Genomic DNA, 72,089 nt, shown 5'->3' with positions numbered 1-72,089 from the left:
GCATGGAAAAGAGCCATAAGATGTTGCAGCCCTTTGTTGTATTTATGGATTGTTAGTCATATTGAAACGCCAAGGGACATCTTCAATAACTTTTGGTGGTTTGACCTCCGACCATTAAAGGTTAACATAGAGGAAACTTGGAAGAATTGGGACGAGACAGTTTGGATTGACAAGTATGCTGCACTACCTCAAAGCAACTTCAAATGGAAAGCACCATGGATGAATAACCCTATCTGCACAATGAGTTGTGGAAGCAAGACATGGGTCCCCTTGATTGGTGTAACCGTATACATCAGTTATGCACCTGCACTTGTAGCAAGACAATTGGGTGGAATGCAGTATGTACCAAGAACTCTGGGTTTAGCAGATTTCACAGGTTTGTTCAAGCATCCACCATTTCTTGAAGAGATAGAGCTTATCCAACAAGACTGGAAAAAGCCTCTGTTAGTAAAAAAGGAAGAAGGAAGCAGATTTGAATTGTCATGTAGCCAGAGTTATACAAGTTGGAGAAATCAAGAGCTTTATGAAGTTGTAGCACCAAAATCAGCAACAGTGTAACAAAAAAGGAAAAGGATTGATGATGAGGAAGAGTTGAGAGAGCAGCTAGAAAAATGTATAGTTGATCTCAGCAAAAGCAAAGGGCAACAACAACTCCTGGAAAAGCAATTGGATGAAGAAAATACGATGAGAAAGTACTTGAACCAACAGTTGGAAACAAAGATAAGCAGTTGAAAGAATGGCAGAAAAAGGGCCGAGGTAGTTGAGAAAATAACAAAAAGGGTCCAGAATGAGTTAAAGAGTTGAATAAATGAATGTAATGAGTTGGCTAACAAGAATGGGCTTATTGAAAAAGAATTGGCCAAGATCAAGAGATCAAGAAAAGGCAAAATGAATGTTGATAAAGAGACGACAGATTCCTTGAAGAAAGAAAGAAACAGTCTTACAAAGAAGTTAGAAGATGAGAAGGAAAATAATCGGCTAGCTGAAATCGACATAGAAGAAGAAAGAAGGATCAGGGCTCAGTATATAGTACAACTTGAGAAAGAAAAAAGTGCAAGGAAAACCGCTGAGTCTGATATGAGAGATTACCAGAAGAGAGCCGAGTCTTTGAAATGACAAAGAATAGCTTTGCAATCCGAGCTTAAAATACGGGAAGAGGAGTTGAGGGAGTTGAGGAGCCATTACTTCGAGATGGAAGAAGGTTTTAATGAGATTAAACAAGAACGCAAGGAATGTCAGGATTATATTGACAACTTTGCAGTTCAGATTAACTCCAAAATAGCCGAGCGAGATATCGAGAGAGAAGACCTACAAAGGGCAACAGATAAGATGGCACAATTGGAGGCAATGGTCCGAGTATTGGAAAGAAGTAATGAAGCCTTAGGGAACAACAATGAACTAATAATCGCTGATAACACCTTGTTCCATGATAAAATAAGATGTATGACAAAACAAGTCGAGTAAGTAACCCGCTATATAGAAAGGCTGCACCAACAAGCTACCCAAGTTGGAAATGATGTTACAAAGTATCGAGAGTACATGGGGTCTGTCATCTCTTTTATTGGGGACTTAGCAAATGAAGGGAATGCCTTTTAGGGTAGTGATGTATAAGGCTCTTTTCTATTTTTTACTTTATATAAGCTACCCTTATTTATAAGAAAGGCCATGACTTTTTTTTTTATTTCTAATGTATTTTAGTAACTAACCATGATAAGAACTTGGCAAACATTCTTTTACAACAATCAGTTCGACTCATAAATCTTGCCTAAAGGATTACGAAGGTCATGAATCAGTTCTAAAAAAAAACATTAGAATCAGTTCTTAGTGAAGGCCATCACATATGCATTGCATTTTCATCACGTATTTGTTTACAATTTATCATGTGCATATCAGATCGTGAAACATAGGTCCCCCCTCCAAAGTCTATAATGCCCGACTAAGATCAAGAATGGAGAACGAGGAAAGAGCTCACTTAGAGTCACATTATCAGAATGAGTTGGAATCTGTAAAGAATGAAGTTGCTCGCATGACCAATCTGCTTGAGCAACTTCTAAAAGCCAAAAACAGGGAGGGATCGTCTACCCAACCAATTATGGGAGCACTAACAGCTCATATCCAAGGGACCTCTCAAAACTTGGGGGCAGATTCAACGGCAGAACAACACTTTGTACCTATCACCTATATTCCGCCAAGTCAAGCTCTATTCACCTTGGATTTAACAGCAAATGGACCTCCCGGCAATAGGTTCACTAATAATGTGAACTACGACAAGTTGTCAGCTCTAGAAGAAAGATTAAGTGCAGTTGAGGGTAATGATTGGTTTGATCCTATGCGAGCAGCAAAAGTGTGTTTGGTATCGAACATCATAGTACCAAAGAACTTTAGGATACTAGAGTTCGTCAAATACACTGGATTGGAATGTCCAAACACTCACCTCTAATCTTATTGTAATAAAATGGCTGAAGTGATTTATGATGATAAGCTGTTAATCTATTTTTTCCAAAATTGTCTGGCGGGATCTGCCTTAAGCTGGTACATGAGGCTGAACAATGTTAAAATAAAAAAATGGAAAGATTTGGTGGAGGCCTTTCTTAAGCAATACAAGTTCAATTTGAAAATTTGCTCCAGATAGAACAAGTCTTATGTCAATGCAAAAGAGGAGCCAGAAGTCAGTGAGGGCTTACGCGCAAAGATGGAGAGATGAGGCAACACATGTCCAACCCCCTTTAATAGAGACAGAAATGGTCACTTTATTCGTCAATACCTTTAGGGCACCTTACTATGAGCATCTAATGGGTAGCTCATCTCAACATTTTTATGATGTTGTACGTGTGGCAGAAAGGATAGAGCAAGGGATTAAAGCGGGGCGTATAGCGGAACCATTAGAGAAGAAAGGTTTTATGGGAAGGAAAAGAGAAGGTGATATTAACAATTTGAAAGGCGGGTACAAAGGCAAGAACGTAAATTACCAGAACCCACAGATGCCCACCCCTCATTTCACCAACATAAACTTTGCTAAACCTTTTCAAACCAATCGAACAAATTACCAACCAAACAACTACCAAAGGCCAAATACAAAGTATCCTTCGAAACAGTTGCCACCCTTACCCATGCCCTTAAAAGACTTGTATGCTAAACTGTTGAGCATAGGACAAATAGCTCCAATTCTTTTACCACCAATTGAACCACCTTTTCCCATAGGGGACAAACCAGAATTAACTTGCGAGTATCATACTGGTAACCCGGGGCATGAAATTGAAACTTGTTACGCTTTCAAAAGAAGGTTGCTAGAACTTATCAAGATAGGGTGGGTGTCTTTTGAAGATATGCCCAATGTTAATTTCAATACTTTGCCTAAACATGCTGCAAGTGGAGTGAGCATGGTAGAAATTGAGAATCGAAGTAAAGGGTTGAAAATATCCATGAAGAAGTTGCATGGTATGTTGGTATAGTCAGGGTTCCTAAAGATGAATAATGAACATAATCTAGAATGGAGTGATTACTGTGAGTTCCATGAAGAGGAGGGACATCATATCAATGATTGCATGGAGTTTCACAAAAAAAATTGAGAAAATGATGATTATGGGAGAACTGAGGATTGAAGCCATGAAGAACGATGATGAAATAAGAATTATGGAGGGCCAAGATAGGTTATCAGAAGTATGTAGAGTCCAAATAACAGCTTATGGGCCGCCAAAGTTAATATTGGTTAAACCTTCCTATACAAAGAGAAATCACAATGCAATGCCCTATAATTACGGCTATGCCTCCAATGTTGGGACCCCTCTTCCTTTATTCCAAACTGAGGTTAGTGGGTTGACTAGGAGTGGCCGGTGCTTCACACCTGAGGAGTTAAGGAAAGCAAAGGGTAAGGAGGTGGTAGACCTGGGCAAAGAGCTGGAAGTTAATAAACCAGTAACCGAAGAGGAGTCAAATGAATTTCTGAAGTTGATAAAGCATAATGAATATTGCATAGTAGATCAATTAAAGAAAACTCCAGCTAGAATCTCCTTTATGTCTTTGATACTCAGCTTTGAACCGCATCAAAATGCTTTGCAAAAAGTATTGAATGAGGCATATGTACCCCAAGATATTAAACAGAAAACCATAAAATATTTGGTGGGGAGGATCCATGCGACTAATTATCTGTACTTTACAGCTGACGAGTTAGATGCTGAAGGAATTAGACGTAACAAACCCTTGTACATCACTACTAGGTGCAAGGATTGCCTCATAGGAATGATGCTCATCGATAATGGTTCGGCTCTTAATGTGTTGCCAAAACACATGCTAAATGAAATGTCGGTTGATGAATCTCATATGAAGCCTAGTACCATGATGGCAATAGCATATGACGGCTCACAAAGATAGATAATTGGGACTTTAGAAGTGGAATTATATATGGGACCACAATTGTTCCTAGTGACATTTCAGGTTATAAATATTCACCCTTCCTATAGTATGTTGTTGGGAAGACCTTGGATTCATGCAGCTGGGGCAGTAACTTCATCGTTACACCAATGTTTGAAGTACATCATGAACGGGATGCTGGTAACTGTCAAGGCTGATGAGACAGTATCCATGATAAAGAATGTGGTTGTACCTTTCATCGAGGCGGGGGATTGCAATGATGAATATAGCCATGCTTTTGAGATTGTGAACACTGACTGGGTGCTAGAAAACACAGTAATAAGAATGTCAAGGATCTCAGAAGCAGCGAGAAGGGTCGCTCAATGTTTTTTGGAGCGTAAGATTCCATTTCAGTATAACCCTATCATTGAAAATCCAGAAAGGGTTAATCTAATAATGAGGAAATATGCTAATCAAAGATTTGGGCTGAGGTATGAGCCTAAAAAGAAGGATCATCGATGGGCTGCTGGTAGAAGAAAGGAAAGAAGAATGGCTAGGATTCAAGGAAGAGAGCCTGAAGAAGAAGAGCTGGAAATCCCTCCCCTAAGGGTATCGTTCCCAAAGGTCGTATATGTAATGCAACCTGATAAAGATTTAGAAAGCCTTGGTAAAAAACTATCAACCATGGACATAAACACCTTGGAGAAGGATAAAGAGGAAGGAAGTGGCATGAATATGGTATCGGGAGTGGAAGATGAATCACTGCCACAACTGACTGTCTATACTCTAGAAGAAGTCTCCACCAAGACCTTTGTGCGAAAGCTGGCCATGGGCAAGAAGTTTCAGAACTGGGTGACCCAAGAAGCTCCTGTAGTGTTTAAAATGTAAACCAACTTTGTCTGCATTTACATGTTTCTGTCATTGCTTTTATTTGCTTTTACTTGCTTTTATTTCCTCTGGTTGACAATCAAGGCTCATGAGGTCAGCCAGATTCTATCCTTGTCATCGAGCCCACCCTTTGCTTTAATGAGATCATGCATTTTTCAAATATTGTCTATTTATATGCATATTTACACTAGACACCTTCCGCTTTTAGGAATCCTAAAAGCGGATCTTCCACAACATCACATACACTTAACATCAAGAATGAATGACCAAACTTTAACGAACATGTGATTGTGGTGGAAGAAGAAGAATGTGATGAAAGCAATATTAGAGAACTCGTAAAATTGGTGGAACAACATGAATAGACTTGGAAGCCCGCTGTAGAAGAACTTGAAACCATAAATGTGGGTAGTGATCAGTCTAAGAAAGAGTTGAAAATAGGGACCTTAATTACTCTTGAGCAAAGAACATCGATGATCGCCTTACTACAAGAATATATAGATGTTTTTGCTTGGTCTTACGAGGATATGCCTGGTTTAGATACAAATATTATAGTACACAAGATCCCACTGGAGGAAGGTTGTAAACCAGTCAAGCAGAAATTGAGGAGAGCCCACCTAGATGTCTGGATCAAAGTCAAAGCAGAACTCAAGAAACATTGGAATGCAGGCTTTCTAGAAGTAGTTAAATATCCATAATGGGTATCCAATATTGTTGTTGTGCCAAAGAAGGAGGGAAAGATTAGAGTTTGCGTGGATTTCTGGAACTTGAACAAAACTAGCCCCAAAGATGATTTTCCACTACCACACATAGATGTTTTGGTTGATAATGTTGCACGTAGTTCCACATACTCCTTTATGGATGGTTTCTCAGGATACAACCAGATAAAAATGGCTCCGAAAGATAAGGCGAAGATAACTTTTGTTACACCCTGGGGAACATATTGTTATAAAGTTATGCCATTTAGTTTGAAAAACACAGGGGCAACCTACCAGAGAGCCATGATGGCTTTATTTCATGACATGATGCATAAAGAAATTGAGGTGTATGTCGATGATATGATCGCAAAGTCAAAGAAGGGAGAAGATCATATAAAGGTTTTGAGAAAACTATTTGAGAGGTTGAGGAAATACGAACTAAAGCTCAACCCTGCAAAATGTTCATTTGGGGTTAAGTTCTGAAAGCTACTAGGATTTGTGGTAAGCGACAAAGGTATAAAGGTAGATCCTGATAAAGTAAGGGTCATCCAATCTATGTCGTCCCCAAAGACCGAGAAGGAGGTAAGAGGATTATTGGGAAGGTTGAACTATATCGCCCGATTTATAACTCAATTGACCACAACATGTGAACCTATTTTCTGGCTTTTAAGAAAAAAGAATCATGGGACTTGGAATGAGGAGTGTGAGGTGGCATTCAATAAAATCAAGCATTATTTACAAAGTCCACCTTTGCTTGTTCCTTCTATATCAGGAAGGCCTTTAATACTGTATCTGACAGTGACTGAGGCAGCTATGGGATGTGTATTGGGTTAACATGATGAAACCGGGAGAAAAGAAAGGGCCATTTATTACTTAAGTAAAAAGTTCACTGAATGTGAGTCTAGATACACGGTGATAGAGAAACTTTGTTGTGCATTGGTATGGGCAACAAAAAGATTACAACATTATATGCTGTATCACACCACTTGGTTGATTTCATAAGTGGATTCATTAAGGTATATTTATAACAAACCCTATCTCTCAAGTCGAATTGCAAGGTGGCAAGTTTTGTTGGTAGAATATGATATAGTGTATATGACAATGAAGGCCGTGAAGGGAAGTGCAATTGCTGATCACCCAGCTGATAACGTTGTGGAAGATTATGAGCCATTAGATTTTGATTTTTCGGATGAAAATGTATTATCAATCGAAGAAGAAGAAGGGAAGACAGATTGGTGGACCATGTTTTTTGATGGGGTAGTAAATGTATATGGTAATGAGGCCGGTGCAGTAATAATCTCTCTCGATAAGAAGCATTGTCCGGTAGCAATTAAATTACATTTTGAATGCACCAATAATACAGTTGAGTACGAGGCTTGTATCCTGGGTTTGGAGGCCGCATTAGAACTAAAGATTGGAAAAATAGATGTGTATGGTGACTCAATGTTAATTATCTGTCAAGTGAAAGGAGAATGACAAACCAAAGAAGAAAAACTAAGGCCATACCAGGAATACTTGTCCACGCTATCAAAAGAGTTTAAAGAGATAAGATTCACCCATCTAGGGAGAGAAGAAAACCATTTTGCAGACGCTTTGGCTACATTGGCTGCTATGGCTACAATTGATCTTGGGTGAAAAGTGAAACCTGTGCATATTGACATCAGAAATAAACCAGCTCATTGTTGCTCGATTGAAGGAGAGATAGATGGAAAGCCTTGGTATTATGATATCAAGAATTTTGTGAAAAATCAGGAATATCCAGCAGAAGCATCAAAAATGGATAAAAAAACCCTAAGAAGATTGGCCAGGGATTTCTATTTAGATGGAGAGATTCTGTAGAAAAGATCATTTAACGGAACCTTGCTAAGGTGTCTGAATGAGACAGATGCTAAAAGTGCTTTACAAGAGGTGCATGAGGGGATTTGCTCAACTCATGCTAGCGGCCATATGGTAGCAAGGAAAATACAAAGGGCCGGTTATTTCTGGATGACGTTAGAGAAAGACTACATCGACTATGTCAGGAAATGTCACAAGTGTCAAGTGCATAGTGATAAGGTCAATGCACCTCCAACTCCGCTGTTTAATCTAGCATCTCCATGGCCATTTGCAATGTGGGGAATCGATGTGATTGGGCCTGTTAACCCAAAGGCTAGCAATGGGCATAGATTCATTCTCATAGCAATTGACTATTTCACAAAATGGATAGAAGCCAGTTCATACGCCCATGTGATATAAAAGGTGGTGAAAAAGTTCATTGAAAAAGACTTGATTTGTCGGTATGGTCCACCTGAAAAAATAGTGACTGATAATGCATAGAATTTCAATGGCAAAGCAATAGTGGAGCTTTTTACAAAATGAAAAATCAAGCATTCAAATTCCTCCCCACACAGGCCAAAGATGAATGATGCTGTGGAAGCTGCCAACAAAAACATCAAGAAAATTATTCAGAAAATGGTAGTCACTTACAAAGACTAGCATGAGATGTTACCATTTGCTCTACATGCATATCTCACCGCAATGAGAACCTTGACAGGAGCCACTCCGTATTCTTTAGTATATGGGATGGAGGCGGTAATGCCTTTGGAAGTAGAAATTCTCTCGTTAAGGGTGTTGATGGATTCAGAACTAGAAGAGGCTGAGTGGGCTAAAGTGAGATATGAACAGCTAAATATGATCAGTGAAAAGAGGGTAACTGCAATATGTCATCATCAGCTTTACCAGAAAAGGATGGCCAAAGCATATGATAAGAAGGTTAGACCTCGTATGTTTCAAGAAGTAGATTTGGTACTAAAGAAGCTTTTAGCTTTACCAGGGGAAAATCTAAGCAAATGGGCTTCAAATTATAAAGGTCCTTATGTAGTGAAGAAGGCTTTCTCGAGAGGAGCTCTACAGTTGTCCAGAATGGATGGAGAAGATCTAGCCAGACCTGTGAATTCCGATTCTGTAAAGAGATATTATGTTTAACTTTCTCCCAAAATCAATAAAGTGAAGTTTGGCCATGATTTCTTGGTGTAAAGAATCTTTTCTCCTACTACATTGATCTCACAACACTTAATCTTCTAAAAACAAATCTCTGAAAAGATCTGGCTTTGTGCATGATTACAAGGAATGTATCATAGGACGATCAAAGATGAATTTTAAGCATTTCCCGGTAAAGAGGGAACCAAGTCAAACAAACCAAAGATAAAAGACAAAACTTAGTCTTTAGAAGCATTTTGAATCGCATAGATAAAATGTGTCGATACACGATGTCGGGCGACGACTCCCGCTTTTTTTTGTTTATTTAACAAAAAGGGTTTTTTTTCTCGATTGGGGGAAACAAAGATTTTATTGGAGTCGCCATCTAGTAATTTGAGGGAACTAGAAATCCCAAATTAGACACTGGTCCCAGAGATTCGGGTACGGGGTTAGTTATGATTAAGGGAAGGTAGACACCACCCTTAAAACATCCTTTCAAAATAAAGGTTACCCTTACTTGTGTGTTTTTTATTTGATTCAAATAATATTATATTTTTGGGCTTATTTGTAAAAAAAATTTAATGATTAATGTCGGTCCCTAAAAATAGGAGACACATTAAAAATGACATCAGTCCCTAAAAATTAGGAGACTCGTCTAAAATATTGACGTTTGTCCCTAAAAAGGAGAATTACGTCTGGATTACCAAAAGAAATAATGGATATAATCCATTATATTTTGGGTTTATTGGTAACTTGTTTTTTTTTAAATAGTTAACGTCGGTCCCTAAAAATAGGAGACGCGTTAAAAATGACATCAGTCCCTAAAAATTAGGAGACTTGTCAACTTTGGTTTTTGTATTTTTTTACAACATGCAAGAAAATTTACAAGCATTTATATATAAAAAATATCAAAAATACCAGTTAAAACCCAAAAAATTACCTGAGTGTCAATGTATAGGTAAAAGACTGAAATACCCTCGGATTTCTCGAAAAATTACGAAAATGCCACTGGCGGCGCGTGTGGCACACGCGCGGTTACTGTGGGCGGCGGCGAGATTTCCCGGCGAGATTTCTATCCAACCGACGGTCGATCCTGGTAGATCTGAGAATGAGGATTCTGATGGAGGTGGTATCGTCCGCCGTTGATGGCTGACGAAGGAGAATCAACGACTTGAAGCTTCGGTGGCCGCCGACAATCGCGGCCCTTTTCCGGCCAAATGAGGCGGCGAAATCAATGAAAACCACCGGGGTTTTTCTTCACATCAGGGGAGAAACCTTTCTGTGGTGGTGCGGAGGCTGGAGACGGTCGGATATGGGAGATCGGGGGAGAGAGAGAGAGTCGCCGGCGAGAGGAGAGAGAGACTCTGAGCTGTGCTATGGTGTGAACGCGCGCATGGTTCACCGGTGCATCTGAAGGCTGCGAACCGTTGGATCGTCGTTGAACTGATCCTGCGGCTGCGATTGGATGGATCTACAAGTTGATCGGACGGTCCGGATGAGAGGAGCCTTGATCTGGTGTGGCGCGGTGCACCGAAAGCTCGGTACACCGCGTGACGTGGCGCCACCGGATCTAAAGGAGAATTGTTTTAAGGGCTGAGATTGATTTGGGTTTTAATTTGGTGTGGTAAGCTCTATTGTACCCTATTAAATCAACGGTTCAGATCTAAACACTATAGATCTAACGGTTAGGATATATTTGGTATTTTTCAAATTGTTTTTTTTGAAAATCAATATCCTACCCGCATGAAGAAATAGTGAAAAAAACGTGAATAGTAAAGATTTTTTCTTTGTTCTTCTTGTCGAACTATCAGTGACTATTTATAGCCAATGAAAATCTTTAAATATTATTTTTATTTATTTATTATTTTTTTTATTATGTATAATACTATATATTTATATAGGTAAAAATTAAAAAAACTAGTATTAGAAAAAACCTGATTCAACCACTAAAAATTCATTTTAATGACCGAAAATTATTTTAAACACCGGGAAAAAAACTTTTGATGGGTATCAACCCCGTGAACCGGGTTTTGGTCGAAAATGATGGTTTTTAACCCGAAACAGCTCGAAACTCATTTTTTACTCTGGTCGACATGGTTTGACCCATATTGACCCGGTAGACTCGGTTTTGGTCAAAAATGACGGTTTTGACTCGAAACAGCTCGAAACTCATTTTTTACTCTGGTCGACATGGTTTGACCCGTATTGACCCGGTGGACTTGGTTTTGGTCAAAAATGACGGTTTTGACCCGAAACGGCCCGAAACTCATTTTTTACCCTGGTCGACATGGTTTGACCCGTATTGACCCGGTGGACTCGGTTTTGGTCAAAAATGACGGTTTTGACCCGAAACGGCTCGAAACTCATTTTTTACCCTGATCGACATGGTTTGACCTGTATTGACCCGGTGGACTCAGTTTTGACCAAAAATGACGGTTTTGACCCGAAATGGTCTGAAACTCATTTTTTACCCTGGTCGACATGGTTTGACCCGTATTGACCCGGTGGACTCGGTTTTGATGGAAAGATGCGGTTGACTCGAGAAAAGTATATTTTTTGAATTTTTAAACTTTTTTTTTCTTAATTTTTTTTTGGATTTTTATAAATAATAATAGAAATAAAATAACATTCGAGAAAATCTAGGTGAATCCAAAATTAGGTTACAACAAAATGTATGGGTAATCACTCTATAATAATGTGTAAATGTCAGTCAGGATGAGAACAAAGTTTATCAATCCTAGTAAATATGTGTTTGAAATAAGGAAAGGTCATCTTTGTTAAACTTTCACTTTCTAAAGATTATATCCTTTGTGACCCCTATTTGAGCTAAAAAAAACCCGAACTAGGACCACACCCCATACTAGGGGCAATGAGAGATCCTAAGTTAGAAAAGTTGAAGACAATGGTAGAATTAAGTGTGAAAGAAGGGCTAAAAATGGAAGCCTCATGATTGATAAAAGGCTAAAAAAGGAAAAGGAGTTTGAGCAAATTGCCAAAAAGAACACAAGGATTTTTACAAATCAGAACCCAACACTTGGGGGCAAAAAAAAAGGAAAAAGAAAGAGAGAGATATAATAAAATAATGAGGCTTTAAAGACTGAGATTTTGATCCTTAAGCAAGTTTCTCCAAGCACAACCTACGAGACAGCTTCACAAGAACAGGAGATAGAAGAAGAGTGGTCCTAAGTCTTTAAACCCTTAAACACTTTTTGAGCCTTAAAGCATCATTTTTTCATAACCCACAACTATAATCGACATTACAAGCCCTTTAGAAGTCCTTTCTAATTAAGCGCATATAACCTGGGTTGATAGACATTGGTCTTACGATTCTTTTGACATGATAAATGAGTGATAATCTGTTTTTTCTATCCATGCAAGAAAAATGCTAATATGAGATGATTTTTGAAACCTATCGAAAAGATCAAACAGAAGATTATCTTGGAGAAAGTCTGATCTAAAGTCAAAACCACATTTTGGAAACCAATAAAACCTTTTTCTGGGGATTGCTTAAAATAACTCTTGATGCATATGTAGAAAGTTTCAGTTGTCATGAACAAAAGCCAAGACTTTTTAAAGATTTTTTTGTTTGAAAAGATTTTTGTGCTGCAAAAAAAAAAAAGAGAAAGAAAAAACCCATAATTTGAGAAAAGACAAATTAAAGTATTGATAAGAGCATGATAAAAAGCAATGACAGATCATGCATTTTTGAAAGGGTCACTAAAAAGGGTGTTGGGGATTTCCTCTTCGAGATGGGATGGGTAAGAAGGACAGTGTGAGAGACAGATCTCAACACACAAGGACAAGGTCATACTAAGAAGGAGTTCTACAAGATGGGGGGGACCTATATTTCAAATCAGGCAAGGATGCATGCATGTCATCTAACCTCAAAGCATTGCACACATATTTTTATTTGTTACATAAAAGTCCTTAAAAATAAATAAATAAATCATTGAGCTGATAATAAAAGAGAATCATTGTTGTGACCTTGGAACGGAAAGAAAAATGAGAAGAACCCTACCATTAGGAAATTTTTTTAAAAAAAAATAAAAAGAAAGAGACCAATGTTAGTGTGTGGGCCGGTCGCCCCTAAAAATAGACTAGGATAAACATGTATGGGTAGGTCGCCCGTGAAAATAGACCATTGCGAATGTGAGGGTAAGTCGCCCATGAAAATAGACGGTGTGAGTGTGTGGGCCGATCAACCCGGAAAATAGACCTTGTGAGTGAGTGGGCCGGTCGCCCCTAAAAATAGACTAGTATGAAAATGTGTGGGCAGGTCGCCCGTGAAAATAGACCAATGTGAATGTGTGGGCCGGTCGCCCATGAAAATAGACCGTGTGAGTATGTGGTGTGTGTGGGTCGGTCGCCTCTGAAAATAGACTAGGATGAACATGTGTGGGCAGGTTGCCCGTGAAAATAGACCAGTGAGTATGTGTGGGAAGGTCGACTGTGAAAGTAGATCAATTTTCTTCAAAAAACAGCAGATGGCCCAAGATAATAAGATCATTTTCTTTTTCTTTTTCTTTACAAGCTTACTATGCAAGACATTGATGATGTTTTTGCTTCGTAAGCATTGTAAAAAGAGGGCATCTATTGTTATCCATTTTTGGGTTCCCATAAAAATAAGAAAATACAAAAAATAATATATATATATATATATATCCAAAAAATAATAAGAGCAAGAAAAGGATTGCGAGTATTAAAATTATTTTTTCGTTTTCTTTTAATATCTAGTGTTATAATCTTGTACGTAAGATATATTCCGAGTATTAAAATTCTTTTGTTGACATTAGAATAATTAGGTTTTACCCGATAAGATAAGGATCTCTTTAGTGAAGATGAATTTTCTTAAACTATAGACGAACCAACAACTACAAAGCATGACAAGACCTTAGATTTTATCAGAAAATTAAACAATGCAGCTTATCTTAGGTAGGGCGTATTTGGGGTGCTAAAACATTTCTTTTACGCAACCAGTCCCCGTACCCAATCTCTGAGATCAATTAGGGTTCCTAGTGATCAAAATATTAGGTGGCGACTCCCATTTCATTTTCCACTCATAAAAGACAAGAATTCATTGTCTCTCCACACATTTTCCAGATTTGCCACATAAGACAGAAATTGAGGGTGAATGTTTTCGCCGCGACGCTACACATGTGCGACAATATATATTGGATCAAGCTAAAATTTTACAAATAGATACTACACACATGAAAATATATTATGGTAAAATCTCAAGTCAATCGGAGTTTGATAAAATATTATTTAAATTATTCTAAGTTTTTGTTACTGTTTTGATAGATTCATCGAAAAAGTGTTCTTTCTTGGCTATTTTTAGCCCAATCAGTTCAAACCTATAATGGGTTAACTTTGGATAGAAAAGGGAGATTAAATGAGGTTTATTTAGGCCCTAAACTGGTGCATGGGATTAGGCTGCAAAGGTTCTTGATAGGGCTTTATAAATACGTTAATTTCAGTTGTTTTTTATTATTTTTTTGCTTTCTTTATGTTTTAACAACTTACAAAGAATTTTAACACTTTGTTTTTCATTCTTAATTTTTTCTTTTGGGTTTGATTAATTAGCTAAGGCTTATGGCTTGTTTGGGCTTAATTATTTATTAGTTTTTAGCTATAGACCAAGGCTTGTTTGGATTCATACTTTTGGGTTTATTAGTATAGGTTTTTGGTCAGTTTTATAAGTAGGTCAATTTAGTCCCAAGGAAAAAATATTCGGACTTGATAATATTATTGTTATTGAATTTATTCAACTTGTGTGAGAGAGATTCTCGCATTCTTTGGTTCTCTAACGAACTAAATTGACTTATCAAAGATTAACTGGTTTCATGGCATCTTCCTTATATTTCTCATTCGCGAATTGGTATTTGTAGGGTGGGGGTTCTTATCCCCCAATAATATTGGTGTCTTGGGACAAGTTTTTATTGTGACACACTCCTATCAAAATTGTTTTGGCTTACCAAGATTTGTTATTATATTATTGCTGGTTACATGACCACGTGATCACAATGTTCGCATCACATTGGGTATACTAATGGAGTATGAGCTGAAATAGTAAGCTTTTTTTTATCAAGAAGTTCATTGGAAACAACTATATGGTTAGAGGGACCACTATTAATAATCCACATGTAATCAAGCTTATTAGCATAATTAGCGAGGCTTAGGGAACCTTCATTCAAAAAACATGTAAGCTACTTATATTGTTCCAAGGTAAGACCAGAGATGGGTCAAATATTGGAGCCATCACTCGATCTTGTTGTTCCTTCATAATCAATTAGGTTCACAACATATGCATGATTCTTTGACTTTCAGGTTGCAGGCTTGCTTGGTTTCTCTATCATTACGGCGATGTTGTTTCCAACCTGGTGGATACTTATTAGCTAATAGCATTCAGCTTGTGTATGGCTTGAATAATTATGATTTTCATATCACTTCTAAAATATATTATATCTCTTATTGATTTCTAAATTGGCAACAAATGTAGTGGCTTCTATGACAGGAAATCATGACATTGCCATTGCTTGCTATTTTTCTTCATGAATAATAGTGCCATATACTTTACTCAGAGATGGTAAAAGCTCACTGTTTATGATTTGGAAATGTACCGTCTTAAAAGAATCATTAAGACCAAGGAGAAATTGATACACCTTTTCTTTCTCTTTAGTTGTTGCAAATTCTTTTCCAACACTATAGTGACACTAAGAAATAATGTCAAACATCTGGAGTTCATCCTAAAGAGCCTTAAACTTGGAATAATAGATAAGGACCATTTTATTATCTTAACGAAGCAAGTAGATCTCTTTCTTGAGTTCATATATGCGTGAAACATTCACTTGAGAAAAACACTCTTTTAATTCTAGTCTATAACACTTTATCCAAAATGCATATTGTTCTTAAGTCTGGTCTGGTCTCTTATAAGACCTATCAATAAAATCAATTTTGTTTTTGTTATGGAGAGCATTCTTCATAGCTCTCTTCCATGTAGGATAATTATCCCTCATTAAGAACACAAGTCATGAAAACAGTCCCTAGGTTACCTGAGGGATGCAAAATGTATGGTGAATTGAGATCATTAAAGGGTTGTGTTTGGATGTCTCCCCTTCTCAATATGCTAAGGGTTGTGTTTGTATTGGTTCCACTTTCTTCTGACATGGTGAAGGCTCGATACCATGAAAAAAGTACAAGATTGGAAGCCAAAAGGTTAGAGTTATGATTCTATAATGCTGCCTTTAAAGGGTGTAGAACAGTAAATACAGAGGATTTTCATGGGAAATCCTAAAAGCTAAAATAGGTGATATGTACTGGAAAGGAAATACAATCAATCCTAATTATTAAGAGTGCATCAAGTAATAGGTTTCTGAAATAGCCTACCATCATAGAATATTATTGATTTTTGGAGCTTGTTTGCTATTACAGGTCTGACCTCTGGCTTGGGTAGCACTAAGTGGCTCACCTATAGTTTTTACACTATTATTTTTAGTAAATTACTAGATTTGTATACTGCACTTCGTCATTGGCTGGATAAAAAAAAATTCAACATAAAAAAAAGAATGCTAAGGAAAACAATTCAATACCTGAGTTATCGGTTCACTTGGTAAATGAAATAATATAATTTAAAAAATGCAACAACAATAAATCAATAGGAAAAAAATCACAAAAAAAAGGTTAAAAGAACTTGATCTAAGCCAACCCGGATTATGAAACAACTCAATGATGAAGGGAAAAATTGAGAAAAAGATTTAAAAAGACAATAAAAAAAACCCAAGTTAAACCGGGTTAACTCGCAAACTTTGCGACCATTGATATAAGATTGGGATAATCTGATAAAAAAAATATAGAAAAACAAGTTTGGATACTAATTTATAATAAATCAAATGAGAACATGATAACTCCACAAAAAAAATAAAAAAAATAAAAAAGTTAAGCTCAATCTCTAGTAAATAAAATATTGAAGGATGAAGGTTAAAGAAAAAAATATAATTTAAAAAGACTAAAAAAAAAACTCAATTTGTGCCCGCCCTTGTCAAGATGTAAAGTCTCTTACCCAGACATGATACCAGGGAAAACGCATTCAAAAGAAAATTAATAATATCTTGTAGCTTAATTCTCAAACAACATAATGTTTAAGGAGAAAAATGAAATTTTATTTGAAAATTCAATTGGAAAAAACATGAGTCAAACTAGGTTAATTTGCAAACCGCACGACCATGGAAATCATGAAATCCTTAAACCATGTTCAATTAAGAAATTTAATTCTCAACTAATTTAATTTTGAAAGATAAAATCGTGAAAAAAAATATCAATTTAAAAAACTTGCCAAAGAAAAAAAGATAGCAATAAAAAGAATAGAGATTAAAATTGATAGGAAAAAGCATTAATAGATGATGAAATTGTAAAAATAATAATAATTAGGATAACCCAATAGGTAGGAAATAAAAAAAAATATGAAAACCAATTTCCAATAAATCAAATGTTAAAGGATGAAAATAAAATAATTCAATTTTAAAAAAGGTACCCAAAAAATTCAATCCATGATAACCTTTGAAACCAATGACCTTGGTCCAAAACCTAGGATTAACCTTATAATAATAATAATAAAAAATCTTAACTAACCTAGGTTAATCCACAAACCACATACTCATGGGTACAAAATCATGATAACCCAATAAAAAGAAAAAAAAAAAAAAAGATAAGATGATTAGTTTCAAATAAATTAAATATTGAAAGATGAAATTGAAATAAATTAATTTAAAAAAAAGACCTAAAAAAACAAAAGTTGACCCACGTTAACCTTTGAAACCAGTGACACTGGTTATAAACCTAAGACTAATCTCATAGAAAGCAAACCGTAAGAAATAATAAAGAAAATCTCTAAAAAAAGGGTCAAAATAAAAAAGATAGATTTTAAAAAGGAAAAAAAAATCAAGCCAACTCAGGCAAATCTCATAAACTCAATCTAATCTCTAAAATTAATAACCCATGAAATCTTTGAGTCGGGTTCAATTAAGAAGTTTAATTATCAAAAAATTTAATTTTTAATGATGAAATCTATAATAAAAAATCAATTTAAAAAACTTTTCAAAAAAAAAAGATAGCAATAAAAAGAATGAGGATCAAATTTGAATGGAAAAAAAAACATGGAGGATGAAATTGTAAAAAAAATGATCATAAAGAAAATAAATAGCAATCAAAAGAATGGGACCAAATTTAAAAGATAAAAAAGAGGGGTGAGATTGGAAAATAAATATAATTTTATAGCTTATTAAAAATAAAAAAAATAGTAATCAAAAGAATGAGGATCAAGTTTGAAAGATTAAAAATTAAAAGGGGGTGAAATTGAAAAATATTTTTAATTTCATGGTTTATTCAAAATGAAAAAAACAGTAATAAAAAGGAAAGAAATCAAATGTGAACGGGAAATAAATTGCAGGGATTGGTCTGATTTTGTAAAGGGGAGCACGCGGAAATCAAGGGCGGGGAGAGAGAAAAGGAAAGAAAAAAAAGGTTGTCGATGCCAAACCCGATGCGATTTAGGGGCACGCCTTTTCTCACTGCTTTTAGGGCTCCGAGATCTTTCAAACACCACCCCAGAAGGTGTTTTTCTAATTATATTTAATAAATTTAATGTACGACAATACCCCTTAGTACCTTTGGAATTTACAATAAAACCAATTTAAAATGACAAAAAAAAAACTTAGGTGAGAGTTTTGTTTGTTTTGTCTTTAAGGGTATTAATGTAATTATACTATTATAAAAAAATATAAAAATATCATTGAGTAGTAGCCATTAGATTATTTTATTCTAAGGATAAATTAGTAATTTTACTATATAAAAAAACTAAATACAAATCTAACCCCATATAATTTGTAAAAATCAATTGTGTCATGATGAAAAGATGACATTGCCTTTAGTGCCTAGTTTAAGGGTCTTTTTGTTCAAACACAATTTTTTAATTTCATTATTACCATAAAAAGTAATTTGAGTCTTGGCAAACAGTAACTTTTCTAGAAAAATTAGTTTTTTTAAATATAGTATATGCTTGATTTTTAAAGAAAATCTATGCACCAGCTTCTATCTCCAATGATATATTCAATACAAGTTGTATTTAATAAAAAAAAATAATTACACTATTAAATAACCTTGCAAACAATCATAAAAAGTGCATCTACAAGCCTAATTTCTTGTTTTGTTGTCTCTCTAAAAGCTTTTTTTTTTAAAAGCACCCCTTTGTTCTTCCCCACAAGTTCTCCTAGACTATCAACAAACCTTTTTACTCTACCTTCATAAATTGAACTCAATCCACAAAATCAAATCAGCTCCTAAGAAATCTTTTAAAAAGGCTTCCACCATGATGCTTTGATTCGCTATAAGAACATTGATTCGTTATAAGAACATAACGTTTCCACAAAGAAAACACACACCAAGACTCAGGATGGAGATCACTATATTAAAACTTCGGTATGCAACACTTCACGCGTCACAAACTCAATATACCTTCATTCCAATTACATTTGTTCCAGGGGTAATTTTTTTTTTGTTTGATTCAGTTTTCACCTAAAAAAATACCAAATTGAATCGAAACCAAATTTTCAGCTCGATTTAGTTAATTTATTTCAAAATCTTAAACAAATATGAATTGTTTTTTTAGGCTTTTCATGACTTCTAATGGGCTTTCTAATGAGTTTTTGATGGGCTTTCTGATGGGTTCATAATTGATGTTAATCTTGTTTAGTTTTCTTGCAAGATTCGAGAAGACAAAGTATATTAAATATGTTGCCCTGATTATTCATTGATATTTAATTGTTAGTGTCAATCATGCATTCTTAATAAGCAGGAGAATTTAAATAACACACACCAACAAGTCAATAAAACCCAAATTTACAAAGCATTGCCTTTAAAGGACTTAAAAATAACATTATTATAAAACACAACATGCCAAGAAAATAAGTATTCATTATGCACATCATCTCAGTCAAAAAGCACATTAAAAACATTGTACCATATAGAATTATAATATGATAAATTAAAATAAATAATATAAAAATAAAATTAGCATTTGTATCATATGTTTTCAATAGATTCCCAATTTTTTAAATAATTATCATCCATTACTAGATGCAACTTTCCACCAAATTCTATAAAATAAAAAATTAAACATATTAGATTAAAAACACGTTAATCAATAAATCATAAAATAAAAAGCTTAAATTTATAAGAAAGATTACTTGACTTAAGGTTTTCATAGGTTTCAAAATCTCTTATCAAATTTCTAATGTTGATTGAAATTAGTCTATAATGCAACCGATTTTGACAACAAATAAGTGTTTAGACTGTTTCTAGAGATAAAGAACTTTGAAATTGATTGAGTGTATAACTGTCAGTGCTAAAGGCTAATTTGAAAGCCACTATGAATATAGGAATAGCTAGCATATTTTGTGCAAACATCCTTCAACAGTATATTATATTTTAAAATATTATATTTCCACCAACCCAAAATATCTAATTTATCATCATTAGAATCTTCACAACCGTCAATCAAATATTTCCCAACCTCATTTATATTTTCCACACTATCTTCCTCCCGCTAATGCTTTTTAAATTGAGCCAAAATGTTTGGCTTATCATATATATGGCATCAATAACATTAACATCATGTTTATGCTTATTATCATCCACTACTTTATCAGCTTTCAAATAAAATTCATACAAGCTCACCAAAGTATTTTTGTGCTTTGTCATCATCATATAAATCACTAAAACAAAATCTTATATATTTCAACTTGAAACGTGGATCTAAAACATTTGACATACAATAAAAAAAATTCTAATTTCCTTCACAATCTCAGTACTTTTCAAACTTTATCATATCCATTATCATTCTACTTAAAAGATTATCTCTACTCTTACATAATTGCAAGTTTGTGCACATATAAATCAATTCATTAAGAAAAAAATTTGATGTAACATGCAATAAGCCAGAAAAGATCTTTAATAACTTCACCAAAGATCTAGTATTTTTCCAAACCTCCAAACTAGATTGCCCTATGTTTTTTTTACTCCCTTTTGAATCAACATCGACAAAGTAACTTATATACTAAGGTTCGCTTTCACCTAACTTCACAAAGATCTTTATCAAATTTTTTAGTAGCTTCTAACATAAGATAATTTGAATTATATTGTGTGCAATATCAAAACACATTGATTTCTTACATCCTATATGCATATTCTTTGCACACTTCTTAAATGCAACTTGTTTTAAAGGTGAAAATCTCACAAACCTAATTGCATTTTGAATCTTAACAACTAAAACATTATCTATTTAATCCATCACACTTAATGAGGTTTACAATGTGTGCATAACATTTAACATGCAAATATACATTTGACAATATATTAGTTGACCCATCTTTCTTCACATTCTTCAAATATAAAATAGTCACATTATTAGAGCTTGCATTATGTACTATAATAGTAAAAAATTTATCAATCCCCCACTCTAATAAATAATTCTCAATAACCTGTCCAATTGTCTTCCCCATATGATTTGAAATTTGATAAAAAAAAATATTAAGAATTCTTTTATACAAATTCCACTCATTATGAATTCAATAAGTTGTCAAGCATATATAATTAATGTTTTGGACTAATGTTCATGTATCAGTTATTAAGCACAATCATTGACCCCTAATAGTTGTCCTTAATCTTTCCTTCTTTTTCATATAAACTTTCAAACAATCTCCCATAACAATGAAACGAGAAGGAAATCTATGGTGCATAGTCTGACAAAATAATCTAAATCCCTTACCCTTCATAAAATTAAAAGGAAACTGATCAATTTTAATCATTCATGCTAGTGCTTGTCTACATTCATCATAATTATAACTTATTTCCTTAAGAGTTCTTATATTTTGATCTCTCAATTCGTCATTCTCTTTCTATGGTTCTAATACTACAACTTTTTGCTTTTTATAAACCACAAAAGAAAACTTTTTGCATGCTTTTAAATTACTCCAGATATTACTTGTGCCATTAAGGATAGTATGGCATGCATAATCTTTTTTATAATAATTACATTAAGCTATAAGAGCTTCAAAATTACCATCAAATTTTGTAAAATAATCCTAAATTTATGATTTTTTTCTATTATTAGTATCTTTTTTCCTTGATATAAGGAGTTGATGTTGTTTCACTTTATTATGTGTGGTGGATCCAATGGTGGTTGATGCTAGGGTAGTGCTGGTGGATGATGAGTTTTGATTTTAAAGGTTTTTCATTGTAATTACCAAATGAAAATAATGTTACCAAACGTAATTGAAAAATCTAGATTATATAATGCATGATCAGCGAGGCTGGTCAAGAAAACACTAGCCAGAAAGTCACAGAAGGGAACAAATCATAAGCAGAGTGTTTTATTTGGCTTAGCAGTGTCTAACTCACACAACCTCTAAGATCAGTAGAAGCCCAGAAGATCAGGTGTGGGAGGGAGTAGGTGGCTGCTGGCTAGTGTGGTTTGCTTGGGACCCAGGTTAGAAAGCAAAATTTTTTAATTTATAGTACCCGATATTTTTAGTTTTATTTAAATCAGTTTAGTTCGGTTATTTTAATTTCAGTCTTATGAAACTAAAATATTAAACCGAATGTTTCTTTTTTAAAATTAATCGATTTAAATTTTTTTATTGGTTTAATCATTTTTTCTCTGCCCTACAAATTAGAATAAAAACTTAAATACCACTGGACTCCGACACAAAGTAGTAGGAAAGTTCTTCTAGCGGTGAGGCCAAGAGCCCCCCCTTGTTGGCAACCACCGTGAACTTTTCTCTGCCTCTGGATGCACATTTGTCGACAGTTTGTACGCCAGTTTCAAAAAAGTTACAAGGAAATGACACATTTTTGAAAAGTTTACAGGGAAATGGCATTATTATTTTTGAATTGTGGTGGTAAAGAATTGTTATTTATAATAGTGGTTTTTAAATAACGCCGTAGTCACAAAATATATATGTGTGTGTAATTTTTTTTTTTTTATGACCGCCACTCCTTAAAGAAATAAAACCTTAAATTCAAAAAAATATGAAGTATTGTCCAATCCTCTATCAAAATACTAGAATCATGTTCTCATTGTCTTCATGAGTATTTCTATTTTTTTTTGTTTAAAACCATCGGCTAAGCTTGTGTGTCCAGCCAAACTACCACAATCATCTGCCACCTACGCATCATAAAAGCAAGGTAAAATATTTGCATTGTTTGTTATTTTGATGGGTTTAATTATTGAATTAATAAATTTTATGTTTTGATTTAATCTGGTATTTGTGTTGTGTTTGATAATTAGGAATTTTTGTTGTGTTTGATAATTAGATTATTTTAGGTTTTGAATGTTGCAGTTAATACAATTATGTTATTTATGAAATCAATTAGACTTGAATTAGAGAAATTAGGGTTTAAATTGATTATTGGGTTAATTATCATATTTAATTATATTGTTTAAATTGATATAAATTTTATTTTAATTGATGCAATTAGATAGGCTTTTAATCAATTGATTTTATCAATAAAAGTTATGGTCAAAATCGTTGCAATTAGAGTTTGCGTTGAATTTTTGTATAAATTATCGTAATTGTAGATTTTGTTCAATTGAGATCATTTACTTTTTAATTGATATTCAATTATCATAATTTAATTTTTAATTATAAAAATTGTTCAATTGATAAGTTGCAAAAATTATCGTAATTGAATTTTTGCAATTAATTATAGTTTTATTGCTATTATTATGGTCTACATAATAGCAATTTATCTTTGTGTCGAATTATGAGATAATTTGTTTTTGATAAAATGAGTATTTTTATTTTACAAAATATGTCTTCAAACTTCTTTATGTTGTGTCATTATATGGTTCTATTATTCTTTATACGAATAATATTATCACTTATATTGGTAAAAGTACTATGTTCTTGAATTGTATTAGAAGCATGTCATTTGAAAATACCAAAAATGTTATATGTGGAACACTTGAGTTGAATTATAATAATGTTGAAATATATATCACTTAGAGTTGTTTTGTTGGGAAACATCAATATTTTCTGATACTGATTGCTTGTGATGTTGATTTTAGAAATATGATGGAAATGACCGTCCAAAGTGGAACGAACATGATGGAGTTATATGTGAGTAGTCAATCTAAACGTAGTAGCTCATATAATGTGGAGTATAGAGATACTAATATATCTATGCCCACATTTGCTCGGTCATTTTGACAATTATAACATTCAGTTGGTGTTGGTACATCTAGGATATTCGAAGATAAGATTATCAAAATTTATGATGAAAATAGTATTAAAACTGCATATTATGATCAGCATATGTATGATTCCTTTGATTCTAGTGATAATGAAAATGAGGGTGTCAAGAATTTAGTTGAAACATCAGATGGTGATGGTGATGGTGTGATGAGGCCTTCAGTTCCAGAATTTGATCGTGATACTGGAGTTGATGACATGATTTATAATGATTGGTCTATTTTTCATTAAAAAAAATCAACTAGTAGTGGACAAAATTTCAGAACTAAAGATGATTTTGTAAATGTTGTCAAGCAATGCCATATTGCACAATCACTTGAATATCGTGTTCAACATTCAAACCAAACATTTGTTCAACTACAGTGTGTTTATACACCTGAATATCAATGGTAGTTACATGGGGGATACCATAAAAGATCAAATTCTTTGAGATAGAAAAATTGAAAGGTAAACACATATGCACTATTACATATATAAAAAAAAATCATCATCAACTTTATACTAAATTTATTGTATTAGTTGTTGCAACTCTTGTCTAAGATAACCTTGCATATATTGTTTCCAGCATAAAAGAAAAGATTAAATTGCATTATAAGTTCAAAACTTGTTACTATAACACATAGGCTGCAAAACAAAAGATACTTAAGAAACTTTTTAGAACACATGAGGGCTCATTTGAAATGTTACCTAGATTGTTTGTGGCTTTACAAGAATAAAATCCTGAAACAATTGTTAAGTGAAAACATAATGGTCAGCTTGATAGTAAAACAATTTTGCTTGGTAGTGTTTTATAGACATTTGGTCCTGCAATTAAAGGGTTCAAGTCTCGTAGGCTAATTATTAGTGTGGATGGCACCTATCTGTATGGAAAGTCAATGGAAAGTTATTCGTTAAAGTTACTTTTGATGTAAACAATTGGATTTTTCTTTTGGCTTATACACTAGTTGATGAAGAAAATAATATCAATTGGAGTTGGTTTTTACGACTCATTCAATGTCACATTACAGGTGACCGTTGTGATATATGTATTATATAATATAGGTATGTTGGTATTAAGTATGGAATGATAGCAATTTGGCCTGAACTGATTGGATATCATCGATATTGTGTTAGACACCTGGTAAGCAACTTCAATCACAAATTCAAAGATTTGTCAGCCAAAAAGGAATTGCTTAGGATGTGTTATGAATCTTTGAAGCATAAATTTGATGAATGGTTTGATGATATGGTTAATAGTCATCTAGAATGAAAAGAATGGCTTGAGTGGGAACTGAAAAAAAGATGGGTATTTTCTTATGATAGGGGTCACCGATATGGAAATATGACAACAAACCTTTGTGAATCTTTTAATCATATTTTGAAAGGTTCATGTGCTTTGCATGTTTCTGCTTTAGTCTAATTTATATTTTTTAGGACTAATGCCTATTTTGATAAACAAAAAGATTATGCATATGACTATATTACACAAGAAAAATTATGGCCTCTTATTGTTCAGCTGGAATTGGATGCCAACATACTTAGATATAGAGATTATACTGCAGTACTTTTCAATATTGATGATGACACTTTTCAGGTTCACACCCCTTATAAACTAGGTGTCAAAAAAGAAGTTAGATGAATAGTTAAGTTGGCGAATAGAATATGCTCTCATGATAAATGAAAGAGTTGTCATCGACCTTATTCTCATGTTCTTACATGTTATGCAAAAAGACATCATGATATTACCCAGTTTATTGATTAGTATTATAGTGTTCGAATGTATAAGAACACATATAGGCCTCCATTCAATCCCTTTCTTGATGAATTAAAATGGAATGAGTATAATGATCCTCAAGTATACCCAGACCCTTCAAGATGGAAAACTGGTTGGAGTCAACAAAAGTCACCTTGGTTGCATAACGAGATGAACATGAGAGAGGGGCATTTGCAACATAGATGTGGCCTATGTGGTCAGACAGAGCATAACAAAAAAAACTTGTGAATACAAACAATGGATGTAATAAATTAGATAATTACATGTCCATTTATTATTATTTGTAATTTAATTTTAATTGTTTATTTATAATATTTATTTTTTAATTTTGAATTAAATTTTGTATTTTATATGTACACTTGGTTAAGATGTCTCATATACGAGGCGCGTCATCTTTATCTTCCCGTAGAGTTCCTCAGTACATGGATCCTAGACCAATTGATCCATTTATTCTATGGTTACAAGAGTCACATAGATCATAGGTCATATGGAATGGGAATGTACGTTTGTTTTCTCATTTGACAAAGATGATCAATTATTGTCTAATTCATGTTAACACATCAAATTTTTAATACATGTTAAAATATCAAACTTTTAATACATGTTAATACATCAAACTTTTTTCTTTTATTATAGAGGATTTGGGTAAGATTTATTCCAAATTTCATAAGTTGATGTCGTTTTCAAATCCGGTGATTCCATACATCATGTAGATTGGTTTTTATTACATCACATGTTTGTAGCATATAAAGATGGATCATGACTTACTCACGACGCTCATTGAGAGATAGAGACGGGAGACTCATACGTTCCACCTTCGTGTCGACTAGATGACACCTACATTGCAAGACATTGTTGTTCTATTTGGCTTGCCTATAGATGGGTGAGCATGTATTGTCGTGGGTATCTAGAATAAGATAACTTTATACGAGTGTGTATTTCGACAAGCACCCTCCTCCTGAAATGTTCAAGGGGAACAATTTATCTATAAGATGGCTTTGGAAAAACTTTTCCGAGTTACCAGATAATTATGATGATAAGATCCTACAATGGTATATTAATGCATACTAATAGTTTAATTATCATATTCATTTGTCTATATTTTGATTTGAATTTGATGTTCTATTGTGCAGGTATGCTAGAGCATACATACTTTATATATTTGACAATATACTTTTCACGGATCTGAATGGGACACAAGTGTTCTTATTCCACCTACCACTGCTGGTGATTTCCAGTCCAATCCATTCCACTATATAGTTAGGGTTTAGGTGTCCTTACATATTTGTATAAGCATCTGTGTCAAGCTAGTTTGGAGAAATCAAAGCAAGTTGGAGGATGTTTATTGCTTTAACAAGTAAAATAAATGTAATAAGTTTGTTATTTTTGTATTATATTTTTTTATAATTGAGTTGGTTATTAATTGTTGTATGTTTTTTTGTACATAAAGCTATGGTCATTAGAGGATTTACAATTGGGGCAGCCACAAATTAAGTTTATACATGTTATGTCTATCTAGGTTTTGAAAGTTGATATACAACTTTCATTAAGATTTATGTACTATATTACTAAATATATAAATTATGTTGTTTAGATTAAGAATATTTGTCATGGAAACCTTATTTAATAAATTTAATTGCTTATTTATTAACAGATTGTGTAGAAGTAGATATTTTAAATATAATTCAACCCATGTTTTGTCATTTTATCGTAGCGAGTTAGATAAATGATAGTCAAATTAAGTATATTGGTAAATTATAAGAGTGAAATAATTATGTGTGTTGATGTTGGTAAATTATGAGAATTAATTACTTGTGTTGATATTTGATTTTTTGGATATTGATAAATCAGTTAAAATAATTATGTGTGTCAATGTTGGTAAATGATGAGAATTAATTACTTGCGTTGATGTTTGATTTTTTAGATATTGGTAAATGTTAGAAAATTATTGCTGATGTTGAATTTTTTATATATTTATAAATGTTAGGAGATAATTTTTCATGGGTTGATATTGGTAAATGATGAGAAATAATTGCATTGTTAATGTTATAATAAGTCATATGGAATCCTTATTTAGCAAATGATATGGCAGCTACTCTTGTTATATGCACATCGGCCATGAATTTATGGACATCAGTTGTCCCCCTTATATTTTTTTAGCTTGTTGAGTTGCATTACCCGGACCGTGTAATGATACAATTTGACTTTAAGTAACACATCTCGTCTGATAAAGATACAGGTGATCAATTGCATTTTATTAGTCGTTCAGGTAAGCATGTTAATTATAATTAGATGCTTCTCCACCTCCAGCATATATCGATGTGGGATGCACAAAGAAATTTCATGTTTAGAGAGGTGCATCTTATAATTTCTAAGGAGAAATACATGGATTGGTACCTAAGTATAATATGTCGAATCATTACACCTAACCCAGAGCAAGTTCCTCCACGTGAGGAGATGGAGTGTGAGCCACATGCATGTCAAGTTCAAAATGTTGTAAGTATTTATTACTTTTTATAGGCTTTGACAAAATCATTGTATTTTATTAATTTATGGATTAATAATTTCTATTTGCTAGGTTAGACAATTGTTACATGATGGTCAACATTATGCGGTTGATCTTTGTGATATCGATGATGATGATGATAATGGACTTGCTTGCTATTATGTATCTTCTTGGTTCGAGACATGTCATACTATACTTAACCTATTATGAGACACATTAAGCCTAATAAAATTGTTTCGGATGATGAGACCACACAGACAAGTGGAAGTCGTGCTATTAATGAAGTTGGTTCATCCACTCGTTGTTGTAAAAGATATAAATAACATTAGATGTATTATTATGTTGTGTTATTTTTCTATTTAAGAGTTATCTTCATTATTACTAGTTTTGTAATATTATTTTTGCTAATTGTCATGTTGATTTTAAAGTTATCTTACATATTATGCATTTTCATACTTGATTTACATAAGCATGATTTAATATCAACAAAAAACAAATAAACATGTGAACATGTTGTTTAAAAATTCAAATCATTCATTAACAACTTAAAAAATACACAAATAAAAACAATGTTTAAAAACACATACATTAATTTGGGATTATAATTAAAATATCACACTTTAAATTACGAGTTTGAGGTTTGATAATTTATGGTCTTGTTTGTTTTTTGGTTGTGATGGTTTAGACTGAGTTTTGTGTTGAAATTGGGTTTGGGACATAACTGTTATTCTCATTAGTAGTTATTTAGTGGTTGTTTAATAAAATGTTAATGGTAATATTACAATATTATTAGCGGTTATTAATAAAATTGTGTTTTTCAATAATGGTTGAGTCAAAACTATATTATTTATCAAATATTTTTTTATACTATTTTTCAAAAACTTTTATCAAACTATACTAATTTCTAGTTTCTAGTTTGATAAAAGACCCGTAGTTTGGGGGAAGCCATTCTTTGGTTATGTTTGTAATTGTGGTAGTGATGACGGTTCAAAGTGCTTTTCGCTTAGAAATACATTAAAATATTTTTTTTATTTTTTAAAAAAATTATTTTTGATATTAACATATCAAAATTATTTGAAAACATAAAAAAATTATTTTAAACAAAAAAATTTAAAAATTTAAATTTAAAAATACACGATTTACATCACATTTTCAAATAGAGCCTTCATTGAAACATTGACATGGTTTTCAAAATCAAGACAATTTACAAAATGCTGTGATATCATACAAAAATAATAAAATTCAGTGGCTGAAAAGGAAAAAAATAGCATTGTGCATTATTATTATTATTATACACAATAAATTGTTCTTTGCACCACAGTAGAATAAGAGCTGTTTTAATTTAGGATACTCATTAAGTTATTGACATTAATGGTAGTTAAATGTTGTTATAATTAGGAAATTTTGATAAAATGTTTGAAATTCAGAATTGCTTGTCCGAAGAAGCTAATACCGAATATCTCATATTAATATTGAAGGCAAAATCACAAAGCTTAGCCATCTTTCTTCTAAAATCAAAATTCTTCATATATATACACTAATTTAACTATAATTCATCGATCAAAATAAAAAATCTTGCTTAGGCATCCTTTATTTCCTCTTAACTATAGTCTTAAAACTCGGCCCAACCCGGAGGTTGACTCGAGACTTGGCTAACCCGGGGCTGGAATCGGGTCGGGTTAAAAAAAATAAGGGAAGAAAAAACTCAGTGTGACCCGGTCAAAAACTCAATTGCAACCCATTGACTTTGTTTTTTTCTGTTTTACTAAAACGACATCGTTTTAATTTAAAAAAAAAAATTTGACTCGATAACCTGATCAAAAACCAAAACTCGAGCCTTAAACCGAACTAGCCACCAGACCGGGTCTAAAATCTATGCTATTAACTACATACAAAACTGCTAAATCTCTTCTTCTCTCGTTCTCATTCCTTAAACCCTGGCCAAATATTAACAAAATCCATGAAATCAAAATCATATAACACTCCCAATAATTTTGGTGTGGGGTCCTTTGTTTTGTCTTATCCTTTACCAATATAGAGATATTAAAAATGAAAGAATTTCATGAAATATTACGAGATATTAGCATGGACAAAGTATTTTTACTGTACATCATTAGTACAGGAGATTGCAATAGTATTTCTTTATTATTATTATTATTATTATTATTATTATTATTATTATTATTATTCACTCTAGTCATTGATTTGTTTCTTTAATTTTATCTTCTTATATTTTATTAATTAAAAATTATGATGATTTCATTTTTGTAGGATAACAAACAAAAAATTTGATATTGAGTTGAAAAAAAAAAGTTTGGTTTCATTGCTTGAAAGAAATTTAAAATTTGAGTACCAAAATTGACAAGAAGGCAGATATCCAGGCTCTTTTATTTTTTTTTCACAACTATTCATTTAGTGCATTTTAAAAGATTTCTACATTTTTTTTATTTTTATTTTTATTTTTGGTCCATTTAGTTTAGAACATTTATATTTTATTCTAAAACTTTATTTTGTTTATTTTTAGTTCCTGAGTTTGTGAGACGAGAGATAAAATTGATGCAAAATGATGTGTGTGAGAAAGTAAATTATCAGTTAACCATATTTTAAGAACAAAAAAGGATGTTATTAGTGTTAACGAAAACTATTCAATAAAATGAGTTCTATTGAGGTGATTTTTTTAAGCTCTAATTTTGTCAGAAAAGATAGATCGGGATGGAGAATTTCCTTTTCAATCTATGTTTTTTTACCAAATTAAAACTATTTTGAGTTAATAAATTGGTTTATTGAGGTATTTAGGATTTTTTTAAAGTAATTTTAGGTGAAAATATATTTTAAAAAAATTGATTTTTAAGTCCAAAAGATCCTATGTCCATTTTCCGATCACATCTCCTATGCCTGGAATTTTGGCAAGTAGATAACACGTTTGACCTTCTTTCTATTGGACCAGGAGCTTAGTCCTCACCCTTTTTATTTTTATTTTATTAAAATGCAATAACAAAAACTAGCAATATATTTCAATTATTATTTAATTTTTTCATGGTTCTTAAATAATATTATAGGTTTTTATAGGAATGTTAACATTTTGTTTTCAAATATTATGTACATGACATGAAAAGAAAAAAAGAGGCTTGTGAATATTTAATTAAAATAAAATTTATGTTTTAAAAAAAAATAACAGATTTTTAACATAATTTTATTATTTTTTTGGAAAATAGTGCTTGCAATTGAAAAATATTTTTTTTTGAAACAATCAATAGATGTATTAGTGAGAAAATAAAGTTTAAATTGAATAAATATATTTATTCTATTTATTTTAAATGTATGGAATTTAAAAAATATATATAATTTTATTATCACTGTCTTTTATTAAAAACATGCTCCTAATAAAAAAATCATGATATTGTTTCGAAAAGGATTATAACTTTTTTACAACAATATTATTGATTGTTTTATGAATAATTATACATGAGCTTTATGTGCATAATTTTTATAATAATTTTTTCATTAATATTGAATAAGAATAGAATATATTTTTTCTTGATTTTTTCATTATAAAATCTTTGGATAACTTTTTCATATTTATTGTTCTCAATTTTTATGTAGTTGTGGAGAGATCATCGAATTATAATTCTTATTTAAATTGAAGTTTGTTTTCATGATTACAATAATTTTTTTTAAATAACAATGCTTCTTGTAAAAGAATACATTTTCATCAAAATTAAAATAAAAAGTGTGAATAGTTTATTTCAATTGAATATACGCTCTTTGTTTTTTATTTCAATTGATATAGTTTCTCTGATTTTTTTTCTTGGTATTGTTTTTATTCAATAAACTATGTTACTATTAGAAAAATAAATTTTGCTATAAAAACATTACATGAATAAAAAATCATAATTACATTTGACCTTGATAATTTTATGCATTGTTCTTGTAAATATTTACTCTTAAGATTATCAAACCCGACTAGAGCCATGTCATATGTTATGGTTGGATGAGTTTATCCAGTTTGATAAAATCAATAAAAAATATCACTATTTCAATATTTTACTATTAAAAAAATATTAAATCAATGTTGTTTTTAAATTATTTTTTTCAAAAAAAGACTGAGTTTTTATCTGGTATGTTGATTCATAAATTAACCTGTTAAGGAGGTTAGATCATATTCAATCAACTCTAAAAAAAACTCGACCGACCTTGTGATCAATTTACTAAGTTACCATAATGACTCACCAAGTTTGACAAGGTTTAATAGTATTACGAGATGACATGTCCGCTCATTGCTGTGGGCTTATAAAACAAATGCACTTAATAATATTATAATTGTGAACCAACGCTAGATAAGTAATAGAAATTAAAAGTGATAAAAAACTTAGAGACTAAAACAAAATGATTTGTAGCAATCTACTGTATTTTGTGAGGAAAGATACAATGCTTTCGCCACATGATTTAACTTTTCTGTTAATAAAAAAAAATTATAAAGCTAAATTTTCTACCAACTTAATATTAAAAAAAACCAACAAAAATAATTTTAGAATGAAAAAAAAACCAATGAGGAAAAACATTGTAGCAATTGATAATATTTTGTGACGAAAACTACAGTGCTTTCCCCAATAAAATAAAATAAAATAAAAAACCATTTAGAGAAATATTGTAGCAATCCACAGTATTTTGTGAGAAAAACTACAACGCTTTCCTCATATGATTTAGCTTTATTGTAATTATAATTCTTAACCAACTCAATATTCAAAAAAAAAAAATTGACAAAGATAATTTTGGAAAAAAATCATATGAAAAAACACTGCAACAATTCACAGTGTTTTAAAGAAAAAAATTACAAAGCTAAATTCTTAATCAGCTCAATATTAAAAAAAAATCGACAGAGACAATTTTAGAAAAAAAATAAAAAAAACACCAAAAAAGGGAGGGGGGAATCATGTTAGAAACACTATAGAAATTCACAGTGTTTTGTGATGAAAGCTACAGTACTTCCCCACATGATTTAGCCTTATTTATAATGACTTGTAATTGTAATTTTCAAACAACTCAATATTAAAAAAATAAAATTAACAAAGATAATTTGAAAAAATTATAAGAAAAAAAAACATGTGGAGAGACATTGTAGCAATCCACAATGTTTTGTGAGGAAAGCTACAGTGCTTTCCGCACATGATTAAACTTTATTACAAAGTTAAATTTTAACCAACTCAATATTAAAAGAAAAAAATCGACGAAGATAATTTTTTTAAAAAATATTACAAAAAAAGAAAACATAAAAGAAACTGAAAAAAAAACCATGTGAGGAAAAACTGTATCAATCCATAGTGTTTTATGAGGAAAACCTTGTATTTACTTGTAATTGCAATTCTTAACCAGTTTAACATTTAAAAAATAAAAATGACAAAAACAATTTTAGGGAAAAACATAACAAAACAGAAAAAAACCATGTGGGAAAAAACATTGTAGCATTCTACAGTAATTTGCGAGGAAAGTTACAGTGTTTTCCTCACATATTGTAACTATAATTTTTAACCAGCTCAATATTAAAAAAATAAAATAAAAAAAGATAATTTTAGAGAAAATCATAAAAAACCATGCGGAGAAATACTGTAGCAATCAACAATGTTTTAAAGAAAAAAATTACAAAACTAAATTCTCAATCAACTCAATATTTTAAAAAAATCAACAAATATAATTTTAAAAAATAAAATATAAAAAATATGTGAGAAAACACCGCAACAATCCACAATATTTTAAAGAAAAACATTACAAAACGAAATTTTTAACCAGCTCAATATTTAAAAAGTAAAATCAACAAAAAAAAAAATGAAAAGTTGGAAAAAAATAAAAAAATACAAAAAAAATTAATAAAGAAAGAGGAATGAACCATGAATTAGTGTTATAATTCACAGTAGAAGAAAATAATTTCCCCACACTGTAAATTACAGTTATAAATCACAATATATTTAAATGTAGAAAAAAATGATTTCTCACGCCGTTTAGTTTAGTTGTATGCATAAGATATAATGTACACAGAATGTAACTAACTAGTTTTTGTCATTTTATTTTATTCGGTTTAATTTTCGTTACATTCAATTCATTTTACAAGTCGTTCAATTCTCAAACGTAACCAAAGTCGAAATACCGAACCGAATCAAACTATCTGGTTTGGTTTTCCAATTTCCACACCAAAAAGTTCTCACTCCTGCGCTGGATTGCCAATAATTATCACCTTCCCAAACAATCCCTTAGCACTTTGTTTCAAAATTTCAAAAAGAGTCCACCTATTAAAAGCTACCAACCAACACCCCCCCCCCCCTCAAATTATATGTTCCCAACGTTTCATAAACTTATTATTACTTTGCCATAATTTTTTTATATTTTTTTAAGTTTAATATATTTTTAAATAAAAATACTTTAAACTATAACTATAATCACAATTTCAAATAAAAACATGATTCATAAAAAATATATATATACTATGAACCTGCTGATCCAGTTGATTATCTTTTAATTCTTTTTAAATAATATTATTTTAATTAATTAATCTAGATGAACCTAAATTAGCGTATAATCCATAATTAAGGCTTTGGAAAGCTCAATAACTACGAGAGCGTCATCAAAATGGGGTATATTTTATATATATATAAATGGAGAAGATGTGGGAGAGAATGATAAGTTGACCAGCACGTAAGCATCCACCAGCCCAAGGAATAGAATGTGGTGCGCCCTGTGCAGACAGCATTCCACGACGACCTGTCCCTCATTTTCAAAATTACCCAACTACAAATAAGTCCGAAATACTTGTTCTCATTGATAGATCAGTCCTCAACTTTTAAAATCTTGCTAAATGATCCCTGTATTTTCCCTTGGTAACGATTTCATACCCCCATCGCTCTCCTTGTCATAAAATTGAAATCATTAATTTCACTTCTTTGAACAAATATTCAGTATTATATTTTAAAGTGTATGACCTAGAAAAAGGTCAGTAGAATAATTTATTTATTAATTGAAAAATAAGTAATATTTACTTTTTATCATCAAATAGATTATTGTACATGTAAGTATAAATTGCATAATTGTATAAATATGTGTGTGTAAATTTATCTAAAAATATAAAACAACAAATAAGAAATGTTTTTTTTTATCTTGATAATATTTTCTATTATATATTTTGCAAAGAGAATATCATAAATTTAAAATTAGTTATATTTCAACTATTAATTTATCTTCTTTTTTTTCATTTTATTATCTTTCCATAGAATTTTAAGAGTTTTTTGAGGTGTTTTTAGTTGTCATCCCCAACGACAACATTTTTATCTTCTTTTTTTAATACTTACCTTTTAATAATTATAGATTTAAATTTTATAAATTTAGACCTAGAATTTATTTTTATTATATTATCTAATTTATTTGGATTTTTTCCCTTTATAAGTTTTATTTTGAATTTATGATTTTTTTAAATTTTTTCTTACTCCCATGAAAGTTTTAGTGGAGATTCATTCCATGGATAAAGATAAATTAAACGTGATTTAATGAATAAAAATTCTAAATAACATAAAAAAATATCTATGAAATAGCATAAGAGCAAAACTGTGGATACTGTATATCTAACAAAAACAACCTTATGAATCTCTTTATCACATTTGATGGTAGCATGGAATGAAACAAGTAATAAATCACCCATTTAAACCAAATCAAGCTTATGGAGAAATTAGCAAGGTTTAAACAAGATTTGGAACTGAGTTGTTACTGGCTATATAAGTTAGGGACTGTTTTATAATCATCCGTTTAAAATTCGATTTCCACCCTTCCCCACTTTCTCAAAACGTGTGTCCTTTTCCTCAACTGAACGAGCAAGACTCTTGTCTTGTTTAAAAATAATTGCATGATCTCCTCTTTGTTCACTTGAGAGAAAAAAAAAATTTGAAAAAAAAAAACTGCGCTCTGTCTCCTTTCTCTTCCAGCCTTTAAAATTTTCAGACAAATTCCAGTCCGGTCTGGTCCAGTGCATGTAAATACAGTTAGGGTTTTTGTTACTCTCTCTCTGTTGTAATATTATTTAGTAAAGTTAAATTTAGCACCGACAAGATAAGACAACAGCAATGATTCATCATCGAGTGAAGTTATTGAGTCGACTCACTTTGATTCAGGCTCTAATGGCTGTCTTTATTCTTTACCTTCTATTCATGACCCTTCAAGTCCCTCTCGTTCTCAAAACCGCCCTTCTTTACGCTTCTGACGGCTCTCTCAGCGATGCCTTACCCAGGCCTCTATATTTGGCGGATTCTGTTCGGGTCGAACCGAGAAGGATAATGAAAGAGACCCGAGCAGTCTCGGGTCTTTTCTTCAACGACACCGTCTTCGATGCCATTGATACTGCCACTGACGAGTTCTCTGTGCTCCACAAGGCTGCAAGACAGGCGTGGGTTGTTGGTAAAAAACTATGGGAAGAGGTGGAGTCGGGTAAAATCCGACCCGACTTGAATAAAGGCAACACCACTGAACAAAAATGTCCAAACTCTATTGTTTTATCGGAGTCCGAGTTCGGGGCTCGGAACTGGATCGTGGAGCTGCCGTGCGGGTTGACATTAGGGTCCCACATAACGGTGGTGGGGAAGCCAAGGTGGGCTCACCCGGAGCGAGACCCGAAAATAGCTTTGGTGAAGGAAGGGGAGGAGGCAGTGATGGTGTCACAGTTCATGATGGAGCTTCAGGGATTGAAGACCGTTGATGGAGAGGACCCACCTAGGATTTTGCATTTCAATCCCAGATTGAAAGGTGATTGGAGTGGGAAACCAGTGATAGAGCAGAATACTTGTTATCGAATGCAGTGGGGCAACGCTTTGAGGTGTGAGGGCTGGAGTTCTAGAGCTGATGAGGAAACTGGTATCTCATTTTTTGGTTTTTTATGCATGTTCGCTTTGTTGATGTCATATTGTAAGGTTTTATTTCTCTGAGTTGATTGAAAAACTGTTTTCTATGTTGATTGCGATTTTGTTGTGGATGGATTTGATGAATTAGTAATGTGGCTTTCGTGGTTGATTTATCTAGAAATTATAATTTAACTTGGAACTCGATTCATTGGTTCTCAGGGGACTTCGTAAAATTACCTGAAAGTTTGTACACGTGCCCATTCTTTTGATACCTCTTGCCATGGGATCTGGCTTGCATCTCCTTTATTTTGTTTTGTCATGTCTGAAAATATTACCTGCATTATTCTTATTGATAGGATGATTTTAAGGATTTTTTAAGCAAGCTGGATAAAATTCTCTCGATTACTAGCTTTTCAGGATTTTTTTGGCTGCCTCTTTTGCTTCTTTGATTCACCACTGTCACTCGAATCCTGTAATCTTAAGAGGGCGCTGATTGTTGTTTTTTTTTCCGAGTTCTGTGAAGTTGATGGACTGGTGAAATGTGAGAAGTGGCTTCGTGATGATGATAGTAGCTCAGAAGATTCTAAGGCGACCTGGTGGTTGAACAGGCTGATAGGGTGGAAAAAGAAGATGTCATACAACTGGCCCTATCCTTTTGTAGAGGGCAAATTGTTTGTTCTTACACTGAGTGCTGGCTTGGAAGGTTATCACATCAATGTTGATGGGAGACATATCACTTCTTTTCCATATCGCACTGTGAGCAATTATGTGATAAGTTGATTTTTTTTTTATTCTTTTGACAATTACACATCATCTTAAAATTTGATGTATTTGCGATGCTTGCAGGGATTTGTTCTTGAGGATGCCACTGGACTATATTTGAATGGGGATGTTGATGTACAGTCTGTATTTGCTGCTTCTCTACCTGCTTCACATCCAAGCTTTGCTCCACAGCAGCATCTTGAGATGTTTAAAAAGTGGCAAGCACCTCCTCTTCCTAATGACCAAGCAGAGCTCTTCATTGGTGTCCTCTCTGCTGGCAACCATTTTGCTGAGCGGATGGCTGTGAGGAAAACCTGGATGCAGCATGAGTTGATAAGATCTTCAAAAATTGTAGCTCGGTTTTTTGTAGCATTGGTAAGGGTGGTTATGGGAGGTGTGTTTAATTTTACAAACCTTCTTTGTGTTAACCTTAATCTGAAAATACTAACATTTAGTAAATATGTACTTTCATGTGTCAGAATGGAAGAAAGGAAATAAACGTGGACCTAAAAAAAGAAGCAGAGTATTTTGGTGATATTGTTATTGTTCCTTACATGGATAACTATGAACTTGTTGTCTTGAAGACTGTTGCTATCTGTGAATATGGGGTGAGTGGTGTAGTGAGACCAATTCTTTACTTTATTTTCTTGCAAGATTTAATATGTTTCTTCTACATGTTGTCTTCATCTATTTCTTCTAGTATGGATGTGATTTCATGTCAAGCTTTATTTTTATTTTTTATACTAAGATTACTAACTGAAAAGATTGTATTTATCGTCCTTGTTTGTTATTAATAGGTCCGTACAGTGGATGCAAAGTATATCATGAAGTGTGATGATGATACTTTTGTTAGAGTGGATGCCGTGATCAAGGAAGCGAAGAAAGTGCGGGGAGATGGGAGCCTATATATTGGAAACATTAACTACTACCACAAGCCCTTGCGTAATGGTAAATGGGCTGTGACGTATGAGGTACTTTCATTGACTAATTTTCCTTCCGTGATGTTGGGTGTTATGCTCACATTTGCACTTCAGTGATGAATGGTGGTTGGTTGTTGTGCTAGTTAGAATTCCACCAAAATCCCCCGCCCCCATGCACCTCCATGTACATTGTCTGACTTCTCAGTTCATTCATTTACTTTGCCTTAAGAGTTGAATGCTTGTTTTCCAAATCCATATGATAATGTTTTTTGTTGCAACATATTATCTACCAGTATTGCTGTGATTTCATGCTTTACATTTCTCTTACCTGTATAGTTTTTTAGTTGTACTTGTAAATATAAAGTCCCTTGTCTAGAATTGGCAATTGAAAGAGAAGTGATGAGAAACCAGCTATACGGAAATGAGCTTTAATATCTTGTTTTATTTTAGTTGTTCTAGTCGGTTATAATTCTTCTATCTTGATTGCTGTTAATTACCTTATCTAAAAATGATGCTAATGGGGTTTTGCTGCCTATTTAAGAGCTTCTTTTCCATGTTTAATAAAGACTGATTATAAATTGAATCGAGATTTGCTATTTCATTTTGCTACTATCACTCTTCCATATTTCTTCTTCTCTGTTTGTCTCTCTCCTGTGGGGATTTCTTTCTTCTCCGATTTATTTTTCTACCTTTCTTCTATTTAATCCCTTTCCTATAGGGAATTCTGCTCCTATCTTTATTATTACCCTGTTCTACATCGGCTAATGCCAACCAAAAATTATAATGTTGAGGCCTGATTTTACCCAAATATCATAGTGCTTAGACCTCCAAAATTAATCTGATTTCCAGTGGAGAGATGGTATAGCTTGAAGCATTGTACTCAGTGCTCATATGCCATAATCTATTTTTTAATTATTAATTAATTAGTTGCAATTAATAAGTTGTTGTAAGGGGGGTTGCATGGTATGTTACCCATTCAAAATACCTTAACTAACCAACAATGTTTGTTAATTCAGGAATGGCCAGAAGAAGACTATCCACCCTATGCAAATGGTCCAGGCTACATCATTTCATGTGACGTTGCGGATTTTATTGTAGCTGAGTTTGAGAGTCACAAGTTGAGAGTATGTTGATCTGTGTCACCTTTGCTCCTTTTCTTGTTCGTGCTTGTGTGCATGCATGCTGTTTGCGCTTTGTACCCTCATTTGAGTGCCTGTCTCTGTCATGCCTTTGATTTGCTTACTTAGTGCGGTTATGGTTGTGTGTGATTAATGTGAACCGATATCCACTTGATGCAGTTATTTAAGATGGAAGACGTGAGCATGGGAATGTGGGTGGAAAAGTTTAACAATTCAAAACCCGTAGAATATATCCACAGCTTGAAGTTTTGCCAGTTTGGATGCATTGAAGATTATTACACTGCTCATTATCAGTCGCCAAGGCAGATGATATGCCTCTGGGACAAATTAAATCAAGGAAAATCCCAGTGCTGCAATATGAGATGATTATAAATTTATCATGTCAGCAATGATTACAATATGATAAACGCGAGGAACAGATGAAAGCAACACAGAAGCAAGTTTTGCGGTGGTTGTACATCTCTGTACATATTCAAAGGGACTTAAGTTAAGATGTAGCAGGATTCTGGATTCTCATGGAGTCCATTCATTATATTTTAATTTCCCCTTTTCCCCCCTTGATTGTTGCTCTAGAATAGGTATTGAGGGATATTTCTGTGGCTTGAAAAAGACATGTCGAAGTTTTGTATTCTGGAGAGGGAAACACTCAAAAGACTGAAGCAGAAAGAATGCAAATATGCTCCTAACTAAGCATGGGCATGCCTCGTTCCCACTGCTCCCTTTAAAGTCCAAACACTTGCGCACAAGATATATAGAGAAGGAAGTATTGGTTCAAATATCCTCTCATTATTGATATGGTTGAAGTTCTTACATGAATTTTCATATCAAGATTGGTTCTTAATGCGAGTGATATAATAGCCATTATTCTCTGTACACACCACTAGGGAGACACTCTCTCGAATCTCCTCTCTTCACTAATTTGATTTATATGACAAGTTTATGGAATCATTTTTAATTTTTTTTTTTGGAACGACAAGTTAACAGCTTTTTGGGTAACCTGCAATATTTACTCGCAGAATTCATTGCAGAATTGCATAAAATAGCATGTCTAGCTATAGCATGAAAGAACATTAAGTAAATTAAAGAAAATAAAGGTTCGCACTTGCGTACCGACATGGGGCTTGTGGATGTGAGAGTGACACGGAAATATCGCCAACACTAGGGAACAAGCAGTCAGGGTAAACATCTGTCTTTTTTCTACTAGAAGTTGTGTTTAAAAATATATATATTTTTATTTTTAAAACTTATATCTGATATTTAAAACGATTTAAAAACACAAAAATAATTAACTTTAAATGAAAAAAAATTAGATTTTAAGCAAACAAAATTTTAACCGCAATACCAAAAAAACATTTACTTCACCTGCAGACAGTAGTGGATATGTTGAACTTATACTATGAGACATGAATTTCTGATTCAAGCATAGTTTTTAAGGGTAAATTAAGGCTGAAAGGCAGTAAAATCTAGGCTTTCAGGAGGGAATAACAGGCATACATGCATAAAATAAAGTGTATCAAACAGGGGTCGAAGAAAAACTAGTGCAAGATATCCAATCTTGGCTTTTAAAATATTTGATCAATTGGATGGATCTCATGAATCACGTAAAGAAGCTCTGACTAGTAGGCAGCTAGCTGCGAGGAACTTGATAAGTAACAGTGACAGAAACACTGGAATTATTTTATAAAAGGGCATACAGTGAAGCACCATAAGGTTAACACCTTGGAACCGTCGAGGAAAACCCTTCTCTTGAAATACCAGAATCCGAGCTCGGTAGCTTTTCTATTAATGAAAAAGGTAGGAGATATGACATTGTCATACCTGAAATACTAATTACTAGCATAATACTTCACCGTGAAACGCTGGTGGTAGGATTCCAAACTAATTTACAATGTAATAGAAAAGGAAAAAAATTATCTTTTACTACGTTGTTGGTAGGATTTCCAAACTAATTTGCAACATTATAGAAAAGAAAAGAAAGATTCTAGTTGATTTGGTTAAAATTCATTTATTTTTTTAAAAAAATTACTTTGATCAAAACAATATTATTTTTATTTTTAAAAAATAGAATTGACCCTCATGGCTTTTCCTTAAATTAAATTTTAAAATTATAATTATAGGCTACGGTACATTTGTTGTTCATGTTAAAAAAAAAATATAAATTTTTTTTTTTTTGCATGTGTCAGATTTTTTTAGCAAAATGAATGAAGTTTGTTATTCAATAAAAGAAAATAAAATTAACGAGGAGAATAAGAATATGTTCTAAATTAATGAGAAAAAATTATGTAAAAAAACTTGCAGCATGTAAATCTTGTGAGCTTTTCAGCTTTATTCAGAGAATTTAATAAAATCATGTTTGAGAGTATATTTTACGTTGTTTTTTGAAATAATTTTCATCTGAAAATATATTAAAACAATATATTTTTTATTTTTTAAAACTCATTTATGATGTCAACTTATCAAAATAATTTTTAAATAAAAAATATTAATTTAAAGCAAAAACAACTTTAAAATTTGCTTAAATTCTAATGCAAACATAACCCCAAATAATCACTTAAGAGAATCTTGGGCCACGTAGTGCTACTCAAAACCGTTTCTCAGTCGCTTTTTTTTTTAATGTTCTTTGGAAGTTTTTGAAAAAATGACGCAATTAGGATAAAAGTTTTAAGAGGATGATATAAATTGAAAAAAATATTTGGAATATAGCATAATTTAATCACAATCATTTTTTGAATATCAATTTTGCATGCGATATGTTGTTTAGTCAAAAACAAAATACATGTTTCATGTAAATTAATTAACCCAAACAAAACTTAACCTAAAATTCTATGAAGATCTAATGATCAAAAATTAAAATTCAAGACCTAATAGTTAAGAAAGAGATATTAGATAAGATGAAGTGAAAGGAGAGAGAAATGGAGGAGAAACAAAATGAGAAAAAAAAAATGGATCACTTGGGATACACCAAGACTCTGTTTTCAACACACATTAGAAGGATCTCAACGAGATAATTCTAATTACACTTTAAAAGACCACCAAACGAGGTTGTAATTAACCTCAGACAAAAATCCTAATCAATTACAGCTTTGTTTTTAGGTGTTTCAAGGTGTGTTTAAAATCGTCTTGTCGAGATCTTTCTAACGATGACAGGTATGTAAAACACAGAGTTCTGATATATCTCCGATAACCTATTCTTTCTTTCAATCTTTTTATTCTCTCATTCTCTCCTCCACACTTGCTTTCTCCTCTCTTTTTTTTCTTGGCCACTAGATGTATTTAATTTTAATAAAATTTCAGGTTGTACATGTTAATTAATTTAAATAAAACATGAATTTTAAAATAATTGTTATTGAAAATTGTGTTCAAAACTGTATTATTTCACTAACATTTGTTATTAACCCAAAAATCTTATGAAACCGTGGTAAAATGATAAAAGGCCCTCATCTCTGAATTGTAATTATGTTCTAGGTGTCTTGATTGATAAGAGAATACTGAAACAGTGGACTATTTTTAAATAGTAGGTGGTGATGCCAATGATAAGAGAATACTGAAAATAGTGGACTATTTTTAAATAGTTAAGTGCTGATGCAATGATGATAAGAGAATAAAAATGGAGGTATAGAGCTTACTTTATATCTTTCTGAGCTTGCTTAGGGATTTTAGGGCCAAGAAAAAGAACCTTTATAATGACAGTGATTCTCTCTTAGTGGATTCAGTGCTCAAAAGAAAGAACCTTATTCCATCATCTGGTTTAGTTTAGGGAAAAGCAGGCCGCCAGTTCCCCTGTGATCTAAAGGTCCACTTTGCTAATGGGAATCACACCCTTGGCCCAGCTAATATCGAACCACAACCTCTAAATTTCAATGCTTTTTTTTTACTTTCCGAGTAAAATCTTGATGGTTTGTCAAGTTTAGCCTTTAAACTCTGTAGCACATTCATTTTTTGGAGTGCGTAAATGAACTGTATGTCATGAGTACCTGATCCCTTATGCTCTTTCTTTATCAAGATAAAAAGAGGCTGGAAAATGAAAAAGAAGAATGAAACTGTTCATCTTTTGCACATTTCTTCCATCTTAAGGTACATTGAATTCTTACATTATATGTAAATACTTGTACGGGCTTGCATTCTTTAGCTGTCTCACACGAGAGAGAAATCTTGTAGATCATTGGATTTCTGTCAGACTGAAAATATTCGGGGTAGCTCTAAAGGAGGACCCGGACCATAAAGTATGCCAAGGAAAAGATCAAGAAATTGCCTGCAACGATTCAAAGATGATCGATATGAATGATTGTATAGTTGGATATCAAGGACCAAAAATAGACCCGAAGGGAAGGGAAAAATTAATTGAAGAAATGTAGATATATATATACCTGCAGTGTGCCTTGGGAGAAGCCTCGGACTGTGATTATATGGTGATCGAAAGAAACAATCTGATGTTGTGTTGAGGCCACCAGGACAGTTACAAACAAATGTGTTGTAAGCTCCGCCGTAACCACAAACTCCATTACTTCTCTCGCAGTTAGCACAAGAACTTGGATAGTCATTGTACACATTGAACTTGTATTTAAGTGCTATCCCATACTTCCAGTTTTCAGGGTTAGATTCTTGGCCATTGAAGCTATAGAACCCAGAGTAGGAAGTGCATTGCAACTTTTGTAAATCCATTTCAAAAGAAGGCCCAAGATCTACTGGTGTGTAAACACAGCAGGTAGAGATTGGAAGATTGAGCATACTGATTGCTCTGCAAGAATATAAGAAACTGCAAATGGGTGCACCTGTTCTGTCACACTGAGGGATTACTGTGGTGTTGCTATCAACATCATAGGCGCCATTGGTTCTGTAGATAGGCGATGAAGTGGTTGAGCAGTCAAGTAAAGTAAAGACAGTATCGTCGTGAAAAGAGAAGGGAGCGTCCCAGTCTAGGCCAAACCCTTTGCTTGTTTGAGTGCAAGCACAGGTTGACATGGAGGGATCAGAGATGTGTATAACTTGACTGGAATATTCTATGTTGGTGACCGGATAGCAGCCAGTATGGGTGGTTAAAGTGAGCTTTTCTTGGTTGCAAGTCACGTATTGTTGAAATCGTGGATCCCCACAGCCAAGGCCAGTTCCAAAGGGATACTTGATGGGAATTTGGCCACAAGAGTTCTTGCAGGTTTGCGAGGCTACCGAGGAGGAGAGGGTTGTGAGAGTTAAGAAGTAGAGAAGAAGGACACAAGAATATTGCTTGACCTTCATCTTATTTACTAGTATAGATTAGAGAGAGCAGGAGGAGATAGTTGGCCGGAGAGGTGAGATGTGAAGATTTCCTTGCTAGCTTGTCTGTGCATTCATTATATAGTGGAAGAAGCTAGCTAGCTAACCGGCTGTTGTCTTACCTTTTGGGGCAGGGGGGAAATTAACTAAAGAGGCATGGTGTGCGTTTGTTTCAAGCGGATACATTACTTTTGTGACTTTCGGTGTTGGGATTGCTAGCTTCGCTTTTCCCTACTATTAGATGCCTGGTTTTGATCACTGCTCAGTCTGCTCTTATGCTTTTAGTTAGTTTGTGTGATTAATCTGCCTCGATATTGTTGTAAGAGTCTAGACTTCAGGAACCATTAGATGCATTGCCCACGCCTTTGTTTTAGCTAGTCCTGTCTGTCCTGCCTTCAGTACCAACAAAAAAAGAAAAAGAAAAAAAAAGGACACACTTTCGATCCGCTTAGCTTAGCTTACGGGGTAAGTTTTTATTAGGAGGTGTGGATTCTAGTTTGAGGAGGATATAGTTTGTAAATAAATAAATAAATAAGAAAATAAATGTTTATCTTATATTAAAAAAAATATTCATTTCTAAGTATTTATAAGGGGATGTTTGTTTGATGAAAAGTTATTTTCTAAAAATTATTTTTCAAACTTTTTTATATTTGTTTGTCATTGGAAAAGTTTATTAACAAAAAATACTTTTCAGTCAAAGAAAAATTTAGCTTGGTTTCCAAAAAAGTGTTTTCCTTTTATTTTGGACGGAAAATACTTTCTGAAAATTGTGAAAAATTTAGAAATGTCATATTATTTGTTGATTATATCAAATTTGGTCCTCAAACTTTAGATTGCTATATATATTTTGTTTTGAATATTGTTTTTTGAATTTCATCCCTTAGAATTTAATTTTTGTATTAGGTTTAATCCTCATTTTTATAATTATTATTTTCTTTTTCCTTATTATTTTTTAATTAAAATTTTTTATCTATCAAATTTGATCCTCATTCTTTTGATTGTTACTTATTTTATTTGAAATAATTTATGAAATGGTAATTATTATTATTTTAATTTCTTCACATTTTAATTTTTTTATTTGTTAGATTTGATCTCTATTATTTTGATTATTATTTATTTTATTTGAGATAATTTATGAATTTTTTTTTCAATTTCATTCTCATTCAATTTTTTAATTCGTAAGATTTGTTCCTCATTATTTTAATAAACTTAAAAAAATAAAACATTAATAAGTTATTTTCCAACTCATTTTCTATGACATAACCAAATACTGAAATGTGTTTTCCAACTTATTTTTCATTACACTACCAAACATCAAAAAATATTTACTTTTCCGGAATTCACTTTCTTAAAATTTATTTTTTCAAATGAAACTACTTTTTAACAAACAAACGGAGCCTAAGTATGAGTTTCTATCGCGTAGTAAATTAAATGAAAGCCATGGTGGATGAGCTTAACTAGTGAGCTTTCTAATGCTATTATATAGATATTTATAATATTAAAAGATGACATCAATTGGGACTTGGAACTTGTTATATCAGTGAGATTAATTTGTTTTTGAATTAATTTCTTTAATTTTCATAATTAATTTTGATATTTGTAATTGTTAGGATAAAACTAAATAACAATTATTCAGTTTAATTTAAAATATATATGTTTCATTAACAATCATAATATTAAAAGGTATAAGGTTTTATTATAAGGTTTTCAAGTCTAATAAAATCTGTCACTAGATAAAAAGCATATATATAAAAATATATATTATCTTTTCTTTGTTTTGTTTTCTCATTTTTTTACAGGTTTAAACAATTTAATTATATCTTATAAATATTGTCTTTATATTAAACAAATAAACACTTTAAAAACAGCAATTTAACTTTATAAACTCCCTCCTTATCTGAGTTCATCTTAAACTATTTCTCATTAGAATAGCATATATTCTCACAGATTTACGTGGAAACAGAAACCAGATACAATGTTTTGAAGAATCTAGATCCACAAGGAATGCGTATTAATTACCTTACTGAAAAATGAACAAGACCCACCCCCTCCACCCCCAAAATAAGGGCTACCATTGTATTTGACGAGTGACACAGCTCCTTGTAAGCTGTCAGGACAACAAGGCATGGAATAAAATCAAATCGATGAACGTTCCCTTTTTATTTCTCCGCACAATAACATGGTATGATTATTCTAGTTCAAAACGACAGTAGGGTTGCTGCTTTATCGACACAATAAGCTATATTTAACATGGACTCGGCATGCTACACAGGATAAGACTGGATTCAACAAAGTATACAAGTTATCTGTAATATTTGGTGTATATATTAATTAGTACATGAAACGTTTTATAGTATTTAATGTTCGTATTGGACAAGACAATGATTATTTCAGAATCTGACATGCAATAATATAATTTGTGTTGTGGCATGTCCAATATTATAATCTTAAATGTTTTTCAGTGATTTTTTAAAAAATATTTTTATTAAAAAACATATAATTCCTGCTTTACTTTGAAGATGCTGGCTGCTGGTACTAGTTTCTTGAGGAGTTGGGTTTCTTTCCTATGTTCCTCATGTACAAAAAAAAAAAAAAAAAAAAGAGAGAGAAATTGACACAAGGATGAGAGATAAATAAGAGAGAGAGAAATATCCATAACCTGATTTTAACCCTGTGCACAAAATCAATTAAAAACAACAATTTTTTTATTATAAATTTTTAATCATACCATATCCTGCTTCAGTTGTTGTATCTGTGATGAGTTTAATATGTTGCGGTATATCTGTCACTAAATTTGTTATAATATCACCTCAATGGTGCTCATTCAGATGCGTAGGATTGCTGAGGCTCGTCTTGGCAGCCAATGAAGAATGAAAATCGTCCATGCTTCTATGATTCACAGAGGAAGGCCATGGAGGATGCTAGTTTGAATGCCATGTGTACTGTCAATATTGAGCTCACTGCTGCTGCCATTGCTTATGGTCTTTTGACAAGAAGGCAGCAAGGCAGGCAAGAAGGCAAAGGGTACTTTGGATGTCTCTCTTCGTACCATTGAGGTTGTCTTTGAGGTGAAAAGCCACTGCAGTACTGCTGAAGATACTCTCCTTGGAGGTGATGACTTTGACAACGAACTTAAGAGAGAACAAGAAGGATATTAGCGTTCGATTGCTGTTGATTTTATTCTTTTTGGAATAGAATGGAGGAACCGGCCCAGTATAAATGCATTTCACGTCCAGTAGAGTAGAGTAGTATCCATATCCTATCGTAAACCTGATTTTTTATCTTCGAGTTTTACATGAACATAATCAAGTAAAATTTTTTTTCTATACATTCAGGGCTAGTATCCTTAAACCATACTCTTTCCAATCCATTCCATGAGACTCAGTTATTTTGTTGCATGTATGTATTTATTAACATGGATATCCGGATCATTTTGCGTGTATCTCGATTAATCTTTCAAGCCTTGAAGTTAACGATCATATAAACTTCCAGTAGTTTTGAGATTCGTGAAACTCGAACTAATAACATCTAAAGAGCAAATTTAAAATCTAACCAATTAAGATACACATCTTAGAGTTTATATATAAGTATTATAATTGTTAAATCTTACTTGGTAAGTTAATCTTGAAACTCAATAATATAAGACTTAACTTGAGTTGAGATTAAAATTAAATTAGACTAAGGAATTTATTTAGTTAAACTCAATCAACTCGATCAAAATCTGGTTGACACGACATAACTAGACATATATTTGATGTTATCATTGTAACAGTGCTCTTGCTAATAGCAAAAAGTGAATTTGTGATACACAAAGTATATAATATATACTATATTAAGTAACCATATATATGAAAAACGTGTTTCAACTAAAAAAATACTGTAAACCAACAAATGTGTTGGGAGATGGTTCTTGAATCCTTGTATTGGGAAACATACACCTTTTGCGATATGAATATATGACAACCCATCGAGGACATAATTGTGAAGCATGTGATTCAATGAATTGATGCGTAACTTAAAAGACTCGAAGCCAGGTTTCAAGACAGATTCGACAACTATGGTGAACTTTTTAATTATTTAGCTAAAAAAAGTTGTTTTAATTGAAAAAAAAACTTTAAAATGAAAATGGAAAAGACATAATATTTAATAATATTAATTATTTTCTTCACAATTAATATTTCTTAACATTTTACATAGTTGTCTGCTAATCTAACTAATTAAAAAGGACATGCGGATATTGAATCAACCCATTTAGTTACCGTATCAATCAAAATTTATTTTTTATTTATTTATTTAAAATAATATTTTTTAATTTTAAAATAAGGTTGCAAGTCAATCTCGTTGAGTTATCTAAATTTTACTCGGTCAATATTTAAACTAATTCAAATTAAAACTCGGCTCGTTTTAAGTTTTGATCTATGATTTCATGAGTTTATAATATCAAATTGTCAGACCAAAACAAGTTTAATAAGTATTATATTTTTTTTTGTGTAAACATGCTTTTTTGAACAAAAGTAATTTTTTAATTTGATGTAAAATGAAGTAATGTAAGAAAGACAATAAATAAAAGAATATATATTTACCGACTAGGAATCACACTAAAACCTAATTCAAAATCTTATCATTGAATATTCGTTATTTGGATAGTCTATATCTTTAAAATATTTACGACTCCTCAAATAAATTTAAAAACTTAAACCAATAAGAAAATCCCCAAAAAAATCCTAAACAAGCTAGAAAAATAATCTTAATTAAATGTAGTAAAACAATAAAAGAATTCTAATTTAAATAAAAAAAAAACCATAATTATCAACCGTGCAAATATAACAAATCCTAACCAATAATTTCTAGAATTATAAAAAATAAACCTTTTTAATTTTAAATTGCTATAAAATTATAACTCTATTAAAAACAAAGTCTTAAAATCTTCTAATAAAATTTTAGTTTGAATAAAAAATTATTACCAATAATATAAAAATGTACATTAAAAATATTTTCTCCATTATTTTTGTTCCTAGGATGTTATTATTATTATTATCTATTAAGCTAAATGGTGTGATGTTTTCACTGTAGCTACACAACTGCTCACCTTCTCACATTTTAATGTGGATTACAATAGTGAAAATTTTAAAAAATTTTTAATTTGGTTCTTAAACTCTTTTTTTTTTTTTGCATAATTGAGCCCAAATTAGAGCTCAATTGTATTTTTTTTTGTAAGGTGAAAGTTGAATTGTAAGACAGGTGACTAAAGTGCAATACACAAGTAACATAGGTGATGCATTCAAATTTGATGGTGAAGTACATTTTTGTCCTCCATATTTTTTTTGCTATAAGGTGACCAGTCATTTGTATTTTTTAAATATTCATTTTAGTACTAAACTTCAATATCAACATTTTCAGTCTTTATTAGATGAGAGGAGAGAGAGGCAATTGTCAAAATCTAGCTTAGAGAGAAACACATCGTTTCAACAATTACAGCCACCAAAATGTTAGATTTTTGTTTTAAATGGTTCCATGTGATGAGAGTTTGAATTAAGTGTTTTGTTACCTTGAAAATGCCTAAAAAAATAAATCTAATCTAGGGAAGAAATTAGGTTCCGGGTTGATTCTTAGTTTCGGACCTTTTTTTCCGTTGTTGGAGGTTTAAAGATGGGTTGAACATGGTTATGAGGGTGTTTTCTAATTGTTTTCAGTTGAAAATGTGTTAAAAATTAGTTTTTAGTGAACAAAAACCAAGCATTTCAATTTTCCAGCCACCATAGTGGCTGAAATCTAGGTATGTCAGATAACGCATCGTCTTTTTTATCAAATTAAATTGGAAAAGATGGCATGTCATCCATGCTATTATCTTACAAAAAGGCCCACTTAACTAGCCCTGATGTTGCAGGCCTGCGCACGAGCCCTTTACACATATGTCAGACGCTAGGCGTGACCTCATTCTTTGCATTTTTTTTTCTTTAGAACTTTTTATATACGTTTTTTAAAATAATATTTAAATTTGTATTTTACTTCTTTGTGATTCTTTTTACTTATTTATCCTCTTTTAAATAGTGATTAGTTTTAAATTATATTGGATTTGATTAATTTCTTAAGTGGTTTGTATTATTTATTTTTAGTTTTTTAATATTTTTTAATATTAAATTTATTTTTAGAAATGAAAAATATTTATTTATTATGATATTTTTAATATATGCAGCCTTGCATAATAGTTTTTTATTTTATATAATAAATCTTATGTATTTGTCGATTTCTATTTTAAATTGATTTGAATAAACAAATTCATTAAACACAATCAAGTAAATTATCCATATTATGATATTAAATATCTTAATTTACATTTATCTATTAATTTTTTTAATTTTTTTATTTAAGAAAAAAAATTACGAACCCAAAATTAGTTTGTTGGGTGTCTTTTATCTCTCTCTCTCTCTCTACTGAACTTGACCTTTTTTTTCATTTATTTTTTTATCATATTCTAAAAACATTAGTTTCATAGAAAATGGCAGATGAGTTTAATATATATTTTTTTCATTAGTTTTTTCAGCATCTCAATATTAGATTGGTGTTTGATTTATGATTATTTATTTTTATTATTATGTAGTTAAATAAAAATAATTTTTCAAAAAAAAAATATAATCCCACTAGAGTGAATAACTCGGTTCACAAGTTTGACGTACTAACTCAAGTGCCCGGTTTATAGGTTTGACAAGTTCACTTCTCGATTTTATTCTTTAATATTAAATTAGTTGAGAAATAAACTGTGAATATAATTAAAAAATAGTTTTATAAAAAACATTATTAAACTCAATAAAATTCATGACATGAATCATTTGAGGATTGAGATCGAATGAATTTATCATTGTCTCAATAATTTTTTTTAAAATATCATCTTAAATTTTTTAAAAAATTAAATTATATTTTTATTAATTATTAAAATTATATTTAAACTCATAAAATTAATCAATTTAATCTAAACTAGCTTATATAGTTTAATTAAAAATCCAAGTTAATTAAAGAAATAGATTGCAAGGTTTCAAGAAAATCAATCTGCCAACTTACTCCAGACGGGATCTTGGCTGGTCAGACTCCAGACGGGATGAGGTTTACAACTATAGCCCAATAGTATCCAAATTCCAATACTCAGCCCAATTATTTCAGCCGTAGCAGCAAGCAGCACCACCTCAGGCGACCCTGGGTGGAAGTATCGCGACTCCTGTAATCTAACCCCATTCGTCTTATTTTTGTTTTTTTACTTCTCCCTCTCCTTCTCTTTCCTAAATCCTAAAAAATAAACTCCCAATTTTCTGTACAAAAAGGCAGAACTTTTATTGCATGGAATGGGGGAAGAGAAGTCAAAGAAGAGACCACTGGACCTGGACTCAAACTGGGACGTGATCATGGGCAGAGACGACGGCGAACCACCGCCATTAGTGATCGTGAAAAACACGCCACAACCGCAACCACAGCCCACGCCGAGTCAGAGAGAGGACTTTGCTTCAATCTCCGATAAGAAGCTGGAGGAACAAATTGAGAGAAACAAAATTCATGTTATGAAGTTAGGCCCTACATTGCCTGACAAAGGAGAGAAGCTTCAACTTACTATTAAGGCCATGGAAGAAGAGCTTGATCAAAGAAAACATCGTCGCCCTGCCCAAATGGTCTGTTTTCCATCAATCTCTTTGATTTTTATTTTTGAGTCTTGAAAATTGATTCTCGCATGAATTGGTTGCTATTTTTTTTACTGGACAGGATGTTGCTGAATGTGAGAAGCACAGAAACTCAACAGCTTCAAGTAGAATTGCTAACTTCAATTTTCTCTCCTAAATGTTTATGAAAATAAAAAAAGATATTTAAGGTATCTGAAAATGGGTTTTGTATGTGCTTCAGATGGGTTTGGAAAAAAGGATGCATCATCTCAAGTCAAAAATTCAAAATCCCAATTTTCCACTATTTTTAGTAGAAAGATGGAAGAAAATGTATGATGCTCTTCTTTATGTTTTCAAGCCATTCATTCATATCTAGGGGTTTCTTTCTTTGCATAGCATATTTGCTGTTACCTAACTATTTATTTAACAGACAGATTGTAGGGTAGGTAATGCATTCGATAAAGAATTGACGACCTTGGTTCACTGTAATCGCCAAAATACGAGAAGTAATGGAAGGTCATGGAAAAAGAGAAAACAGAACATACAGTCATCATCAAGACAGTTGCCTTTTCAATGTGCTACCAGCATCTCTCTTAATGGAGAAAGACGTGGACCTGCTAATGGTGATCAAAAGGGTAAAGCTTCTTCTGCTCATCTTTTACACCACAACAGCGAAAATTTCTCCACCAATTCCTCCAAGAAGTAAGCGTTTTTACATTCATCACGTTATCCTTGTGTCATATGTGTATTTATATCAAAGTGTTCTGTATGCATACAAAGATTTTTCTTCGTACCCATAGAAAAAAGAAAAGGTTGATTGTATATGTTCCCACTGATGTGACACATTGTTCAGTTGCACTCTTATTTACCAGTTTATGTGATCTTCCCTTAGTTTTTCCTCGTGAAGATGTCTATTGTTAACTAATTGACGGGCACAAGGAATAGTGGACACCATACCTCATCGAAAAAGGATGTTATCCAAACACATTTCAAGAATATTCACTCGTGAAGATTTTTATATCATTTGATTTCTAAATTTTAAGCAATCTGATCTAATAATCATAATAAATTCAGATTGCACTTGGAGTTTGTGTGTAGAATTAATCTAAGATCAATGTCCTATAAGATATACCATATTAGCATTGTGGCATGGTTTTCAACCTGGTAGCCTCTTCACATGAATCCCTGAGTATATAAATTTCATCTGCCCTTATTGCCTCAAACAGTTGAGTTGAATGGAAGAAATGCATGTTATGTTTCATGGGCATTGTTTAATTTTTAATTTGATATTTTTGGGTAGGAAGGATGATTGCCGAGTCCTGCCTTCAAATGGTTCAAGGCCTAGGAAGGTATGTTTTTTGATCCCCCCCCCCCCATCCCCTGACTGTTTTTGAGCGAATAATGTTTAACCTTAATAAATATTAAAATTTAAATAGCCACCTCAATAGGTAAGCTCTATAAATGACTGATGGTGTGCATTATACACGTAATTGTTCATAAGAAAAAGCTTGTTGTTCAGAGTGATAATGATAATTAGAGTGTCATTTCTTTGCTATACAAAAAAAAAAAAGATTAGTAATTGAAATGGTTAGACTATGATATTTTAACGGGAAGTGTCACTTGTAGAGTCATGTCTAATGATCTGTGATTAATGCTATTAAAACTTTTCTCTGCATTGATTGTCTAGATTCTCAAAATATTGGCCTACACTTTGTTTGCATCAGATTGATATCCACATGCAGAGGAAATTTTCCCTGTAATATCTGCAATCTCTGGCTATTGTTTGGTTAGTAGGGTCATGATAGGAGGCTTTTGAAGGATGTGAAAGATTCTTCTCTTTGTTATTTAGATAGCTAGTTAAATGCTACTCTTTTGGCGCTAATATATTTTGTCGATGATCTTTCTGTTATAAATTGTCTATTCTCTTTCTCGTAAACTACATTTTTTTTCGTTTTGTTTTTTGCACCCTCTTGGTGCTCTTAAGTCAAAGATTTTTTTCTTTTTTTTTTATATATATTGAAAAACATGTGGCAAGTCATGGAGTTGTGTGAATTGCAATTTCTTTGAATTCTACTGTTGATATTTCTAGAAGTTAATTGGTGGTTTTGGCAGAACACTAAAAATGCTTGTTTGCGGCCATTTCCTAGATTTGATCTTACAATGGTAGATCTGATTAGTGAGACCTAGTTCTGGGATTGTGTATATGGCCTGAGAACCTGAATGCGGAGCTACTTATGTTTTGAAGAAGCTTTACCTGAGGTCTAGTATTAGTCAAAGCAGCTGGAGCTACAGTAACCATTATGTTCTTTCTTGGTAGCTTTCATAAATAATATGTTTTAATGGCTTTTAACTATAAAGAAGCTGCTTTAGAACTCAATTCTATTTGTATTTAAACCATCACTATCTTCTCATGAAAATTATAAACATTAAAAGTAATTTGAATATTCTCTTATCGAGTCATAACTCATGTGTGGACTTTGGAAAATACCCTTGCACTGATGATCAGGTGTGGTTTGTGTTAGTGTTGATGTTTCACTGAAATTGGGTGCGGGATGCCCAAGCACACGTTTGATGATGGTGCTTTCCACAATCCCAAAAATCAGTTAATTTATTCTTCACTACTGTAGTTGTAAGCTGTATTAAAAAACTCTGGAAAATTTTATTTTTTGAACTGTATCAAACAGAAGTAAAGATACAGGCTAATAGAAAATGGGGAGTTGAGACATGACATTGAGAATGGCCAGTTGTTTTGGTGCATGAAATTTATTCTGCTATGCTCAAATGTAGCCAAGTGTATCTTATGGAATAGCAACCCGCTGTTTACACTGTTCTGCAATAAGAATTTTTGTCTTCAGCAGCTGATTGGATATATGATAACATTATTTAAACAGGATCCGACAGTTGTTGTCCTAGACGAAGATGAACCTCAGCTAGGGACAACAGAGCTAGCAAAAGAATTGGCTGAACAGTAATTGAAACTCCCAATGTTTTTCTTTCCTTTTTTCCCATGTTTCAACTTTTGACTATGCTGTTAATGGTAATTTTGACCCCTCTGTTACTTGTAGCATGAAGGATGCTAAGATCTCTTATCCATCAAGGTACAGCAATTTTTTTTCTGATGACTTTAACTATTTTAAATTAGTTTGCAACAGGGACGACACATAATCTTCTGATGACTTCTTAATTATCTTTGACACAGAGATGATCCAGCATCTGTTGAAATTGCTTACAAGGATATGGATTGCCTCGCCCCTGAAGCTTTTTTGACATCGCCTATTATGAACTTTTACATCAGGTAATTGTACTAGCATACAGTTTAGTTTTGATCTGATAATTTGGGGCATTTATTCAATTTATTATTCTCCTAAACCCTGCACATTTAGGGTTCATGAAAAATTTGTGAGTGAGTTTTCTACATTTCAGGCTGTTGATTGAATCGTTGGATGCTCTCTGTTTGTTCTCTTTCTTCTTCTTAGAGTAGTTGTTTCAACTGTACTGCTGGTTTGAGGAGAGCAGTTTAAAAGGAGTTGGTCATTAGGGATTTATTTGAAACTTTGACAACCACTTAGTATGGCTTATAGAAAAATATGAAAATGCAAACTTGGCACACACTGAGTTATGACCTCCAACTCTGCTCACTGGCTATTTTTATAAGTTTATGAGCAGAGCCCTTCGAGCTTGTCGTGTTTCTTGACATAATAAAAGATTCCATATGTGATAAGTCTTTTTTCTCCTTTTGAATAATGTCTTTGATACAGATTTAGATATTAGCGAGGAGAGTGAAAGAATGCAATGTATAGAGAACATAAGAATCTAATAGACCAAACCCTTGAATTTACAAGGAGAGCTTCTTGAATTTACAAGAACCTTGTTCTTGATGTCCACAAAAACATAGAATTAATAACTCGATGAAATTACCCCCCCTGCACCACAATTCAGATTGCGGATCCCAGTACATTGAATACTCAGTTGTGGAGGCACTCAACCTGGATTGCTGAAATTGGTGTACTAGTCTCTTAGCGTTTTCAGATTAAACATGGAAGGAAAAAAAGAGAGAGAAGCAAGAAGGTTTTTCAGTTGTTTCAAGGAGAGAAAGGAAGAGAGAAGAAAAGGGAAGGATAAGAAGAAGAGATGCGGTGAAAAGGCCAAGAGAGATGCGATGAAGAGAGGCAAGAGACTGATAATAATAAATGTGCAATTGACTTTTATAAAATGCTAAGTGTTGGAATTGGACCTCCTGTAGGCCAGGTTTTAAAGTTGAAATGTAGCCTAGCATACAATTCTCTTTAGGCCTATTTTTAATTCTATTTGGAACTAGATTTTTTATTTTATGTTATTTGAAAAATCTTCAACCAATAATATTTTCTTTCATTCGCTAATATTGCTATTTTTATATAATAGATGCCTAATAATATTAATATTTAATAATGACCCAAATAGGTTTCTAAATGTACCACGATCCAAATTATCATACTAACTGCCCCTACATATCATGAATGCACACATGTGCGAATCATGTTCCTACCACAGTGACCCAAATGTCCACAAATCTGATAACTTTGGAACCAAAATAGGAAGAAAACCAATAACAAATTAAAACAGTGTGCTAATTAAAATCCTTCGTGATACAAAATATTGTAAATTATGAGTTCCCTAAGTAATATATAAGTCCTGAATATAAAAATTACAAAGGAATTGGGACTAGTCTGCCTTATGCTGCATCAGTAACTTGTTTAGTTTTTTATTAGATTTCAGCTGGAAAACATCTGAAGGGAGAAGATGCTTATTTATAGGAATTAAGTGTATCCATTCCAAAATTTGGACATTTTATGTCAAGCTCCTATCCTAAAAATTAAAACATGACAGTCCCAACACCTAGATCCAAACACACCAAACAATGTGCTGCAAAGTCCAAACAAAGTAGATGGGACAGAAGTCCAATGATACACTTGTGCAAAATGATGCAGTCTAGGATGAAGATAGTCCCTCATAAAACATCTATAAGCAGGACAATGGATTCACCAGCAAATCAGCAATTCCTTAGGAGTATTCTATGAAGTACATTTTCAGGCTGTCTTGCAAGCAGTAAGCTCAATGTTATAGGTCCTTGACTTCAGCTTGTTCTTTTACTGATCTCCAAAGTTGAACTGGGTGGATTATTTTTCTCATGAATGTTCATATGAGTTTGTGCCTGACCAACTTGCGAGTTGGTCTGCCTATTTGTTGCCTAAACTGGGTACCGTGAGGTTAAAGAGTACTGGAACCACATTCCTAAAGCGGGTGTTTGTATCTTGTATCTGGAGTTGCATATTATTTCTTAACAGGAATGATTTTCAGTTCATTATACATTGAAGGAGAGTTTACTATTTGAAGAATAAATTATTAAATTTTGAAAACATGTGATACTATTGGCTATTATTAGCGTAATATAGTAGAAATACTAGAATTCATTCCTTACACTTCTTTTTTGTAATTTGAAAATGCATTTCTTTTTCCAAATCTTGTTGTGTATGTACTCAGAATGCCCTATTTTTGGGGATGTTCTAGGTTTTTCTTTGCAGATTTTAAGTGACAGTCTTAAATTTCTCTTTTTAGTTATTTACTGCTTTTCTTGTTTAGATATATACGTCTGCAAGCATCTCCAGCAAATAAGGCGACCTGTGATTATCACTTTTTTAACACATTCTTTTACAAGAAGCTGGAACAGGCCATATCATATAAGGTAGCTTTCTTGCTTGGTGTTTAACTAATAAAAAAAGGAAACATGTCAGCTTTCTTCTCTCTTTTAAGTGACATTGTTTAATTCATCAGAACATACATTCATAGATCTGACATTTGAAAGCTATTTTGTACTAGAGCTTTTGAATGCCTGAACTAGTAGAGCTAAGTACCTGTAAAAAATATTGGCAATGTCATTGCTTTTATATTAAATTTTACAATTTTTATGTGAAAGTAATTTGAAAATGATTTGATGGATCTTGACCGAGGCAGCTCAGCTTTAATTAGTGTAAGATTTTGCCCATGATTTTTATCTTGAGAAAATCAGGAATTAAAATAAATAGCTACATGTGTGACAAGGGAATTCAATGTTGTTTTAGTGGTGGTGGTTTAAGAATTGAGTTGATTAAAAACACCTTGTTTTCTTAAAATAAAAAATTCCAGGGCAAACTTTTGGTTATATTTGGTAATTTCTTGAAGTTTTTGCTTCGAAATGTATTATAGTTGAATGCACAATTATGCTTGCACCGTCTCCATTCACACTCATTCATAACTCATCTTCCTTTTTATATGCAGGGGAGTGACAAGGAATCATTTTTTGTCAAGTTCAGAAGGTGGTGGAAAGGTGTCAATATATTTGAAAAGGCTTACATACTTATTCCCATACACGATGAGTAAGTTATCTATGTTAATTTTAACTGCTTTACCAACTCTTCCCTTATTTCTGATTGCATATTCCTGCTTATAAGGAGAAATGTAGGCTGTGATTGCAAGATTATTGGTCTTATATCTTTCTTATTTGTAAGATTGAAATTAGTCTAGTCATTAGTTAACTGACTTTTTATGTGAGGATTTCTTTGCGGTTACTAGTAAACTCCATGTGAGTGGAGAAGCTCCTCATTCCCACACTGGTAAATTCAAACTATTCAGGCAAGGATTCAAACCTGAGATATGCACCTCAACAGCATCCCTTAAGCTAAACCCATGGGACTATAGTTACTTGACCATCCAGTTGAAGGATTTAAAATTCTTTAATTAATGCTGTTAGGCCCCCCCAGGGTGTTAGGTGCAAGGCACCAATCCAAAATGCCTTTAAGGCCAGGTCTAGAGGTGCTTAAAAGAGTGCTTAGATGAATCAGCATCTTTTCCATTATATCTATTAGAATATGGTTTTGTAATGCATTTATTTGGTATTTTTGTTATGCCTTAGTATTATTTCATTAAGTCAGCTGAAAGGGAAGGCATTTATGCCAAGTTGAGAACTTTGAAAGACCATAAAGGATAAAGAAAAAAGAAGAAGAAAAGAAGGAAGCAAAAGGAAGATAAGAAAAGGCACCACCACACAAAAATGAAGGAAGACAAAAAGGCACCAATATCCACCTTGTATGATGGTAGTAATTGTATCGTTAGGAAATATAAAAGAACAATGAAAAAGGAAGATAAGAAAAGGCACCAATATCCACCCCAGATGATGGTAGTAATTTTATCCTTAGGAAATCTAATGTTAGGTATCCCGTATAATTTCACATTTTCGTAATCGAGTTTAATGGGCTTGATGATACAAGAGGCTTTGGAACTTAGAGAAGTTCTCAATTTGTTTTTTGGTTATTATGCCTGTTCAGAGATAGTAAAAAAGAATGGACTATTTTATTTCTATCTTTATTGGTTTGATGTGTAACATTCTAAAATGATAGATTGGAATAATCTGGCGATGAACACTAGCCACCTTTCTATTGGGATGGTTTGCTCCTTCAACCAAAACAAAAAACAACAAAAGAAAATTTGGATAAATGGTGACTAGAAAAGGAATCGGATATTGGCACAATAGGAGTCATCTTATACATGAGTAGTTGAGACTGAATACATTTGTTTAAGGTCATTAGCCAGCGATGCCTCTCCCTCCAGCATAGGAGGATCCAGGCAGGATAATCAGGTTATGAACATTTTTCTTTTTCTTTCTTCGTTTTTATGTTGTGCATTTTCGTATGAAGTTGCCACTTTGCAGACTCGAACCTTTTGCACTTATGATACCTGTATCGCTGCCATTGGACTAGATAATGGCTGATCTTTGTATGCACTGTACACATGCATATTTGTGAACATGCTTGCTCATGAGAAATGTGTATCAGTGTACACATGCATATTTGTGAACATGCTTGCTCATGAGAAATGTGTATCAGTGTCTTTTATTATGAAATAACAGCAAAAAGCATGTACTAGTGTTCAGTATTATTATAGTGCTGTCTCATGTCAGTGGTTGGTGCCTAGTTCCCAACCAAAAGAGATGCCATCTTCTCCCTGCCTCTTCTCTCATCTGTTAAAAATCATTTCTCACCTGTTTCACTTATTTTCGTTGTCTTTCATGTATCCAGTCTTCATTGGAGCTTGGTGATTATATGTTTCCCGGATAAGAAAGATGAATCAGGACCAATTATTCTTCATTTAGATTCATTGGGATTTCATTGTAGCAGTACAGTATTTTCTAACATTAAAAGGTGAGACAGGAAAGTCCTTCCAAGCAGTAGAGTTGTTTTCATAACTAACCTCTTGCTGAAGTAATGTAACAGTTTGTACCTTGTTCCTATGAGTGTCTTTTTTATTGGGTTTGTTCAGGAAAGGGACTGATAGTGTTGTTGCGAACTTAAAATTCTTTTTGATAATCATTATTGAGAAAGAAGTACCTTTGAACTGTAGCTGCAGAAAATTACAGCGGGAATTACTTCATTTTTCTATGTTCAAAGGTTGAGCATGTGAGAAGCATAGGGAACTATTATGATAATGGGAGAGAACTATAAATTAAAGCTTCGTTGTAATGCCTTGTTAGAATGCTGTAAATTCAAATCCTAATGAATGGTGTTACTTGTGTGCTGCAGTTATTTGAAAGAAGAATGGAGGTATATGAATCAAGAAGTTCCTATAGATTTTCCAATTCCAGATAGAATATGGAAACATCTAGATCGTAGAATTGAGGACAAAATCATTGCGGTGAGTTTATATAGAAAATGTCCCAAGCGTTGTGTTGTGTCATGGTCATTTCCCTTGAATGGTATTTATGCCTTAATATGACCATGGGTATTCCTTAAAACTTTTGCCCATTTGTACAGTCTCCCCAATTTGCATAATGGAGGGGGTAATGTTAATTGGATCTTTCTTTTTCTTTGAATCTTAATGAGAGAACCTCAAGATCTTTGGCTGCTTATACAACTTGTTAGGAACCAAATCACATGTGGAATTGAATTCAATTCTACATGTAATTTGAATTCAATTGATAACCTATTAGAATTCTTATGTTTGGAATAAAATACTAAACCACATAATTGAATTCAATTATACTGTTTGGAATACACGTGGAAATGAATTGAATTAACAATCTTGACTATTTTGCTCTGAATTCAAAAAAAAAAAAAAAATTGTTACAAAGACTTATATTTATGTTGCCCTTAATTGTTTATCGACTATTTATTATTGTTTCACATCGTGGTTTTTCTTCTTTTTAGTAGAAGTTTGGTGATTGTCTTGGGCTATATAAAAGAGATTAATTAACAATGATCAACATTTTTTAATTCTTAGATCAACGAGCCTAATAGTATGACCCATTCGCTTGTTGTGTGCATAAAATACAACATGTTCCTATAAAAGATAGCTAAATTTAATTTTTCAGAGAGTTTTCTTTGTTATTCGTATCATTAAAAGGACCAATTGTTATTTAAGAGACTAAATTAAATTATATTGTTGATGTTATCAAGAATTTTTCTAGGTTACCATATGATTAGCGCCCACAAGGACCACAACAAACACATTAGTTCTCTTAATAATCTATCAAGAGAACAGAACAAAAGAAGAGGAGGGCAGCAAATCATTTGAAGAAATAGGTGTTGATGAATATTTTTGGAATATTATTTTCATTGTTGATGAATATTATTCTCCCCTCTGATTTGCTTTTGCCTTTTTCTTATGATTTGAGTGATTTTCAAAGTTGAGGCTTTTGTTTTGACTATAGTCCTTAGTCCTTATTAACCCTAATGATTTACTTAGGAGGTCTAAGGAAGCTTTTTTCCCGGATGTCCTTGAAATGTTATTGCTGTGATGAAAAGTCGTACCTATCTTTTTCAACATTGTTCTGTGGAGTGGGACAGGCTTTGTTTCTATGTAGAAAGGATTGTAAGAATCTGTGAATTCTGATGTTGTGCAATGTTTTGCATGCATTTGGACAGAACAGGAATTTCTGGAATTTCAATATCATCAGCCATTGAGACAAATATTGCTGAGTAGAAATTTTTTTCTTGCATTGTTATATGATGTTTGGGGTGGCGTCTCCTTAGCTGATATTTAGTGTTGTTGGAGAACTGTATTTACTGTTTCTCTAATGGTTTTACATTCTTTCCATACAATGATTTTCTTCTTGAAAAAATGTAAAACATCTATAAACTTTTACCTGCTTGGCGTGGGTGGGTGATTGGTGATTTAGTTCCTGAAAGTTGTTGGCCTTTTACTCCTCAATTGTCTCACGGATATGTGGTAGTGCTTTTTTTATTATTATTATTCAATTGAATGTGTGAATTTGGAGCTCCATTAATGAAGTTGACACATTTTTCCTTCTCTCTCATTTCTTTAATGGTTGGTTTGAACTTCACCTCACTACATCCCATTACTAAATTTCCTCCCAGGTGCCCCAGCAGAAAAATGACTATGATTGTGGCCTCTTTGTACTTTTCTTCATGGAGCGCTTCATTCAAGAGGCTCCTGAGAGGCTGAAAAAGAGAGATCTGGCAATGGTAATTCCTCCCAACCCAGACTTGAATGAATAATTTCAACAATGTAGTTTAACTCCTTGATTCAATATTTGTTACGTTTCAGTTTGGCAAGAAGTGGTTCAGACCTGAAGAGGCCTCTGATTTAAGAAAGAAAATCAGGGCTATACTTATGGATGAGTTTCAAAATGCATTTAAGAGTGGTCATATTTCAGAATCTTCTTCTTTGTCTTCAGGTGGGGATCCTCCCTAAATTTGGGGTTCATATGGGGCTATTAGTTTTTCAAGATTGGGTGGTTTATCTACCTGTGGTTTGCATTTTAAAAGCTACATTACGCGTGCAAAAGATGTTCGTGTATAGCCGGGGTAATTTGGTTCAGAGAAAGCGAAATAGCTAACATGTCTTGGTTGTTTACCACTGATCAGTTACCAGTTTGTATCGCAGTTTAATTGATTCACCAAATGTACAGAAGGAGAAGGGATTTGAATAGTGCTGCTTTATTTTTGATGGTGGTGCAGTGTCTGCCTAACATCCTTTGTGACTCTTTTTGTTTTGTTTGCCTTTTTGGACTTGTAATTAGTTAAACGCCACTGGACGCCAATGCAATGCCTTGCATGCAAACAATATGAAAGTAGAAAAAGAATACAATGATATCTGTGGGCTTTTGAGCTTGATGGAAATGCAGGTTTTAGTTTCAATGCGCAACCACTTCAGTCTAAGTTGAATGTGATGATTGGAGAAGGGAAAAGGCGATGCCGCCGTAGCCTGCTGGGGCGGAATTTGATTATTTGTTTTTAATTTACTACCTGAATTCATGCACCGAGATGTAAAACTGAAGGAAATACCTATTGGCAATAATCAAATGGTAGAGATTACTGATTCTGTAGTAGTAGCAGCTAAGCTGTAACAAAATGACAGGTCATGCCAGGTCCGCCTGAATAAATGGCTCCAAACTTTTCACGTTCTGGGAGAGATTGTCGCGCCTGACTGATCCACGGTTCATCCATGTTCGCTAACAGTGATGACATCAGCACGATGGGACTCAAACCCTGACAGCAGACCTCGAGCTAAGCAGGAGAGGATGGTGGCACATGTTTGATATCACAAGGCCGGCCAGACAGACGCATGCGTGGTTATCTTCGCTAATGCCTGCATAGGCGTAAGGCGTAAGGCTTTGCAATCTATCCCAAAGCCACAAACTCGAAACAAAAACGCCAACTCAGTTTTCTTCCGAGCAATCTGCAAAGCGTCAAATGTGAAAGGAAATCATAGACAATTTCAGAAACCAATCAATAAAATGTATTACATCAGCAACTTTCCCACGAACCCTCGAAGCATATGCAAATTGATAAGAATAGTTCTAAGACTATCATCTAAAGAACCAGAGAATTTCCACTAAAACCAAACCTCCGATATAACCTGCATAAGTATCCTCTGCATCCCGTCAAGTTACCTAGCTAGCTGCAAGTTCTTAAGTAACTTTGCGATGCCTTCTGAAAATACAATCACCAGCTCATTTTGTACATACACAAAAAAACACCCTAATGGAAACTAAAATCAATGTTAAAATGACAAGAAAAAACCTCTTCCCAATGATTGAAATGTAAAAACAATTTCATTAGTGGAAATCACCACCACCATCATCATCCACCAACAGGTCAGAGTATGATAGAAGATTCACATATTGTGCAGGAGTATCAAAGTAAATAGAGATATAGGGAGGCAAGCAATGTGAATTTACACACTTGCTAATGAAACTCTCCTATCATTTGTGTTTGTTTCTGTGCTAGTTTCCTTTTTCCATTTGGAAAAAGTACGTACAAGTTCCAAAATAAAAGCACAGTGGAATAGGACACAATAGCAGCAATCACAACAGCCTTGGGTGATTCTTCTCAGGACAGCTCTTCTAACCTCTGGCAATTCCTCTTCCTATCAGGAGTTGCATGTAGCCATGTACATGTGCTTTCATTCCATGTCTTTAGCTGAAAATTTTCGAAAGCCTCAGAAACTGTTTTCACCTGTATGATGATGTCCATGCATTGATTTATCAGAAGACAGCAAATGCAAAATATATTAATGATTTAAAAACATCGTAATGTTTGTTTCAAACCAGGTCGGGTTTCTTAGCAGACACCCTCACATTCCTATCTTCACAAAAAAGACTGATGTGATGATCACGTATAGAGTTCTTTGCCAGCTTTTTGTATCTCTATTCTGACATAACATGGCTTAATTCAAAAGAGTAATCCAACAATGATATTACAACAAGCAACATCGAAAGATTTTGAGACACCAGTCATTGATTAGCTTCCAGCCTCTAATTTATGAAAACAAAAGATTGTAAAGAAAAAATTGCAAACAAAATTATAAGAGTTCTACTGACTGTGCTACACTTATACAATGCAGACCATGAATAATCTTGAGATTCATACTCATCTTTAGTCTCGCAAGAAAAAAAAAATCCTAGGAAAAATACTTGAAAATAAGCACATTGGAAGTGAAATTAATACCTGGAAAATTCTGATTTTGGATGTTGAAACACATGCCTGAAGAAAAGACCACAGTCAAATTTAAAGTTGCAGAAGCCAACATTAAATAACAAATTCCATCATAATCATAATTTGTCTCTGTCCTCCTTACCTTTCAAGAGGGTTATTTGTTCCCCGTGTCAAATCAATTTTCACATTGTACACAGCATCATCTTCTTTTTTTAATGTCAAATTACCATTTCCATGATTAAAAAAATCACTCCTTAAGGTAAATTTTTCTAATGCTCTGTAGAAGAAAATACTAGCATACAACATGTATTATATTTGCATTTTCTATTTTAGACCTGGGAACAAATAATATCCTGAGTGGTGTTATCTTTGAAGTGTTCTAGCTTGTCCTAAGGAGCAGAAAACCCATTGCAGGACTAAAAGAAAAAAATGGGTTGGGGGAGAGGGTTATATTTGCATTATCTATTTTAGACATGGGAACAAATAATATCCTGAGTGGTGTTATTTTTGAAGTGTTCTAGCTTGTCCTAAGGAGCAGAAAACCCATTGCAGGACGACAAAATATAACAAATTGCCATGATGTGTACTACAGACAGGTATATATTTATCCTTTTAGTAGAAAGAAAACTGAAAAAATAGGGGGCAGGTATGCTCTAGGAACACTCTTGATCAAAATTTGATATACTCAGGAATGAGGTTATTTGGTGTTTACATAGTATTTAATCACATGTTCATATTAATATTTCTTTCTCCATAGCTCAAGAAGTTTGTGATGGTCGGTGGAAGTCATGATACCTGCAAAACAGTCCTTATGAGTTTAGAGACTCTTCGATGATAAAGTTAGTGATTTTTAAATAGAAAAAACACAATAAATAAAAGAAAAGAACTTTAAATTCCAAGAACAAGGATGTTTGTTCTTGTTTTTGGTATGATAAATGCTCTAAGAGTTAAGTTATGAGTGTTTGGAGGGTTGAAATTGTAAACTTTTTACCCAAGTGATTTAGGTAATATTTATATTTCCTGAACTTTGTTATTTTGATGGAGTGGAGGGACTGAAGAGTCATTTTCTCTAAATGACAATAATGAGGGATAAAAATCATTTATACATCATTAATAAGATGAAAATATGATAGGCTATTGGGAGATCTTTCATACACCTACAGGTATAGAAAAATGATTATTTCTGATTTTTTATACACCAACAGGTGTAGAGAGATGATTATTCCTGAAATGAACATGTCATGCAAATAATCTCTAGATGGAACTTTATGGTTCTAACATGGATCTCTAAGACCAATTGGGTCTGGCACATAGCCAAACCTATGGGAGATAGATCTGGTAGTTCATCAGGCTTATAGTTGAACTCAAATATATTAAATTTGATAACTTGTTAGACATACGATGTCCTGAGCTTAGCTCATGGCTAAACCCAAGTATATTGAGTCTAGCAAGTTATCAAACTCACAATGCCTTAGGCTTAGCTCGTGGCTAGACCCAAGTATGTTGGGTTTACGCTCTTTCAAAACATAAAAATATTGAGTCAAAAAGTCTGACTTATCAATTGCCCTAAGTCCTTATGTATTAAATGCATAAGGACTTGAAAAGTCTTTTGGGAGACAATTGGTCAGGTTTTTCTTATCTTCCCTACAAAGGTGGCATTTGAAATGTTGTTGGAGAGAGGCGAAATGATCCTTTTGAGAAAACTGTTTGGCTGTGTATATTCAATGCAATTGGCGTTTAGCCTTTCTAAGGTCATGATGTGATGCAACGTGTTCTTCGTGCATTGGAAATATAAGGCTATGACCTATATAAACTTTATTCATTTTCAATTTCATTTTTTACAATTGACAAAATTTATCTCTATATTTTCTATACTAGAAGCCTTATAAAGAGATCAAGTTTCTTCATTTCGTGCATAAGAATCGTCTTCTTCTAGGTAAACATAGAAATTACACTTCACTTCTTCTTTTTTGTTTTAAATTTTCTTAAGAATGATTTCTAGAAAATGCAAGAAAACCATGTCTCTTGAGGTAGATTTTAGTTTGAGGACTAAAACTATAAGTACTCATCAAGGATCTATAGTCATTAGAATAGGTCCTAGATCTGAAAACAGCGCTACTCAACCCTCTTCCACTAGAAAAGGGGAATGAGATTGTTTCTTAAGAGGCTTCAAATCTTGAGGGACAACTAAGGTTACCTAGGATGCCTTCAAATGAGGCAGAGAGTACGGTGTCATACAAACAAGTGACTTTAGTCAATGCTAAATAACTAGGGGACCATGTGATCCTGTTGCCTAAGACTAATGATCAAGTCACCAACAAACAGTGAAGGACAATATTATCATTATTGCACCTACATGTATGTACGAGTTTGGATACTCGTTTCCTTTAGAATGATTTTTAAGGGATTTTTTTATTACTTCAACCTAAGTTCTATTTAGACTGTATTTGGTATTGTAGTAGCTTTTGTGGTTGTGGTTTGAAAAAAAATGTTTTTATAAAAAGTACTTTTAGTTGAGGTTGATTTGATATTTATATATGTTTGGTTAAACCTGCGTTAAAATTGAGGTTGAACAAAAAGTAATTTAATGTGTTTGCTTAAGAATACTTTTTAAATTGAGGTTATAAAATAACTAAATATATATATACATACTAATGGTTTTTAATTTAAATATTGTAGATTTAACTACTACTATTACATCATGAAAATCAATAATACTTTATATAAAATATTTTTATTGTTCCATTAAACTATCTACAATTCCATTATGTACAAAATTCAGCCGACAAGAAATATAGTTTCCATGATTTTTGATTGTGCAATAAAATTAAATAAAATATTATCAGGAATAAAATTGAGATTACAGTGCGAGTGAATTTAATTCACTCTACACTAGTTTTTGGAGGGGGGAATATTGTTCACATGATTAGTGCGAGTGAATTTAATTCACTCTAAACTAGTTTTTCAAAAAAAAAAAATTATTGTTCACGTGAACGTGAACAGTGCGAGTGAATTTAATTCAATGCACTGGTTTTTCGAAGAAAAAACCTATTCACTTCAAAAATATGAATAGTGAAGAGTTTAGATCACTGCACAAAAGATGAAGAGCAGCTAATAGCTGCTTTGATTTTACTTGCGTTTTAAACGCGAAATGCACTAGGCTCAATGAATAATAAATTGCGTTTTTAACTTTACCAAACAATTGTTTGTTGTGGTTTGCTTCAAAAACATAAGCAACCACACAAACAAACAACCTCATAGCTCCACCCTAATGGGTAGACTACCTTATCTAAATTTGACAAGTTGATGAGAATCTTCAAGGAGGAACCCACAATTAGGGTTTTTTAAAACTATTATTCGCTAACTAGTAGTGTTGAAGGAAGACCTTTCATTCCCCAGTTCTTCACCTTTTTCCAATAGGCCAATAGAGCCTCTGAAAGATACATTTTGAGGAAAACCTGCTCATGCAAAGAAGTTGAGGGAAAAATAGGTGATAGTAAGATTTGATGGCATAGCTAGACCTTAGGATGGGTGTCATAACCCGATTTTTTACCTCATTTTATTAATAGTTTTCAAAAAAAATAAAAAAATACCAAAAAACAAAAATAAAATACAAAAAATATATTTTTGACATATTTGCATTATTTTCAACATTTTTAATGTCTTTGCAAAAGAATTCAAAATTCAAAAATTTGTTTTCAACACATTCAGCTATTAACGCGTCCATTTCAAAATCATTGTTTATTTTTCTCATCGAATCAGTGTTGACGTTGCATTTTTCAAAAATATTAAAATACACACACACACACGGATAAAGGGATCAAAAATGCAAATGAAAAAAAAGGGACCAATGGGAGGGAAAAGGATAAAAAAAAATTTCGCCTATAAATAGGTGATTATACACACATAAAAAAAATAAGGAATTTAATGAAAGCATTAGCCAAGAAAAAAAAAAGAATTAGTTAGAGCACATAAAAAAAAGCTACACACAATTCTTCTCTAGATATCTTGTGCTCAGCTCATTGCTGAACCCAAGTATATTAGGTTTAACATCTTGTTAGATCCACGGTGTCTTGGGCTTAGCTCGTGGCTAAACCAAAGTCTATTGGGTTTAGGATATTTCAAAATATAAAAATATTAAGTAAAAAAGACTAACTCATCAACTACAATTTAGGCTATAAAACCTTTATTCTAATAATAAATTTGGATATTTATTATAGATCTCTTCTTTTAAAGGTCATGATTAAATCTCTAGCTTCATTTAGCTCTGATCATGAGATATTTCAATGGTTTTCAAGCATTAGTCCTATCAACATAAAATCAAAGCATCAATGGCAAGTTTCATTGATGTTTGCAGCCTATAATAATAAAAAATTCATTTGGGTTTTGAATTTTTTATGAAATTTTATCGTGATTATCCTCTTTTACCAAGGAATATACAACCATCAATTCTATTACCTAAAAAGAAAATTGTGAATATGTTGCATTTTTCTATTTGGATAGAGATTCAACAAAACAAACTTTTGTTTTTTATGAAGAATTATGAACATATTGGCACTTTTTCTTTTGCATGTGTATAGATTATTCGATGAAGATTAGTGTCATAACCCAATTCTGGGTTATTCCCCAAAAATCAATTTCTTTTTCAAAATCAAAAATAATAAAATAATAATAAAGGCTGGCAACGTGGAGAAAGCAGGCCGGGAAATCAAGCTGCAATTTTGGAGGAAATTTAAGGCATAATTGTACCCCATTATGCCAAAAAATAAAGAAAAAAAATGCAAATTCAAGGTTAAATGAAATGATTATTGGACGAATTTAGATAAAAATTAAGTCCAATGATATAATTATATTTTTAATAGGCCATTTTGATTTAATCATGAGCCAAATTGAATTTTAATTATGTTTAAGAATTAATTTGGGTCCAATTGAAGAATTTAATTAAGTGCAAGGACTTAATTACTTTAAATGGGTCAAATTAATTTTATTTGGGGCTTAATTGGTGAAAAATTAAGTTTGGGAGTCTAATTTGGGCTGAATTGACAAGATTGAAATTTTAAAAGACCAAATTTAATTTTGACCAAGTTAATTGATTGAAAATAGGGGCCAAATTGCAAGAAAATTAAAGTTTTGGGGCCAATTAGGGGTTGAATTGCATAAAAACAAGGCTAAGGACCAAAGCGCAAAATGCGCCTAAATTCAGGGTTCCAATTGATGTTCGGCAGGGGCTAAATTGCACTAAATCAAAGGTTTTAGGTTAATTCAGGGTACAATTGCACAACAATGCAAGCTGAAGGACTAAATTGAAGATCGGCAAACAACCTCTAATTCAGCCCAAAACGGCACCGTTTTGAATTTAAAAAAAGGAGTATGTTCATTATCTTCCCCGTGAACGTTGTCCGGGTAGCAGTTTTGCAGGTTCATTTAATGCCTCGTATGTCCCCCAAAATTGATAACACATAAACTAAAATGGTCACCTGAAATCCCTTTATCCCCGAGTATAGTCCGTTCAGGCCTATAAACATCAAAACTGCTTCGGTGACTGGTCTAAAGTAGCCAACTCAAACAGCCTTGGACTGTCAGATTTGGCAGTTCAAGGTACATACGTTGAACCAACGGTTTGGATTCTTCCAATCAAATCTAGGGCTGAAAATTTTTCTCCGTTGAAGACAAGATTGCCCTCTTCCACCACCTATAAATAGAGGTGGATTTCATGGCCTGAGGAAGGAGAAAAGGGGTCCAAAGTCGGCCAAAAAGCAACCCCCTTGCCCCTGTTTCTGCAGTTTTCTCTCCCTCTCTCTCCCCGCCGTTCCATCTACCAACCAGAGCTATCCCCAGCTTCTCCACCACCAACTCCACCACAGGAAGCCAGCATAACCACCACAGGAAGCCAGCACAACCACCAAACAGCCAACGCGACTCTCTCTCTCTCTCTTCTCCTTCCAGCCTTTCTCTCTCCTCTGCTAACTTCTTCTTCCTGCATAGTAGTAACTCTGGCAGCCAAGCTCTCCATCAACGTCGCTGTTAGCCTCTTGTCAGCCAACTAGACAACGGGTTCCATCAAAATCTGTTG

General features: G+C 32.8%; 3 protein-coding genes across 6 annotated transcripts; 2 read left to right on the top strand and 1 right to left on the bottom strand.

The window, feature by feature from the left end:
- Positions 1–36,330: 36,330 nt before the first annotated feature.
- On the top strand, positions 36,331–40,925 carry LOC133697832 (hydroxyproline O-galactosyltransferase GALT6-like). The gene is made up of 7 exons (XM_062120639.1): positions 36,331–37,341; positions 37,852–38,084; positions 38,175–38,465; positions 38,570–38,698; positions 38,888–39,061; positions 40,027–40,134; positions 40,309–40,925. Exons 1-7 carry the CDS (start codon positions 36,558–36,560, stop codon positions 40,513–40,515), a joined length of 1,926 nt encoding a protein of 641 aa, XP_061976623.1. The 5' UTR covers positions 36,331–36,557; the 3' UTR covers positions 40,516–40,925.
- Positions 40,926–44,171: 3,246 nt separating this feature from the next.
- On the bottom strand, positions 44,172–45,698 carry LOC133696156 (wall-associated receptor kinase-like 10). The gene is made up of 2 exons (XM_062118221.1): positions 44,517–45,698; positions 44,172–44,401 (listed from the first exon to the last, which is right to left on the bottom strand). The coding sequence occupies exons 1-2, from the start codon at positions 45,382–45,384 to the stop codon at positions 44,349–44,351; spliced, it is 921 nt and encodes a 306-aa protein (XP_061974205.1). The 5' UTR covers positions 45,385–45,698; the 3' UTR covers positions 44,172–44,348.
- A 6,741-nt stretch (positions 45,699–52,439) lies between these two features.
- LOC133697994 (ubiquitin-like-specific protease 1D) lies at positions 52,440–64,400 on the top strand. 4 transcript variants are annotated; one of them, XM_062120845.1, is made up of 15 exons: positions 52,442–52,617; positions 52,723–53,060; positions 53,152–53,194; positions 53,290–53,378; positions 53,479–53,750; positions 54,349–54,397; positions 55,940–56,016; positions 56,114–56,146; positions 56,248–56,343; positions 58,668–58,770; positions 59,343–59,440; positions 61,139–61,261; positions 61,640–61,751; positions 63,434–63,541; positions 63,624–64,400. In XM_062120845.1, exons 2-15 carry the CDS (start codon positions 52,740–52,742, stop codon positions 63,768–63,770), a joined length of 1,671 nt encoding a protein of 556 aa, XP_061976829.1. In that variant the 5' UTR covers positions 52,442–52,617; positions 52,723–52,739; the 3' UTR covers positions 63,771–64,400. The 4 variants fall into 4 exon arrangements, with proteins under 4 accessions (XP_061976830.1, XP_061976829.1, XP_061976828.1 ...); XM_062120844.1 differs by having other exon boundaries at positions 52,719–53,060; XM_062120846.1 differs by lacking the exon at positions 61,139–61,261 and having other exon boundaries at positions 52,440–53,060.
- Positions 64,401–72,089: the final 7,689 nt, after the last annotated feature.

This window comes from Populus nigra, chromosome 6, assembly GCF_951802175.1.
Source record: "Populus nigra chromosome 6, ddPopNigr1.1, whole genome shotgun sequence".
Classification (NCBI taxonomy): domain Eukaryota; kingdom Viridiplantae; phylum Streptophyta; class Magnoliopsida; order Malpighiales; family Salicaceae; genus Populus; species Populus nigra.
The sequence above is the reverse complement of the archived record's forward strand: the minus strand, read 5'-3'. Positions and strand labels throughout refer to the sequence as shown.

Bases quoted from the DNA above. Each gene is read 5' to 3' on its own strand.
- LOC133697832 (XM_062120639.1), top strand. From the start codon at position 36,558: ATGATTCATCATCGAGTGAAGTTATTGAGTCGACTCACTTTGATTCAG. The intron at 37,342-37,851 runs GTATCTCATTTT...AGTTCTGTGAAG, and splicing joins TAGAGCTGATGAGGAAACTG to TTGATGGACTGGTGAAATGT. The intron at 40,135-40,308 runs GTATGTTGATCT...CACTTGATGCAG, and splicing joins TTGAGAGTCACAAGTTGAGA to TTATTTAAGATGGAAGACGT.
- LOC133697994 (XM_062120845.1), top strand. From the start codon at position 52,740: ATGGGGGAAGAGAAGTCAAAGAAGAGACCACTGGACCTGGACTCAAAC. The intron at 54,398-55,939 runs GTATGTTTTTTG...TTATTTAAACAG, and splicing joins ATGGTTCAAGGCCTAGGAAG to GATCCGACAGTTGTTGTCCT. The intron at 56,344-58,667 runs GTAATTGTACTA...TTTCTTGTTTAG, and splicing joins ATTATGAACTTTTACATCAG to ATATATACGTCTGCAAGCAT.
- LOC133696156 (XM_062118221.1), bottom strand. From the start codon at position 45,384: ATGAAGGTCAAGCAATATTCTTGTGTCCTTCTTCTCTACTTCTTAACT. The intron at 44,402-44,516 runs GTATATATATAT...GAATCGTTGCAG, and splicing joins TCTCCCAAGGCACACTGCAG to GCAATTTCTTGATCTTTTCC.